At 30.1% G+C, this 60,986-nt stretch overlaps 5 protein-coding genes across 13 annotated transcripts; 2 read left to right on the forward strand and 3 right to left on the reverse strand.

Annotated features, from left to right (window-relative positions):
- The first annotated feature begins 16,338 nt into the window (after positions 1-16,338).
- On the forward strand, positions 16,339-23,128 carry LOC107943287 (beta-galactosidase 1). Its single transcript, XM_016877035.2, has 19 exons — positions 16,339-16,938; positions 17,153-17,248; positions 17,372-17,484; positions 17,584-17,650; positions 17,859-17,951; positions 18,104-18,247; positions 18,785-18,873; positions 19,008-19,113; positions 19,195-19,282; positions 19,460-19,578; positions 19,672-19,836; positions 20,118-20,296; positions 20,474-20,583; positions 20,744-20,853; positions 20,939-21,049; positions 21,131-21,241; positions 21,479-21,684; positions 21,776-22,112; positions 22,504-23,128. The coding sequence occupies exons 1-19, from the start codon at positions 16,756-16,758 to the stop codon at positions 22,612-22,614; spliced, it is 2,538 nt and encodes an 845-aa protein (XP_016732524.1). The 5' UTR covers positions 16,339-16,755; the 3' UTR covers positions 22,615-23,128.
- An 867-nt stretch (positions 23,129-23,995) lies between these two features.
- LOC107943289 (transmembrane 9 superfamily member 7) lies at positions 23,996-32,965 on the reverse strand. 2 transcript variants are annotated; one of them, XM_041113496.1, is made up of 7 exons: positions 32,775-32,965; positions 27,470-27,648; positions 26,386-26,495; positions 26,096-26,204; positions 25,907-26,016; positions 25,525-25,675; positions 23,996-25,438 (listed from the first exon to the last, which is right to left on the reverse strand). In XM_041113496.1, exons 2-7 carry the CDS (start codon positions 27,641-27,643, stop codon positions 24,281-24,283), a joined length of 1,812 nt encoding a protein of 603 aa, XP_040969430.1. In that variant the 5' UTR covers positions 27,644-27,648; positions 32,775-32,965; the 3' UTR covers positions 23,996-24,280. The 2 variants fall into 2 exon arrangements, with proteins under 2 accessions (XP_040969430.1, XP_040969431.1); XM_041113497.1 differs by having other exon boundaries at positions 27,470-27,651; positions 32,775-32,962.
- A 928-nt stretch (positions 32,966-33,893) lies between these two features.
- On the reverse strand, positions 33,894-36,693 carry LOC121229366 (transmembrane 9 superfamily member 7-like). 7 transcript variants are annotated; one of them, XM_041113500.1, is made up of 3 exons: positions 36,198-36,681; positions 34,745-34,983; positions 33,894-34,663 (listed from the first exon to the last, which is right to left on the reverse strand). In XM_041113500.1, the coding sequence occupies exons 1-3, from the start codon at positions 36,297-36,299 to the stop codon at positions 34,651-34,653; spliced, it is 354 nt and encodes a 117-aa protein (XP_040969434.1). In that variant the 5' UTR covers positions 36,300-36,681; the 3' UTR covers positions 33,894-34,650. The 7 variants fall into 7 exon arrangements, with proteins under 7 accessions (XP_040969434.1, XP_040969433.1, XP_040969438.1 ...); XM_041113499.1 differs by having other exon boundaries at positions 33,894-34,666; XM_041113504.1 differs by having other exon boundaries at positions 34,819-34,983; positions 36,198-36,676.
- A 1,168-nt stretch (positions 36,694-37,861) lies between these two features.
- Positions 37,862-38,788, reverse strand: LOC121228857 (uncharacterized acetyltransferase At3g50280). Its single transcript, XM_041111865.1, has 3 exons — positions 38,665-38,788; positions 38,019-38,578; positions 37,862-37,879 (listed from the first exon to the last, which is right to left on the reverse strand). The coding sequence occupies exons 1-3, from the start codon at positions 38,786-38,788 to the stop codon at positions 37,862-37,864; spliced, it is 702 nt and encodes a 233-aa protein (XP_040967799.1).
- An 11,564-nt stretch (positions 38,789-50,352) lies between these two features.
- Positions 50,353-54,125, forward strand: LOC107906105 (protein indeterminate-domain 7). 2 transcript variants are annotated; one of them, XM_041113505.1, is made up of 3 exons: positions 50,353-51,722; positions 51,876-52,272; positions 52,795-54,125. In XM_041113505.1, exons 1-3 carry the CDS (start codon positions 51,482-51,484, stop codon positions 53,939-53,941), a joined length of 1,785 nt encoding a protein of 594 aa, XP_040969439.1. In that variant the 5' UTR covers positions 50,353-51,481; the 3' UTR covers positions 53,942-54,125. The 2 variants fall into 2 exon arrangements, with proteins under 2 accessions (XP_040969439.1, XP_040969440.1); XM_041113506.1 differs by having other exon boundaries at positions 50,868-51,722; positions 51,882-52,272.
- Positions 54,126-60,986: the final 6,861 nt, after the last annotated feature.

Here is a 60,986-nt window from a genome sequence, read left to right on the forward strand (position 1 = left end):
AGCGAATAAAAGCTTGATTCTCAATTTGCAATTTTGCATGGACCCGGTGAAACCATGATTTAAATTTTTTTTATTGGTTTAAAATTAATTAAACTCAAAATTGATTTTAAAATTCATAATATTATTTAACATAATATTAAAAGAGAAATTATCTCAAAAACTTGTCCTAAGGAAGAAACTATGTTGAAGCATCTGGAGCCCCTCATTATGAAATACTGCAATTCTTTTATCACCATTTTTTGGGCTTTTACTATGATCGAATAGCTAATTAGTAGAGACTTATAAGAATCTTTCTTAGTTTACATAATAATAATAAAAAGTTTTTAAAATTTTATAAACAGAGATGTGATAAGTATCTAATAAAATGTACTAAAATATAAAAATAAATATAACATTTATAATTTGTTACACTTTTTATCGATTTATAAAATTTAAAATACTATATTAATAATTACTCATATTCAAATAACATTTTTTATATTTATTAATTTTTATTACTATAAATAGTAATTTGGATTAGGTAAAACCAATCCTAAGCACAAATTTCTATATTTAGAGTCTAACTTTTTTTTTTTACTTTAGGAACATTGGGGAAAAATATTCTACCAAACTATACATTAATGCTTCGTTTCAATTTTCATGCATGTGACAATTTCAATATTTTTTAAGGTGAATATTTGAATATCACAACGCGATCTGCCCATGAAAATTTCATATCAATTATTGTAGTTGAGAAATGTATTATAAATTAATTAGCTGCTTCCTCGTTTCCTAAATCAATTATTATATTGTTTTTCTGTTTGAAAGGGAAGGGACCATCCCTATTTGTAGGTGTTAGAAGACATTAGAAATTGGGTATTGAAATATTTTGTTGTTTATAGGATTTTTATGTATTTTCATAAAAACAAAAATTACATATATTTTAAAAATGTTGTAACAACAATTCCATATGTTTGCATGAGGTTCGGTAGGAGACTTTTCCTCTCCTTTTTTAACATGCGTGAGTTGCACTCTATTGAAGTTGGAGTTTAGAAAATTGATTATAGAGGCGGTGGTGGTGAGATTAGATGCTGTAGTGGTACTGTAGCGATGTTGTAGTATAAGACAAAAAGTAAGTTAAACGCACCACACTGCACCACATCGCCCATTCAAACTCACAGATTTCTTTGATCGTTAAAGCTGGTTTAAGAAGAAGAAGCTAAATCCATTAACCAATGACCTTTTTCCTTTTAAATACTCAAAGTCCAACAAAATTTAAGGGTATGACTTAGACTGCATGCGTAATAGATGTCTAGTAAATGTTTATATTAACATCTTCCTTGCTTGGTGTTTTAAGCTAAAACCATTGGGAAGTTTTATTGTAATGAACCGAACGTTACGGTATCGGAAATTGAGTCTTGAGTACTGTTTCTATGAAATTTATTCCTGAATATTTATTAGAAATATTTATGAATTATAGTTGAATGGTTATTTAGTGTTTAATTAAGTGAAGTAGCTTGAATTTAGTTTAAAGGGCTAAATTGCATAAGGAATAAAATTTTAATTATATTTAAAGAAGTAAAATGGACTAATCTAGTAATTAGACCCTAAGTGCCATGTGTGTGTTAATATTGAATAACGCGTGTAATAGTTGGTATATATGTGTAATAGCTATAAGATATTTTATGTTATAGCTATTACACATGTTAGTTTTATATTTATTATAGGTTAATAATAGTATAATAAGTAAAATTGATAAAATAGCAAAAGAAGATAGAAAGACTAACAGAGAGCAAACGTGAAAGAAAGAAGAAAGAAAGAAAGAAATAAAAAGGGAAATTTGAGGATTAAGGCCCTAAAGTTTGATTGGTAAGTTGTTTCAGCTCATTTTCTTATGATTTTTATGTTTATGGATGCTTAATTCAAAGTTCTACATGTATGAGGTTAAAATGAAGAAAAATAGAGAATTTTTAGATATTGATTTAGTTGAATAAATTGAGGTTTTATGGGTTAAATTGATAGAAATTGAAGTTAGAAGTGGTTAGTTAAAGGAATTTCTAAGTTAGGTTTAAATAGGGACTAAGTTGAATAGCGCTCAAAATTTATGTTTTATAATGAATTTTATGAGTTAGAAATTGTTAATGAGTTGATTAAAAGAGAATATGAAGCTTAAGTTAAAGAAAAAAAGATTAGTAATGGAAAAAGGACGAAATTGAAATTTTTGTAAAAGTTTGGTAGAAAGTGAAAATGTGTTTTATGAATTAATATATTGATGATTTTTAATTGTATGATTGTTAGTAGCAAACGTAGCACCGGATACGTCATCAAAGAAGGGAAAAGAAAAAGTGAACGAAGATATCGATTAAATTCGATAAATAGTGGTTTGTATTTCTATAAACCGAGCTTAATCGTTATTGCTATATTTGATATTTATATTGTATAAAAATGTGAATGAGGTAAGTATTTTTACCATATTGAAATGAATGTGATTTTGAATACCCTATTAACAGTGTCGGGCTAGTCGGATATAGTTGACATGTCATAGGAATTGGAAGTATTGGGATATTCCGACATTGAGTCGATGAGACACTACGTGTCGACTACTGTTAAAGTTTCGGATTTGTTCCGATGAAGTACTTTGTGTACTATAATGTTAAAGTTCCGGATTTATTCCGATGAAGCACTATGTGCTTATCCCGGAGTGTGGGTTGGATCCGTGTATCCGTCAGTGTCCGAGTTATGTTAATAAGGGTAAATAAAGTAAAGGTTATTAAAGTACTGATTGATATTGAATAATAGCAATAATGTGTTTGAATTACCATGTTTTAAAGTTGATAAAGCTATTGCTTATAGAAATACCACTGAGAGTATTCTCAGCGTACGGTTTGTTTCCGTGTGCAGGCTAGGTACGAAAGTATAAGGACTCAGCATACAAGCCGATCCCCAAACTCAAATTGGTGAAGTTTCTATCTTTTTGGAAAATAGCATTGTACCTAGGATGTCTTTTGGTCATTTTGAAAGTATCTAAGTTGTTAAGTGATATTTTGGTATGTTTTGTAAATGTTACCAAAACTTTAAGTATGGTATGTTTTGATATGTTAGTGAAGAGTAATAAGAGGAAGTGTTGGTAAATATTGTAGAGAGAATAAATGAAGATGTTATAAACTTAGTTATCAACATTTTATACTAAAACAGATTTGGACAGTAGCGGTAGTCCAACTTTGAAAATATACCAAAAATAGTATAAAGTGAATTATATCATGAATAAAATATGTAATTGAAGCTTAATAAATCTATTTTTATATGGAAGAAATAAAATAGGTAAAAGAGTTGTATTTTATGAGATATTTACGTTTTGGTGAAACAGGGTTAGAACAATTTCTGGATTCCCTATTCTAACTTTAGAAATTCACCATAAATTGTGTATTAAGAATTAAGACTCAAACTTTATTTGTATGGATTCCTTATTGAGTCTATTTTTAATTGAAACAAATGGCATAGTCATTGGATTTCTGTACAGGAAGAAATTTGATTTGTAGTGCACAAGGGTCAGAGTAGCCGAACCCTGAAACAGGGGAGACTTTTTCTAATAAACTGTACTAATTGGCCTGACCAAAAATTCTAGAAAAAAATTAGTAAGTAGATATATGAGTCTAGTTTCAGGGAAAATTTACGGAATTATATTTTGAGTTTCGTAACTCGAGATATGATTTTTTTAGCGACCATGACGCAGATGGATAGTTTACTACGAAAACTGTTTAAGTGTTAAGATAAGTTTTGTAATGTCTCTTGCTCGACTCCGGTGACGGTCTCGGGTAGGGGGACGTTACATTTATGAATACAGTAATATGTGGATGAAGTGACATATTGTAACACTCCTAACATGTATTCGTCGCCAGAATGGGGTTATGAGGTATTACCAACCAAAGCACAACATAAAATATACATTTATCATTTACGATTCAATTACACATAAATATCAATCTAACATAAGTATATTGTCCCTTATAAGGCTCTACGAGACCTTAAAACATGCTTAAACGAGGTTTGGGACTAAACCGATAACATTTACAAACTTTAGGAAACTTATAAAATTTTCATGCATACAGGGTTCACACGCCCTTGTGAACAGGTCATATGCCTCACACGACCACCAGACACGCCCGTGTCACAGGGCATACATATTGGCTTGAATCACATGGCCGAGGACACGCCCGTCGGCCATGGCCGTGGGAAAACTAGAAAGGTTACTGAGTTGGGTCACATGGCCGGCCACACGGTCCGTGTCTCACACACGGCTAATAGACACACTTGTGTGTCTAGACCGTGTCAAACCTGTAGGGTATACTAACTTAATATCAAAGGGCTACCCTAGGGGACACACAGCCGTGCAACATGACCGTGTGCCACACACGGCTGACACACGCCCGTGTTTCTGCCCGTGTGGACAAAAATAGGCTATTCCCAATGTCTCAGACATGTTCTTACATGTAATCACTGTAACATCCCCCTACCCGAGACCGTCACCGGAGTCAAGCAGGAGACATTACAAAACTTATCTTAGCACTTAAACAGTTTTCGTAGTAAACTATCCATCTGCGTCACGGTCGCTAAAAAAATCACATCTCGAGTTACTAAATTCAAAATCCAATTCCGTAAATTTTCCCTGAAACTAGACTCATATATCTACTTACTATATATTTTCTAGAATTTTTGGTCAGGCCAATTAGTACAATTTATTAGAAAAAGTCTCCCCTGTTTCAAGGTTCGGCTACTCTGACCCTTGTGCACTACGAATCAAATTTATTCCTGTACAGAAATCAAATGGCTATGCCATTTGTTTCAATTTAAAATAGACTCAATAAGGAATCCATACATATAAAGTTTGAGTCCTAAGTCTTAATACACAATTTATGGTGAATTTCTAAAGTCAGAACAGGGAATCCAGAAATTATTCTAACCCTGTTTCACCAAAACGTAAATATCTCATAAAATACAACTCTTTTACCTATTTTATTTCTTCCATATAAAAATAGATTCATTGAGCTTCAATTAAAATTTATTCATTATCTAATTCACTTTATACTATTTTTGGTATATTTTCAAAGTTGGACTACCGCTACTGTCCAAATCTGTTTTAGTATAAAATGTTGATAACTAAGTTTATAACATCTTCATTTCTTCTCTCTACAATATTTACCAACACTTCCTCTTATTACTCTTCACTAACATATCAAAACATACCATACTTAAGGTTTTGGTAACATTTACAAAACATACCAAAATATCACTTAACAACTTAGATACTTTCAAAATGACCAAAAGACATCCTAGGTACAATGCCATTTTCCAAAAAGATAGAAACTTCACCAATTTGAGTTTGGGGATCGGTTTGTATGCTGAGTTCTTATACTTTCGTACCTAGCCTGCGCACGGAAACAAACCGTACGCTGAGAATACTCTCAGTGGTATTTCTATAAACAATAGCTTAATCAACTTTAAAACATGGTAATTCAAACACATTATTGCTATTATTCAATATCAATCAGTACTTTAATAACATTTACTTTATTTACCCTTATTAACATAACTCGGACACTGACGGATACACGGATCCAACCCACACTCTGGGATAAGCACATAGTGCTTCATCGGAATAAATCCGGAACTTTAACATTATAGTACACAAAGTACTTCATCGGAACAAATCCGAAACTTTAACAGTAGTCGACACACAGTGTCTCATCAACTCAATGTCGGAATATCCAAATACTTCCAATTCCTATGACATGTCAACTATATCCGACTAGCCCGACACTGTTAATAGGGTATTCAAAATCACATTCATTTCAATATGGTAAAAATGCTTACCTCATTCACATTTTTATACAATATAAATATCAAATATAGCAATAACGATTAAGCTCGGTTTATAAAAATACAAACCATTATTTATCGAATTTAATCGATATCTTCGTTCACTTTTTCTTTTCCCTTCTTTGATGACGTATCCGGTGCTACGTTTGCTACTAACAATCATATAATTAAAAATCATCAATATATTAATTCATAAAACACATTTTCACTTTCTACCAAACTTTTACAAAAATTCCAATTTCGTCCTTTTTCCATTACTAATCTTTTTTTCTTTAACTTAAGCTTCATATTCTCTTTTAATCAACTCATTAACAATTTCTAACTCATAAAATTCATTATAAAACATAAATTTTGAGCTCTATTCAACTTAGTCCCTATTTAAACCTAACTTAGAAATTCCTTTAACTAATCACTTCTAACTTCAATTTCTATCAATTTAACCCATAAAACCTCAATTTATTCAACTAAATCAATATCTAAAAATTCTCTATTTTTCTTCATTTTAACCTCATACATGTAGAACTTTGAATTAGACATCCATAAACATAAAAATCATAGGAAAATGAGCTAAAACAACTTACCAATCAAACTTTAGGGCCTTAATCCTCAAAATTTCCCTTTTTTCTTTCTTTCCTTCATTCTTTCTCACGTTTGCTCTCTGTTAGTGTTTCTATCTTTCTTTCTTTCTTTCTTTCTCACGTTTGCTCTCAACTTTTCTATTCTTTACTCATTATTTTTTATTCATTATACTATATTATATTATTATTAACTTATAATAAATATAAAATTAACATGTGTAATAGCTATAACATAAAATATCTTATAGCTATTACACATATATACTAACTATTACACATGTTATATCATACATTCACACACATGGCACTTAAGGTCTAATTGCTAGATTAGTCCCTTTTACTTCTTTAATCTATAATTAAACTTTTATTCCTTATACAATTTAATCCTTTAAACTAAATTCAAGCTACTTCACTTAATTAAACACTAAATAACCATTCAACTATAATTCATAAATATTTCTAATAAATATTCATGAATAAATTTCACGGAAACAGTACTCAAGACTCAATTTCTGATACCGTAACTTTCGGTTCATTACAATCACAATACAATGCCAATGTCCTAGACATGGACTTACATGAAATCACATATCGGTAACTTAATGTCATGACATCAATATCCTATACTATTCCCAAGGTTTGTACGAAACTTTCGGATATCGTAACTTCATCAATTCTTGCTCGTATTTGCTCATTCAACATTCATAGAAATTCAATGATAATGAAAAATATATAATTCAATTCAAAGACATTTATTTGCATATGAACTTACCTCGTACTAGGGATTGATGTATCGGGTCGGCCATTCGACAACTTTCGATTTCCCCCGATCTAAATCTGATTTCTTTCTTTTAGGATCTATATGAATTCAAAATTATCTCATTTAATCACCTATTCATTTAATTTCATCCAAAAATACCTATTTGAGCATTTTTATACTTTAGCCCCTAAAGTTTCACATTTATTCAATTTAGTCCTTATTTCACAAATACACAAAATTCATGAAATTTCATTAAACCCAAGCCTAGCCGAATTTCATATAGATCCCTAGCAGCCCATATTTTTTATTTATTTCACATTTCAACCCCTCAATTTACAAATTTATCAATTTAATCCCTAATATGTATTTTTACTCAAAAACACTTTACTAAACATAGATATATCACTAAGCTTTTATAATTCATCATCAAACATTAAAAAACACATGAATTCATCAATGGAAACTTTCCAAATGTTAAGTAGTTTTCAAATTAGTCCCTGGGCTAGCTAGTACTCGAAACAATGATCACAAAAACATAGAAATCATAAAAAACCGAACAAATTTCATACCTCAATCAAGATGAACAAGGGCCGAACCCTAAAATGCTTCCCAAGCTTCTTTCTCTTTTAATTTTCGGCTAAGATGATGATAATTTAGGCTTATTTTAACTTTGTTTTATTTATTATAACCGTATTAACCAAATTACTAAATTAACCTTATTATAAAATATTTAATATCATCCATTTAATGCCCATTTATGTCCATTCCCACTATCCATGGTCTAATAACATCACAAGGAACTCACATTTAATCAACCATAGCAATTAAACACATTTAACATATAGAATGTCACTTTTGTATTTTACGCGATTTAGTCATAATCTTTAAATTGAGCTATTAAACGATAAAATTAGTTCACGAAACTTTCAGACATACATAATCACATGCTGTAAATACAAAAAATAATATTAAAATAATTTTATAACCTTAAATTTGTGATTTCGAAACTATTGTTTTGATTTAACTAAGATGTTACATATATAAAATGAAGCTATAACAACGTGGCTCATCCATTTCATAACAACGTGGCTCATCCATTTCATGACGACATTTTTTTTTTGGGAGGGGGGGGGGGAAGCTTAAATATAAGAAATGCCACTATCTCACGAAATCATGATTAGCTTAGGTTAACATATATGTATGGAGGTTTGGAGGAGGCGGTTGTTTGTAATCAATGAATGCACTTTTTCGAGAGTGGATGGATAGGAATTGTGCATGCAACGCAATAATCCTTTATTTTATCTTATCTCATTTTATTTACTTTATCTTTGCTTAAATTATAGGATTTCTAACCGAAATTGCTAACCAAATTCATTATAAAAAAAAAAAAAACTTTTTAACTTTTCTGCCTTCCTCTCTCCGGCAAGTAAACTATCTTATTCCTTAATGATTTTTGAAAATGAAAGGTTGTTCATCTCCAATTAGTGTTCATATAATAGTGGAGGTTGAGCATGGCATCCAATCACTTCAATCCTTCAATCCTTCAATCCTTCAATCATATTATTAATTTGGTTAATTTCTTGGTACCTTCTTTTATTTTAAAAAAATGAAAAAGTAAAAAAATAAAATAAAAATTCCGAAACGCGTCTCAAAGATACCCCTCCTTGAGTTCATTGTTCATACGCAAATTTCAATCCATGCACTGTACATAAAAATAAAAAAAGAAGATTGCTGTTAATGCCAATTTCATTTATTTATTCATGGAATTTTTATTAATGTTTTTTTATATTTGAAGCGTGAACTCCTAATTTAATTTAAGTAATTCAAGCCACCACCTCATTTTTTTGGGCGAAAGAAAAACCGATCTGTTGATTTTTAAATTAGTTTTTTTTTTTTAAAGTGTCCCTATATCCATTAAAATAAAGTAAGCTCATCGCTTAACTCCACTAAAAAGGGAAGGGGGGAGATTTAAATCAACAAGGAGAGGGCAAAATCGATTACAGTTAAAAACAAAAATTCAATCATTATACATTGGCTACTTAACATGCTCTCTCCGAATAAGAATGAAAGAAAAACCTTCTGTACACTTAGATTTCATTTACTAGACTTTATAATACAACAAAAATCCCCAATTAAATTTGTTTATATATGAATTACCGTTTAAATTGGCTTTGGAGTGCTTTCAAATAAATGGCCATTAAAAGTTAGAATAAAGAAGAAATCAACATCCTTTGGTTAGTTAATTCCCGCATCTGCAAGGAATTGACATCCAACCATATATAATTCAATCTATGTTTTGACTCATTCTTCATGCAATAATTTTTTTAAGAATCTAATAAAACAGATTAATTATAACAATTTTAGATTGAAAATAAAATCTTCAATGGTTTGGTTTATAGTGAGGGTATTTTAAATTCTTTCGAATGGTCAATCAAATTGAACTAACATCGAACCCCATAACAATCCAGCCTACAATCAAAGGTAATTTTTAAAAATATGAGTTTAAAGTTTTTTTACTATTACTTTTTAAAAAGATTTTGGGGGTTAAAAGTACATTTGGAGTCTAACATGATTTTTTTAACTCTCATTCATCGAGGTTTTTTATAACATTAATATTAGGTATAAATTATTTTAATTTTGAAATTGCAATGCTTATATTTTGATTATTTAAAATATAATTTATACATTTAATTAAAATTTACAAATTATAAGGTAAACTATAAAAATAGTTACTTTTGTTTGTTTCATATTACATTTTAGTCACTTATATTTTAAATGTTATATTTTAGTCACTTAATTTATTGTTTTGTTACGGAGTGGTTACTCTACCATTAAGTTCCGTTACCTCCCTAACATTGGTCCTACGTGGAAGTCCAAATTACATTTATTTAATTAAAAAAATATTTTTATCCCAGCAACTAGACACCCAAGTTGACGTTTAAAACTCATTTGGACTACCATTAAGGAGATATCAGAGTTTAACAGTAGAGTGACCACTTTGTAACAAAATGATAACATAAGTGACAAAAACGTAACATTTCAAACATAAGTAACTAAAGTGCAATTAAAGGCAAACAAAAATGACTATTTTTATAATTTACCCGTAATTTAAATTTTATATATCAAAATATTAGTAAATTAAAATAAATTTCTTTAAATAACTTACTATTAACTGGTTGCATTTTAAAATGATTGTTTTATCGCCTCAAAATATAAATCAAAAATTTTAAAAATTATTGTTATATCATTTTGTATATTTAAGAAGGTTAGGGTCGGTTGATATAAAGTAAAATTTAATAGTGATGTTTTGCAAAAATTGAGTTGGATCTCTTCCTATATTTGCTGTTTGAAGCCTCGTTTATATGTGTACCAAGAAAAAATGACAAATTGCAGTAATTACACGCTATTACCCACCCTTAAAAGAAAACCTGTTATATAACATGTATTAGTAATTAGTAAATACAAATGAAAAATACACCGTCCCACCTCCTTTCCCTTTAAAGGAGGAAATCTTATTTTTATTTTCCATGAATTATTTCATTCTACTATCAAAATTATTAGGAGATGTGGATTCTTGTACAAGTTATATACTAAATACATGTGAATTTTAAACGTGATTTATCATACAAATATTCAAGTGTCATATTCCTTTGTTATATCACGTGATAAATTTGAATTAATCTAAAAGTAAAATTGTAACGCCCCTAACCCGAATCAGTTACCGAAATAGAGTTAGGGAGCATTACTGGAGTTACCGATTCATTTATCAAATATTTCATTAATCCAATATCTTTTCTTTTCCACGTTCAAGTCTCGTATTCAAGTCATCCGGATATTTATAAAGAAATTTGATCGTCGTTTTCATTTATATCATGTTATAATACATTCAACTAATGCTCTAAACAAAATTATCATTTTACCCCTAAACTTTTAATTAATGACGATTTCATCATTAGGTTAAAATAAAATAAAATTATTGCAATTTAATCATTATTTCCAGCCGTTATTCTCACACAATTTGATAACAACCTATGAATTCTATAAAATGTCAGAATTTTCCATAATTTTAACACTTTTCAATTTAATCCTTAAAACATGTTTTTCCCCAATCTTGAGCTAAATTAATAATTTCATTCAATTTTGTAATTTAAATAATAAAATAATTCATTTCGTGCAAATTGGTCATTTCTAACATTTTTTACAAAATTGTCCATAAAATTTTACTTTTATTCAATTTAGTTCATGAGCCTAAAACATACAAATTAGCCATGCTAGCTAAATATTCATACATATTTTCCTCCTCCTCCTCTCCATTCCACATCCTTAATTTATATAACATGCAACAAGTAACATTATCAATAATTTCACTATTTACTTATGTATATTCAAAACTGTCTATTTGCGTCATAGTCACTAAATTATTTATATCTTAAGCTACAGAACTTAAAATTAAGATCTGCTAATTTTCCCTGAAACTAGACTTACTTATCTTATTACCATAAAATTTTCAGAATTTTTGGTTTAGCCAATAAGTACAGTTTATTCTTTAAAGTTGTCCCTGTTCTGCTGTCTGACAGTTCCAACCCTTCTTCACTAAGAATTAATTATCTCATCGTACGAGATTCGGATGATGTTCCCACTTATTTCTATTGAAAATATACTCTTTAAGGATTTTAAAGATATAAATTTAATCCCTTAATTATTTTTCTCCAATTTTTTATGATTTTACAAAGTTAGAATAGGGGAACCCGAAATCATTCTGACATTGTCTCACAAAACTTATTATATCTCATGATTTACAATTCCATTGCTTACACCGTTTATTCTATAAGAAACTAGACTCAATAAGCTTTAATTTCATATTTTATTCATCCTCTAATTAGATTTCTACAATTTTTGGAGATTTTTCAAAGTTAGACTATTGCTGCTGTCCAAAACTGTTTTAGTGCAAAATGTTGATTTTCATTTTGCCCCAAATTTCACAGTTCATACAATTCAGTCTTTACTTAATTAACCCCTCAATTAAACTAATTTTCTCAATTAATACTTTTCCTAGACATTATAAGTTATTTCATAACTATTGAAATTCAGAATTTCCACATAAAACTCTAACTTCAAACTCTTTTACAATTTAGGTCCCAAACATTCACTTTCTATTCAATTCTTTCAATAAAATCAGCATATAAACAATTTAAAGCTCTAATTCTATGTCAAATCATCATATACTTCCAGCACATATTCATAGAAACTTTCAATTTCTTTCATAGAATCAAGAACTAATGAATTCAACAAATGGACCTAGTTGTAAAAGTCACAAAAACACAAAAATTTCAAGAAATAATCAAGAATTGAACTCACTTACAGTAAAAATATAAAAAACCAGCTTAAGGGAACTCTTCCATGGTGTTTTTGCTGATGAGAATGCAGAAAAATAAAGAGAAATCTAGATAATTCCACTTTAGTCCTAGCTTTATTAAGTAAATTTTGCAATTTTGCAATTTTTCCCTTAATTCCCTTTATTTTCTTTGTGATTTCATGCTCTTGCCGTCCAGCCCAAATAGACCTTGGGTCTATTTTCCTTTTAAACCCTCTTTCTTTTATCATTTAAGCTATTTAATCATTTCCCATAATTTTGCATTTGATACAATTTAATCCTTTTTGTTCAATAAGCTATCAGTACTTTAAAATTTCTTGACGAAACTTTAATACTAACTTATTAACACTCCATAAATATTTATAAAAATATTTATGGCTCGATTTAAAATTCTCGAGGTCTCGATACCTCGTTTTCAATTTTATTTATTTTAATATATATATTTTAGTACATTTCACTATTTCAAATTTTTTCCTAACTTCACATTTAACTTATACTCACTAAATTAATAATATTTCTTACTCATTTGTCAAATTTAGTGATCTCGAATCACTGTTCCAACACCACTGAAAATTAGGCTGTTACAACTCTCCCCCCTTTAGGGATTTTCGTCCCCGAAAATCTTACCAGAAGGAGTTGCTTTCAACACTCATAAAACACCTTTACTAACTTCTCAGAATCACAATTTGATTTAACCTCAAATATCTTTTTCTATTCACCTTTGAACTCTAGAACACAATGTTGGAACATACTGTCAAAATTTTAAATTACCCTCTCAGGGATACATATACTCAGCTGATCTGTCAAATGAAAACTCTGTACCTACTGAAATGATCATACAGATCTTTCTTTGTCAAATGAACAACCATAAGCTAAATAACATTTTCCTTTCCAATGTTAATGACAATCCCAATTTGAAATCTACAGTCATTCTATCTTATAACACACTAGTATTATCATTGACTGCAATAATCCTAAATGTTCTTAATGTTCAGCTTACTTGCTAACAAATAGATATCTGAACATGAACTCAAAGATATTATGTAACGCTCGTGCAATCACTAGTACATCGAACTCACAAGAAGATAATAAAGATCTTGATAATTTCTCAAAGAAAGCCAGAAGAAAAACACTGCTTACCGACTCTGGACTTCCATCATAACAGAGATAATATATTTCCCGCATGTATAAAACAAAATTATAATCAGTAGAAACATAAGAATAGTCTCACATAATTTTTTACCATTAACTTCATTTCCAACATATTAAAATAGAATTCCAAGAAGATGAAGAAATGACGATCATAAACCGACCAGACCAATAGGGCTTTCTTCTAACATCATAATTAACTAGCATTCTCAAAACATCAGAACTCCACCAGAGACCGAACAACCACATACATATCTCTGAGGATAAAAGAATATATAGAATACCCAGAAAAGATGATCATATTCGTTTCAACTGTAACTATCACACACAGACATCTTTACTACTCAATTATCATTTTTTTTACTAATTCTGTCATCATGAACCCTGCATCATTCCATTCACTAACGAAAACCAATTCGGGGAAATTTTCAGCAAACACATATTTAATTAATGACGATTTCATCATTAGGTTAAAATGATAATTTTGTTTAGAGCATTAGTTGAATGTATTATAACATGAAATAAATGAAAACGACGATCAAAATTCTTTATAAAGATCCGGATGACTTGAATACGAGACTTGAACGTGGAAAAGAAAAGATATCGAATTAATGAAATATCTGATAAATGAATCGGTAACTCCGGTAATGCTCCGTAACCCTATTCCGGTGACGGATTCGGGTTAGAGGCGTTACAAAAATGAGTAATTTGGGAAAAAATTATTCATGATGAATAATCCGGGTCTTTCATCGAATTTTTCTTGATCTAAATTTAAATTAAGTAATTTCACTTAAAATTAATTATAGAAAATTTCAATATAAAATTATATATATATTTATATTTATATTTATTTTAAATAATAAAATAAGTTATTAATTGGTTAAGACGAATTAAAGCCCAAACTTCAATTTAAAAAATAAATAAATAAATTGTGATCTAAGAACATCTTTTCTTTAAAAACACTCCATAACTCATTAATCCATTTGTCAGAAAAAAAGAGAGGCAACATTAATAAATATAATTACTTCACTGCTTTTATTTTCTTAAAAAAATGATTTTTGTTAAATCAAAATATTTCTTATACTAATTGTCAAGATAAACAAACATGCTACAAAACCAACATACTTGAAGAACAATAGTAAATAAGAGGATTTGAATTGTAATTGGGATAAGCAAATTTTTTACTGGACAAGTCTCGAATGAGCGTTTTATGACACCAACAGTATTCACATGAAGTTTTATAGCTTATCTTATGGCAGTCGGATTATAGTATTCTTTTTGCTGGTCCTGCACTACACCATTCACCATAATTAAATATTTTCCCACTTGTTGCAAACGCCATTTAATATTATATCATCATTTTTTTTGAGAGATGTTAAAGTTGGATTTATAAAAAATATTACTAATATAAATTCTAAAAATGAATAAAAGCAGTTTATTAAAATAAAATAAAAAAAACACTATATTATGTCACGTATTATGTAGGTAAAGGAAAAAAAAATGTAAATAATATATTTTTAATTGAATAATAGTTTTCAAAAAATATAAATAATGTAAACTATAAAATTTAAATGCATAATCTATGGTTTTAAAAAGACATTGTATAATAAATCAAAAGACACAAACCTCTCTATTATATTAATTAATAAATTACAAAATCAATCATTTAAAATAATTATAATTGAGTTTGATGTTATTAACCATCCGTCGGAACAAGGGTTGAAAATATATTTCCATCCGAAGGTTAAAAAGAGTTTGAAAATAGATGATTGTGTTTTTGTTTGAATTTATTTGGCGGTTATTCTGCACAAGTTCTTCCCACCAAAAATTTATTGTAATTATCGAGATGGCATGTAACGTCCTTCACGCGCTTATGTCATACGTGCATTCAACTGCCAATAATTATTGGCGTTGCCAAAGTTGCCCATCAACTCCGCCTTTCCACAGTAGTTTTCATTCATCACGGCATTAGTGGAGAATGGAAGTAATATGAAGTAAAAAACAGAGATAAATTTATGAGAATTGATCCTCGGATTACGTAGAGGATCTTTGTGTTTCTGTAATAAGCCAAAATAGAAGAAAATAGGGGTGGAAAAAAAGAAGATGATCAAATTAGTGAAAGGTGAACTGTATAAGTGTAGTTATTACGAGTAAATCAACTTTATATTTAGAAAGATTAATCAATCAATTTCAATCCACGATATTTTTATTTGTGGTTAGTATAAAAATAATAACAGTGAGACTAAATATTATAATTATATTATAATATGAAATGTGAAATAAGTTAAATGTACCGTGCCACATCGCTCATTTAAATTCATTTAATTAAAATTTAAATAAACAAATAAAATATCACTGATTAAATTAAATTATTACAACTGTAACTTCAAAATTTTAAAATGAATGAATTAAAAATAAATATATTTTTTTATATAAACTCAGATATTAACACCTCAATTGATGCTTAACAATCAACTAAAACTAAACCTAATTTAAAACGGATAAATTAATCAGGTTAAGTGGATTATTAATTAAATTGATTAAAACTGAAGTGTGAACATCAAAAGGGTCCCATCCACACATTTCACTTTCAAACCCCGTGATTTAGAGGGTCTATAAATGAAGCTGCAAAACACCTGCAAAAACTCAAACCCTCTCGCTTCTCACTTGATTCACTAACTCAAAGAAGAAGAAAAACCCTATTCAAGTTATAGTAAACACATTGTAATGTGTTAGGTTTTTAGCTTATGTTTCCCCTTTCAATGCTTCTCATTTAAGGAAAAAAAGAAAAAGAAAAAAGGAGAGCTCAATTGTACAGACAAAAGACATAACCAGCTAGCGCCCTTTTTTTTTTTTGGGTTTACTTGTCCTTGTCCCTCTTCTTTCTAAAACCATTCGTTTTTCCCACCCCTAAAAAGAATCCTAGATAAAGAAGAATAGAATAAAGTGCTTAAGTGAAAGAATACGGCAAAAAAAAGGGCATTCGTTACTTTGTTTAAAAACAAGAGGGGTCATTTCTTCATATCCTTTTTTTGGCCATGGCCATCAATTCTAATTTTAAGCTTCCTATAATGTGGAATGCTTTTTGGTTTGCTCTGTTAGCTTCCTGGGTTTGTTCAGTTACTGCTTCTGTTTCCTATGACCGAAAGGCCATCACCATTAATGGCCAAAGGAGGATCCTCATTTCTGGTTCCATTCACTACCCAAGAAGCTCGCCCGAGGCATACTTTCTCACTTCATTCTTTTTTTTTCTCTCCAAAATGTACTTGTTCGGATCTTTTATGTCCGCTAACCCCCAAGTTTAACTATTTTTGAAGCATTTTTTTCATCTGACTGTTTCCAAAGTTTCCTGTTTTATGTTAATGTAGCATGTTTAAGTTCTCTGCAAGTTGTTTGGTTGTTAAAAATATCTGGGTTTTTCTTGTTCGTTTACAGATGTGGCCAGATCTTATACAGAAGGCTAAAGAAGGAGGGTTAGATGTGATTCAGACATATGTTTTTTGGAATGGCCATGAGCCTGCACCTGGCATGGTAATGAGAAGCAACATTTTGTTAAAGAAAAAAAAAAGCCATTTTTTTGGGTTTAGAGGAGCTTTTGTTTTATCAAATGGCTTACTAGATTCTGAGTTTTGTCTCTATTTTTGGTTATTGTAGTATCACTTCGAAGGAAACTATGATTTGGTCAAATTTATTAAGCTGGTGAAGCGAGCAGGCCTCTATGTTCATCTCAGGATTGGACCTTATGTCTGTGCTGAATGGAACTTTGGGTAATGCTAAATATTTTATTTTCTAAAAGTTATAAAGATATTCAGGATAAAGTGTAGTTCAAGCAATGATTTTTTAATTTACTTTATTTTATTTTACAGGGGTTTTCCTGTTTGGCTCAAGTACATTCCCGGTATCAAATTCAGAACAAACAACCGACCTTTCAAGGTTAGCCAGTTTCCGTCCATCAATAGGGTTTCATTGTATTCAATTTAATAGTGTGATTGTCAGCCAGTTTCCGTCCATTGATAGGGTTTCATTGTATTCAATTTAATAGTGTGATTGAATATCAGAAAAAAAATGAATTTTCTGCTTTGCTGTTCTTGAATTTTTTAACAAACCAATATACTCACATACTTTAATTGCTATGATGAAGGCTCAAATGCAAAGATTTACTGAGAAGATTGTTGGTATGATGAAAGCTGAGAGGTTGTTTGAGTCTCAAGGAGGTCCTATTATTCTATCTCAGGTAGACAAATTCAGTACATTGTAGTTATAATTAATTTCTTTATTTGGCACTTTGCTCCGAGTATTCTCACTTCTCAGTTTAAGATTGGATATTCATTGGAATGCAATGATGAACTAAGAAACAGTGCCTTATATAATCTCTGCTTTTGACAGATTGAAAATGAATATGGGCCCATGGAATACGAACTTGGAGCACCTGGTAAAGCTTACAGTGACTGGGCAGCTAAAATGGCTGTAGGACTAGGCACTGGTGTCCCATGGGTCATGTGCAAGCAAGATGATGCACCGGATCCTATTGTAAGCATACCCTGCCATTTATTCTTCAACCTTTTTTTATGGAAAATTCCATATCCAACTGTAATGGCCATCATATTATATTCAATCTTCTTTAGTGGAGTTTGCTAGTGGATAGTGTGTCGTCATCTTGTTGCTCATGGTTGAAATGAACACAGTTGTCTCACTGCACATGGCTCAGCTTTGCAATTTCCTAGTCCTATCTGTTAAGAATGTTTTTATTTTATCCTTTCTGGACTTCCATTTTTTGTTATAATATACGGTGACCATGTTCCTTTCATCAATCATTATTGCATTTGTTTGAACTTACATAGTGAGTGGTGTCAGTGAAGAAAACTGTCTCTTTTTCAATGGTCGGAGATGTCAAAACAGTTGACTACTTCTAAGTTGATTCCCAATGGCATAGACATGAGGGATAAATGTTTGATATAACCTTTTGGCTTCTTGAATAATCTAGTCTTATCATGTATGGTTATTCAAGCGGAGGTGTTATTTAAGTTAATAATTTCAAGTTTTCTTAACTTCTATCTCTTCCAACAGATTAACACCTGCAATGGTTTCTATTGTGACTACTTCTCTCCTAACAAGGCCTACAAACCAAAAATGTGGACTGAAGCCTGGACAGGCTGGTAAGCCTATTGTTTTTGTGAGAATTATCATTTTTGACTCCTTTGCTTGCAAACTACAAGTTAAAAAATATAAAGATGTCTCCTGGATGATAATTTCATTTGATTTATTTTTTTTTTTACTTTTTATGGTGTAGGTATACTGAATTTGGAGGGGCAGTTCCTTACCGACCTGCTGAAGACATGGCATTTGCTGTTGCGAGGTTTATACAGAAAGGAGGAGCCTTCATAAATTATTATATGGTAATCAACTTGCTTTTCCAATTTACCAAGTTCAATCTGGGGAAGAATAAGTTCATATATACTTGTTACTCATCTTAACAGTATCAAGGAGGAACAAATTTTGGCCGAACTGCTGGGGGTCCATTCATTGCTACCAGCTATGATTATGATGCTCCTCTTGATGAATATGGTACGTACAGAGTATCAATGGTGCACTTTTGTAGTTGACCCTGCATCATCTAGTTTCTATTATTTTCTTAGTTTAAAACCATGCAGTCTATGTTTTCAGCCTTCATTGTGAGCGGAAAAATATTTTAAGAATTAGTTCCTCGATATTGATTTGAAGAACTGTTTTGTTGTCATGCAGGACTAAAGAGGCAACCAAAGTGGGGCCATTTGAAAGATTTGCATAGGGCTATAAAGCTCTGTGAACCAGCTTTAGTAAATGGAGATCCCACTGTGATTCGACTTGGAAACTATGAGGAGGTTAATACGACTTATATTTCTAAGAACCTTAGTCATAATACTGTAAATTGTTTGTATGGGAAACTTATGTATAATTCCATTTGAACCATTCAGGCTCATGTATTTAATTACAAGACTGGAGGTTGTGCGGCCTTCCTTGCGAATTACAACCCAAATTCTTACGCAAAAGTTGCCTTTAGGAACATGCACTACAACCTACCTCCTTGGTCCATCAGCATTCTTCCTGACTGCAAGAATACTGTGTATAACACTGCAAGGGTGAGAAACATCTAATAAACTTTATAATGATTTTATTCTATTTTTAGCAATATTTTATCAAGATGATTTCTGGTCAAGCATCTTGCAAAGAAACTTATCCAAATTAATATCACACATTCTATTTTTTGTGGTGTGTCCTATTGCTTATTTTGAGATGGCTTCCACATTGAAGTTCTTTTTGTGGAATTCATAAAGAGGAATCAGCCAATGTTTTCTCTTTTCCCTCGGTTGACAATATGAAAGAAACATGATATTGACATTTATACAAACTTTTGTAATAGGTTGGTGCCCAAATTTCACGGAAGAAGATGGTTCCTGTTCCCATGCATGGAGGATTCTCTTGGGAGGCATGCAATGAAGAGACAGCTTCAGATGTTGACAGTACATTCACGATGGTCGGGTTGTTGGAGCAGATAAATACAACTAGAGATGCGACTGACTATTTGTGGTACACAACAACGTAAGTAGTGAATAGCAATACCTCATTTCAATTTGCATCATCTGTCTTTATTCAACTTAGTTATCTCAAAGCATTCTTTTCATTCCTTGATAAGTAAAAGCAAGAATCCATTAAATTCTTGTTTAATTTCAATTATTTGACTTATTAATATTTTGTATATTCTGTTTCCATTTGCAGTGTTAAGATTGACCCCAGGGAAGGATTCTTGAAGAATGGAAAATCTCCTGTTCTCACTATCTTTTCAGCCGGCCATGCTTTGCATGTTTTTGTCAATGGTCAACTATCAGGTCAGATTGTTGTTGGTTTTATACATGTGTGTGTATTTGTTTATCTAGTAAACCACCTTATGTAGGTCGATTCTACTGTGTTGGCTTGTGGTGCCTGCTTTAGGGACAATTAGCATTTATGTCTTAACATTTTTTCTTTGCCCCTAATTGGTTTTATCAGGAAGTTCCTATGGAAGTCTAGAATTCCCCAAACTAACATTCAACCAAGGCGTTAATCTGAGAGCTGGTGTCAATACAATTTCGCTTCTAAGCATTGCTGTTGGTCTCCCCGTATGCTCTCTCTCTCTCTCTCTGCTGAAAGCTTCATGCCTATGGAATTTGTCTACAGATTTTTGAATTTGTTGTTTGAATGCAGAATGTTGGTCCACATTTTGAGACATGGAATGCTGGTATTCTTGGCCCTGTTACATTGAATGGTCTGAATGAGGGAAGGAGAGATCTCTCATGGCAGAAATGGTCTTACAAGGTATTTTTCTTGCATACTCGTATTTATTCTCAAGTTGTTCTTATGTGCTAAGGGGTTGTTTGGTTATTTATCCCTTTGCAGATTGGCCTTAAGGGAGAAGCATTGAATCTTCATTCACTAAGTGGTAGTTCCTCAGTGGAGTGGGCAAAGGGGTCATCAGTGGCACAGAGGCAACCACTGAAATGGTACAAAGTAAGTATCTCAAAATACAACCGAACATCAGAGTCTATGACCTGCTGTCTAGAGTTGCATTACTGCAAATGTCATCATGGTTATTAAGTGTTTTCAAAGATTATATATATATATTCCTGCAAAAGTGTTGCATGAATATCGTTTTGGTCATTTATTAAAGCTTGGATCTATTGGCCCTAGAGTTGACAGTGCCTTATAGTAGTAAGCTTTTATTGACATTCTTATTAAATATTGCAGACAACTTTCAATGCTCCGGCTGGAAATGCTCCGTTGGCCTTAGATATGAATAGTATGGGAAAAGGTCAGATTTGGATAAATGGACAAAGCATTGGACGCCACTGGCCTGCATATAAAGCATCTGGAAATTGTGGTGCCTGTAACTATGCTGGAACATTTAGGGAGAATAAATGTGGAACTAATTGTGGAGAGGCATCTCAAAGATGGTAAGAGAAACAAACTAATCTCCTTCACAGTTTCTCTTACAAGCAAAGGAGTTGTTGAGAGACTGACTTGTGGTTGCTAACTTGTATTTAGGTATCATGTTCCTCGTTCATGGCTCAACCCAACTGGGAACTTTTTGGTTGTGTTTGAGGAATCGGGTGGAGATCCAAATGGAATTTCATTGGTTCGCAGAGAAACTGACAGTGTTTGTGCTGATATCTATGAGTGGCAACCAACCCTAATGAATTACGAGATGCAAGCCTCTGGTAAAGTCAACAAACCCCTAAGGCCAAAAGTCCATTTAGAGTGTGATGCAGGGCAGAAAATCTCGGCCGTAAAGTTTGCTAGCTTTGGAACTCCTAAAGGGGTCTGTGGAAGCTACCGTGAAGGAAGCTGTCATGCTCACCACTCATATGATGCTTTTAATAGGGTATGTTCCATTCGCTTACTCTTTTTCATCTTGTTTTATTGTTAGAATAGTGGATAATAAACCCATGATTGAGTTGTGAAAACTCTGAATTTTGCTACATGTTCAGATTTTAAGCTTTATCTGGCAATCCTTACTAGCAATGCAAGTCTATGAATTCGCCCATTCTGATTGGTTTTCCTTCCCCCTTCGGATATATATACAAACTATCTGAGTCACCTATTCCATCCCGAAATAACATTACTAGCAAATTAATGGTGGACTAACAACCAAGGAACTTGAAAATCTCAACATCTACATCTTCCAACCATGTTAACTTTTTGTCTCCACCCTTTACTGCTCTTGTTTCATGTCATAGCTCTTTGAACATTGACCTGTGTCTTTGTCCTTGCAGCTTTGCTTAGGACAGAACTTCTGCACAGTGACCGTAGCTCCTGAAATGTTTGGAGGAGACCCGTGTCCTAGTGTCATGAAGAAACTCTCAGTGGAGGTCATTTGCAGCTGATGGAGCTCATCAGAAAGTACATGAAATAAACATGGTTCTTCATTGTTCTTTCTCTCAATCCAACATGTCATTCTGCACTTTTTTGGGTTATTTTGGGTAAATAAGCCCACAATCCCCAGATCACAACACCAACCATTTGTTTTGGCATTCCCAGGTGAAGTTGTACAAATGCACAACAATCCCCCGGGTATAATAAGCTCTTATATAAATTGTGAAAAATGATTGGAGATAAGCTCTATGTATATATACAATTTGTTCGTTCCTGCATGATATACAGAAGGAAGCAGTGATTAGAGCCAGTAGAAGCTCATTGAGACGACAGTTTATACTGAGTCCATGTGCAAAGGTTTTTTGTTGTTTAGGATATTGAAAGCCTCTGGTTTGTAGTAAAAATCTATTGCCATTGTAATCTATTTTATCTTCTTGGGAAGCAATCCCTTCATTGCTCTGTACTTTGTAATTGTAAGAATAGCTTGAGAATGCAATAAAATCTAGTATTTCAAGATTGTCTCAAGTAACATTTCTTTGCCCGTTATGCTCACTGATGTATTTCTTATATTTTCTGCCCTTCAAAGGCCTATCAAAGTGAAACAAGTCAATGAATGATAACATTTGTTCAGACAGAAACCCAGAACCACACTGTTTGTCCATGTATCCTAAATACTTGGTAATATTTTATGTTTCTGCAATATGATTGCTTAATGTTTTATAGATTCTCCGACTGAAGTTATTCAACCCTACATGATGCACAGCTTGCCAAAGAGTGTCATGTGCTGAAATTCAGCCATCCACCAGCAATGGTTGCCACTTTTCGAGGCCCTCTACCGCCAATGTGTGCTGGAATATCTTTGATATTTGTTGGGGGTATATTTGTTCTTAGTAAGGAGTCAAGGTTCGAGATAGCTTTATTCTATTTTGCTCAAACAATTTGCTTTCAAGATTGTAGCCTGTGGAATATAAGGGATTGTGTTATTGTGAATTTTTACAAACTTGGAAAATAATAATATTTTTTTGAAAAAGGAATTTACAACTAACTAGCTAGTCCACATATAATTTTCCCACAATGAGACTTAAATTTGTCCCAAGCCTTTGGCACTAACAATGAAAACAAATGTTGAATGCGAAGGAAATTGGTATTTAAAAGGAGTTGATAAATGCATTTAATTTGAGTTAACCTGTTTGTTTATTATGCTGCGAGATTTCCCAGAAAGGAGAATGGAAATGGGGTCAAGGTTCAAGCTAGATATATATATATATAGTGCAATAAACATATCGAACAACAACAACAAAAAGAAATAGTGTAATAAACATGAGTTTAAACTTATCATATTCGTATTTAAAATGAATTCGTAAGTTCCTCTTTTTCCTGTTGAGATTATTATTTAAGTATCAAAATATCTAAAGACTAGATAACAAATTTTACTCCTTGCAGAGACTACATAAAAGAGTATGGTTTTAACAGTGTAGATAAGATAACAAGCTAAGATACCCTAAAATGAGCAAAAATATAAAGAGACTGTCGAGACAATAGGACATGAAAATTTTCTGTAGCATATGTTTGTTTTTTGTTTTTTTCCAAAATAATCTCTGCAAAATGCTTTCGTCTCGTACAGCCTGTAAAATCTCGCATCGGTCTGGTCGTGTTTCTACATTCTCATCTCCAATCTCAGTCAATTTTCACAGAGGAATAGATCTTTCTAACAAACCAAAAGCAAGCATAGAAACCAATGGTTCCTGTCAGGACAAAGAAGGCATATGAAACGATTACCATGTAGCCAAAGTAAAGGATGCCTGAAACTAGCTTGGTGATCTCCAACTTGGTAAAGAAGTAGAAAATCGAGTACAGGAAAAGGTAAAATGCAGAGGAGCCAGCAGTCAAGTAAGATCTCCACCACCAATAGTAGTCTTCACTGCACAACTGGAAGTAGCATAGCACGATTGTTATCTCCGCGCAGGTGATTATTAGAATAATGAATACTATGAAAAGGAAACCGAAGATGTAATAGAACTGGTTCAGCCAGATTGATGTCAAGATGAAGAAGAGCTCGATAAAAACAGCCCCAAAAGGAAGAATCCCTCCAATGAGTATAGAGAAGAGTGGCTTCATGTACCATGCCTGCTCTGGTATCTGCCTGGGAATTTTGTTGGTCTTCACAGGATCTTCAATGGCTGGCTTTTTGAAACCCAAGTAACTGCCAACAAAGACCAATGGAACTGATATACCAAACCATAAACAAACAAGAGCGATCATTGTCCCAAATGGCACTGCACCAGAAGATTGCTCTCCCCAAATTAGTGCATTCAGCACAAAGAAGATGACAAATAGGACACCAGGAAACATAAATGCTGTTTTTAAAGTATTCCTCTTCCACTCCGTGCCCTTGAACATTTTGTATAGACGTGCTGAAGAGTAACCGGCAAATATTCCCATGAAAACCCACAAGAGAACCATAGCAGTCATAAGCCCTCCACGATTGGAAGGAGATAAGAAGCCCAGCAATGCAAATATCATTGTTACAAGCGTCATAGCAAAGATCTGGACACCTGTACCAACATAAACGCAGAGTAAACCATAGTTGTTTGGGGCCCTAAAGACATCTCCATGGACAAGTTTCCATCCAGTTTCTTCCTGAGCCTCGTCTTGGGTTTCCAATTGATTGTAGTTTGAAATATCTTTATACAATGTTCTCATCATGATCATGGCTACCATGCCAGAGAGGAAGAGAACAATCATCAATGAGTTTATGATGGAGAACCAGTGGATCTGATCATCATTCATCAGAAGGTATGTGTCCCAACGAGAAGCCCATTTGATATCACTCTCCTGCAGAAAACCAAAAGTTAACCTATGCATTAGGATATGCAGTGTAAAAAGATCAATGTAAGAAAGAGAAAGGGGAGGCAGAATACCTTGAAAGTTACATCATATGTGAAGACAACCTCCTTCCCTAGGTCTACTTCTTGTGGAACAGTGCTACCTGGAACTAGATTTTTGGTATCCTTATTGCATGTTGTTACTTGGGGATTCTTCTCATCCCAATCTTTGTATTCGTGATTAATGCTGTTGATAAGAGCCACACAGTGAAGAATAATGAAACAAGTCAGTCCTCTAATAACCAACAGAAAATATCCTTTATCCTATTATGATGAGTTTTCAGAAGCAAAAAGAAAACAATAGAAGTAGGACATTGAATTGCACGATTTGGCATTTGTCCTACCTAATAATAAATACAGTTCAACTAAATGTACAAGAAAAAAAACTGAACAAAAAGAAAGAAATTGATAAAAGAACCTGTTAGGAGTAACCTCAAATCCAACAATTCGAGCAGCATCAGTCTCAGTATCCTTGTGAAACATGACCCTGAAGCTCAAGTGGTTGTTGATGAAATACTTCTCTTTGCTCTGCAAAGGCAAATAGATGGTTGAGATAAAAAAAAACAAACATAAATTTTGAAGACAATAGCAACTTGCTTGAGCATACCCCAGCATAATTCCCCTTGAACCCAACACGGAAACCATGTTCATATGTTGTTGACTGACTTCCATCCCTCCTTTGTCTAAGAACAGCAACAGGAAGGTTGTCAAGAATCCTGAGCATCAAGTTTAGATAATTTAGTATAAACAAGCATCAAAAACGTATTAGCCACAAATGGAGAGAAAAAGGACAGTGGTAGGGAAGCAAACATTAAAACAAAAAGAGGTAAAACCACACAAATGCATCTCCCTAGAGGGAAAGGAACAAGGAAACATGAACCGTTACTTGTTACTTACATATTAACGCGATATTCAACATCAATTTTTTCCTTGAAGTTCTTTGTAGATTCTGCATCAAGTTTTATTCGACAGACTACTTTGCAAGGCTGATCCTCCCTCATTTCAAACTAAAGCAAAACACATGATAAACAATGTTTTTTATCTTCTTTGGCTGCTGATAAATAATGACTATCAAACCTTCGTTAAATAATCCATATTTGATATGGATGATAGAATCGCTCTTTTTCAGCAATTCCAATAAGACTACTTATTTGGATATAAAAATAGTAATAAAAATCATCTTGATATACTAAAAGTGATAATATAGCTTTTATAATAGCAGGAAAATCTTTTAATAAGTGAAAAGAAAAGTTTTGTACTACAATTTCTTTAACGAAACCCCATTCAATACTGTTTATATCAAATGGTTCATGATCTAATCTGAATTTTATAGTAGCAATTTCTTCCCCTATATCATTTAGATAAACATATGATTGTAAAAAGTATTCAGAAAAGACTTTTTTATATTGAGTCTGCTGGTTGCAGATAATTTTATTGATTTTTTCAAAAATTTCTGCTGGTAGTATTTTCTTAGCTTTATTATATAAACATATTCTAAACATTTTATTCATAATGGGACTATTTGTTCCTTTATGAATAAAGTATTGAAATATATCAATAAGATTATTTATCTCATTGATATTTGTATACTCTATTTCGAGTTCTTGCCAATTTCTGTATAAAACAGCTTTTAATAAAATTCATGTGCTTCATTTTTTTTAGTTGTTTTTTCAACTAGAAATTGTGAAAACTTTGTAAGAGCTCGTCTAAAATTTGCTCTTTGTTCTAAAATATGGGTTTTTCATATTTCATTAATATATTTATAAATTTCATTTGGTAATCCTGGATTATAAAAATCTTTTATTTCTGGAATTTGTTGTTGTTTCAACAAATTTTCTGCTCCTTTTATAACTTCAGAATAACTGGCTTGATATGTTGAATTCGGATCTTGAAACTAAGGAGATTGAATTATTCTTTTTGAAGGGTATTCGTTTACCATTCTTGATGCATATGATGAAGGAGATCCAGTTGGTTGTCTTACCATTGGATAATGAACATAATATCCTTGATTAGGATAGAATCCTGTTAATATAGGAGTAAATCCCTGATTGGGAGTAAATCCTTGATTAGGATTTATCTGCTTTCCTTTGTTGGGTTTTTTATGGATAGTAGTCCATTCCCCGACTTGTTCTAGAGGTTTTTTACCTCTATCCATAAGGCCTGCTAAGATAATCAGCAATAATATTATTAGTACCTTTGACATATAAAACTTCAAAATTGAAACTACATAAATCATTATACCATCTAATTCTTCTTGGTACACTTTCTAGACTATTATTAGTCAGAAATTGTTTGACTGCCTGGTTGTCAATTTTTATAATAAAATTTTCAGATGCTAAATATATGAGAAATGTTTTTATTGCTTTTTTAATAGCTAATAATTCTTTTTCATATATAGCATAATTAACTTCATTTGATTTAAATTTTCCAGAACTATATCCACATATTAGTTCTTCGTTTTTTGCTGTTTTAGCTTTTAAAATACATCCCCAATATTTTTCTGATGCATCGGTTTCTAAAATTAATCTATCACCTTGTTTTGGTAAATAGACTTTTGGAGTATAATTTATTTCTGATTTTATATTTTTAATAATTTCTGAGTTTTCTTTAGACCAGCTAAAAGTTTTATCTTTTTTAATTTTTCATATAAGTCTCCTATTTTTTCAGATAAGTTAGGAAAGAAGTTTCTTCCATAATTAATTATACCTAAAAATTGTTGAAGTTGTTTTTGGTTTTTAATTTCTTCTAGAAATTCTTTTATTTTTACTATAATATGATCTTGTAGTTTAAGACCATCAGCCGATAAATTTAAACCTAAAAATTCTATTTCTGTTTTTTCTAATTCTATTTTCTTAGGGCTCAAAGTAATTCCATGTTTTATGAATTCTTGGGAGATAATATTTAAATGTTTTCTATGCTTTTCCAGTGTTTCTGAAAATATTAATATATCGTCTATATAAACTACACAAATTTTTTTATATTTATTAAATATAGAATCCATCCATCTTTGGAAGATTTGAGGTGCATTACATAATCCAAATGACATCACTCTCCATTGATAATGACCATTAGGTGCACTAAAGGCTGTTAATGGTTTAGATTCATCAGTTAGCATTATTTGCCAAAATCCTGATTTACAATCAAATTTACTGAAATATTTTGCTTGTTTAGCTTAATTTATTAAAACATCTTTCCGTGGAATAAAGTATCCATCAAAAATAGTATTTTGGTTTAGTCTTTTATAATTAATAACCATTCTAGCTTTTCCTCTTTTTATTTCAGTATGGTTTCTTACCATAAAAGCTGGACTTGAGTGTGGACTATTAGTTTTTTCTATTAATCATTTTTCCAATAATTCTTTGATTTGTATATCAAATTCATCTATATCTTGTTTAGTATAGATCATAGGTTTGATTCTAATTATTTTATTAGGATTCTTTAATTTTATTTCACAATATCTTGGACTATTTTTCCATAATTTTAATGGTTCTTCACTAAAATTATTTTTTAGAATTTTAAACAACCAATGATTTGTTTCTAGTTGTTTTATTTGTTCTTTTCTTATTGGTCTAAATCCTTTATCACAAACAAATTTATGGTTTTCTATTAAAGGTATTTCTACAGAAGTTTTTTCTGTTGATAATATTACTAAATTTCTATCTATGGAAAACGGTAGATGATGATATATAAAATTATTTCCTAATAATATGTCTCCATGTATTTCAGGAAAACACAATATTTTAGGAATTACAAATCTTACATTATTTATGTAAATTGGTATATTTCTAGCCTTAAATTGAATTATGGTTTCTTTACCATCAATTCCTATAGCTCTAATTGGATTTTTCATTAATTCCCATTTTTCTACAGGAATGGCATTTTCTCTACAACTACTTGTGGTAGCTCCAGTATCTAATAAAGCATGCAAATAATATGTTTTATAGTCTCTAAATTGAAGTGTAATTTCTATATATGTATAATATTTCCTAGGTTGGAAATTTGAAAATGTAATAATATCATTTTTTCCTATTTTCATTTGTTGAATAATAGTAGTAGATTGTATTTCTTCCATTCTAGTATTTCTAGAATTTCTGCTAGGTTCAGTAGGGAAAATAGGTATTTGAACTGTTTTCATACCTATCGGTGTTGTTGAATTTGTACTAATATTATCTTCTTCTTCTTCTATTTGAGAATTAGAAGGTAAAACTAAATTATCATTTGTATTTGTTATAGCATTATTTTTAAAATATAGTCTATCTCCTGATGACATATATTCTATAGTACTTACGGGTTTTGAAGTACTAGCACCACTTATTCTATCAATCATCCAATCTTTTGGAATTGACAGATCTTTTAAATGTAATAATTTTGGTTGTATTTCTGTAGTAAATTTATTGGGTTCAAATAACTCAATTATTTTATTATTGATTTCTTTAATTTCTACTTCTGCCGTGTTGGTATATTCATTAATAGAAGTCTAACTTATTGCTAAATCTTCTGCTAAATCGCTAATTTCAGAATTTTTTGTCTGAATTCTTAAACATAAGCATTCTTCTATTAGGGGATCTGTAATAGATATAAAATAGTTTGGTTTAACTTTAAATCCTATTACTCCAGTGTGTAAATTAGACTGAATACCACCAATAAGTGCTTTTATCGGGTTTTCAAATCTTTTATCTAATAAAACCGCTATTATGGGTATATCATGTCCTTTTCTAAATAAAGCTCTAATTGTTATCATAATTATACCTAAATGTATATATCTAACTTGAGGGCCTCTTAATTTTTTCTTTAGTAAATAATGGAATTTCTGTTAATCCTCCTCTAGTATCCTTAGCGACTGTGTTGCCACTAATTTTTTTTATATGTCTTTGACTCCATATTTTAAACTTAGATATTTTATATATTTCTTCTTTAGAAATGTGATTTTTATTTATTTTTTCTATCATTTCATCAGAAAAGTCTTTTTCTTCTCCAATCAAATTTCCTAATTTTATGTCTTGTTGTTCAGACTTAGGAATTTCTTCTAATTGATTTTTAGAACTACTTCCTATATTAAACATAAATATATATTCTTCTTCATCTAAATCAGAATCCGTTTCTGATATTAACTCATATAATATTTCTTCAGGATTTATTTTCTCTTCATAACAAATTTCTAAATCTTGTTCTTCAAGACTTTTAATCATCTTTTTAGCACTTTTTCCTTTATTAGGACAGTTTGGTGCTATATGGCCTTCTTCATCACAAATAAAACATTTACATATCTGTTTTTTAGATTTTTTAGAAGTTTTTCTTCTAATAAATTTTTTCTTTTTCTTATTATTACCAGTATATTTTTTATTTCCTGGTTTCCATCTAATAAATTTATATTTTCTATTTTTCTTTCTATGTTTTTATATGTATTAGGACGTGTTGTTTTACATCCAAATTCCCATTCATTTTCTAGAATTTTTGTACAATGACTATAAGTTAATTTATTTTTTACTTGTTTAGCCGCTTTAGTTTGTAGACAATGTAGAGTTACTCTTTCTCTTGCAAAATTAATTCTATTTCCTATAGAATCTATATTTTCTTTTGCTATCCCTGATTCTTTACTATGTTTATCTAAATAAGACACATATTTTTTTATACATATCTCATCCATGGTGGGGGTAGTTTATGAAAATATTGGTTTTTCCAAAATTCTATATTTTCATTTTTTAATTTTTGATATTCATGAAGAAATTTTTTAGAAAATTCTTCTAGATATCTAATATCACATAATTTAATTTTTGATAAGGTATAACTAGCTATACTATCTTGATCTTTTTTATCAAAATAACCACAAAATTCTGTTTTTAGAATATTTGTTAATCCTTTTAAAAGATCTTTAGGAGTACCTATTTGATTAATTAGTTGTCCTTTTTGGACTTTTCCTACTTCTGATTCTTCCCAACGTCTTAAAAATTGTAAAACGTCTCCTTGAAAAGTTCCTACAAAATAATTTAAAAAATTTTCTTTTGACCAAGAACCGTTGTTATTTACAACTATTGTCATCTACTGTGCCCAATCATCAATGGTTTTTTCATAGTCTGATATTGAAATATTAGTCAAATCTAAATATATTCCACCTTGAGCCACATTTCTTTTATTTAAATCATCTATCCTATGTGGTATAGGTATAGTTTGACTTGGTTGTTGATTAGAAGATTCGCCTGTATATTCAGTTTTAACTTCATTAGTAGCTATATTTTCAGTTTGATTACCAAAAATTCTTGTTGTATTTTCAACTGTTTCAAAGTCTTTATTTAAAGCTCTCAGATAATTATCTTTTTGAATATCTGATTCTAATTTTCTTTTACCATAAGGGTCTGTTTGATCAGTATCCATAGGTTCGGGGACTTCTATATTTTCATCCTCATCTGTTGAAGTGTTTTCTTCATCAGATTTATAACTAGTTACATTTAAATCTTCTTGATTATCAGAATTACTAGAACTACTACTTTCTGTAGTATCATAATTTAACATATAGTGATAATTAAACTGAGTAAATAGATTTTTATGTTTTTCATAAAGTTCTTCTATTAATTTTAAGTATTCTATTCTTTCATTTTTATCAGTACTTTTAGTAAATTTGACTTTCCAATGTTCTATTAATTCTTTATAAGATTGGAAATCATATTTTTGTTGAGTAATATTTTTTCTTCTCTGTTTTTTCAGATTTTTTATTTCTATTAATAGTAGAAGATGACTCTTCAGAAGAAGTTTCTTCTTCTTCATCTGATAAAGTTAAAATTATATTACTATTACCATAATATAATGGACCTAAATCTATATCTGATTCCATATTATTATTATTAATCACCTGATCTAATTTATTATTGACTTCTGATAAAATTTCTTTAGATTTGTTGTTCAAATCTAATTCTTTAATATCTCCCATGTAATTTACTTTTTCTTCTATATTACTGACTTTATTATATATTTTATTATAATATATGGATGTTATATCTATTAAACTATTAAATCCTTTACTAAGGGCCGAAATATTATTTTCTTGTTTAGAATCTATATGCATTATATGATTGCAGGTTTTATCTTTATATAAACAATCTGTCTCTTCCATGTTACTTATCTTTGGTACCTAAAACCGTCTGTTATATTATTTTGTCTTAACACACAAAGGCCTATTGTCTCTCACCTAGACTGAAAAAGGCAAAAGTTAGACAAAATAACAGATATATGGGTTTCAAGATAAACAACCACGAAATTAACTGGATTGTAAATTAAAGATAAGAACTTACAAATGAGTATTATGATATGAATTCCTTCAAGAACCGTAACTCGTGGGGCCTCTGATACCAATTGCTTGCTAAATAGGTTGCGGAAGATTGATATTTTATTAAAAGTAAAGGAAAGATTTTTACAAGGAAAAGTTGTTTACAGAGAGGATACTGAAAGTAAAAGGAAAGATTTCTAAACTATTTTTCGATGCCCCGTTTATGCTCTTTACATTGCTATTTATAGTAAAATTTCTAAACTCTATTTGATTTTTCTTCAATCCCGCACAGTGTTTCTGATAAGGATGAATTTATTGTTGCCTCCACGTATGTTGTCAGTTGTCTTTGTCATATCTTGTTTGTACATGGATGCCTTGAATTTTTGTTTACCGCCAATCTTGAAAATCAGCTTGAAAGTCTTCTTGACTTTCCACGTGGTCTTTGTCTTTATCCTTCTTGGATGTTGTCCAGGTTCCATGTTTCTATTTCATCCAGGTGTAAAGATTCTGGTGATAGTCTTGGTGAATTCCAAGTCTCCCACGTGTTCTTGATTTCTTCAATTATTTCTGAAGGGAAATCGTCTATTTCCATATCTGCTATTTTCTTTAGCAGTTGTATGGATTCTTCATCTCTTGATTTTTGAATTATGCTATTTTTATCAGCTACTATTCTTTTTCCATCGGTAGATAGTTTGTACGTTTGATCTTGAAGTACATGTCGTGTTGTTGACATTAAATCAATTCCGGCTTGGATTTGAAAATATTTTGGATTATTGTAACACTTGTCAATGGTTTTGGTCAAGTGTTTTTTATCTTCTTTGGCTGCTGATAAATAAGGACTATCAAATATTCGTTGAATAATCCATATTTGATATGGTTGATAGAATCGCTCTTTTTCAGCAATTCCAATAAGACTACTTATTTGGATATAAAAATAGTAATAAAAATCATCTTGATATACTAAAAGTGATAATATAGCTTTTATAATAGCAGGAAAATCTTTTAATAAGTGAAAAGAAAAGTTTTGTACTACAATTTCTTTAACGAAACCCCATTCAATACTGTTTATATCAAATGGTTCATGATCTAATCTGAATTTTATAGTAGGAATTTCTTCCCCTATATCATTTAGATAAACATATGATTGTAAAAAGTATTCAGAAAAGACTTTTTTATATTGAGTCTGCTGGTTGCAGATAATTTTATTGATTTTTTCAAAAATTTCTGCTGGTAGTATTTTCCTAGCTTTATTATATAAACATATTCTAAGCATTTTATTCATAATGGGACTATTTGTTCCTTTATGAATAAAGTATTGAAATATATCAATAAGATTATTTATCTCATTGATATTTGTATACTCTATTTCGAGTTCTTGCCAATCTCTGTATAAAACAGCTTTTAATAATAATTCATGTGCTTCATTTTCTTTAGTTGTTTTTTCAACTAGAAATTGTGAAAACTTTGTAAGAGCTCGTCTAAAATTTGCTCTTTGTTCTAAAATATGGGTTTTTCATATTTCATTAATATATTTATAAATTTCATTTGGTAATCCTGGATTATAAAAATCTTTTATTTCTGGAATTTGTTGTTGTTTCAACAAATTTTCTGCTCCTTTTATAACTTCAGAATAACTGGCTTGATATGCTGAATTCGGATCTTGAGACCAAGGAGATTGAATTATTCTTTTTGAAGGGTATTCGTTTACCATTCTTGCTGCATATGATGAAGGAGATCCAGTTGGTTGTCTTATCATTGGATAAGGAACATAATATCCTTGATTAGGATAGAATCCTGTTAATATAGGAGTAAATCCTTGATTAGGATTTATCTGCTTTCCTTTGTTGGGTTTTTTATGGACAGTAGTCCATTCCCCGACTTGTTCTAGAGGTTTTTTACCTCTATCCATAAGGCCTGCTAAGATAATCAACAATAATATTATCAGTACCTTTGACATATAAAACTTCAAAATTGAAACTACATAAATCATTATACCAAACTAAAAAGCTTTTAGTTAAATACTTGTCAGCAACAAGGAAACAACACCACAAAAGGTCACAGATGCGCACTGTGTAGACAGAATTTTCTATGCGATCACCACGTAGCACCTCACCCAAATTTTCAGCATTGTTCACAATCTTGGGTGGCTTACAATAATTTAAGAAGTAATAGTCGTATGGGAGTTGAGTCTTTGAAGATGACAATTTGTTCACTTTTACATAAAGGGGATCACCCTGTTCAGAATCAGAAAAAGGAAATTTTAAGATGTATGACAATTAAGAATAACAAAGAGATGAAAACTATAAGAAAAAAGATCATTAAAAAAATTCCGAACAATATAATCCAAATAACCCTGCCACAGATCCCTTGCCCCAAAATATTATAAAGGTGGAGTAATAGTACCCTAGAGAAGCATGCAAAATTATAACCAATTCACCAATTTTTAAACTCTATGAACTGATGGTCCAGGCACCACGTGAATTTTTAACACTAAATACACTTTTATGTTTCTGGCCATATAGTCATTAATCTCTTGGAACTTGAAAAACTATGACCTCTGTATAGCTTTGGATATTCATTGACAAAAAGGAAATACAGTGTAAGGGAGCACATCCTTAATTTCAGAAGATATTAAGAAACACAAAAAGTAAGATCTTGACAAAGAATGAAATCGCTTTCATTTCTTCATATCATATCAGTGATCATTATCATTGAAATGGCGAGCTCGACCAGCTTCTAACCCCACACCAAAAGCTCCCCTGGTCAAAATTCTAAAACTATAAGCCATATTCAAAAATAATAATGCATCACAGTGAATTACACTATGAATCTAAAACTATATTGCATTAGGTATCTGCACATAGTTGTTATTCACATTAAGCAATCAGGGCTCAGGAGACGTGGTGCTTCTTGGACATCATACATCTGCGCAACTTAAACATGTAGATTAAACTAGCACAATTACTAACCGCAATTGGCATTACATCTTTAAAGCCAAAAATAAGTTCAACATTGTTCAAAAACCCGATACAATAGCTAAATCTCTATGCAATTTATGATTCTCTAAGCCTTAAGATTTAAAAATAAACAAAGGGTATGTCGAATTTCTCTTTAATTTAGCTTCAGTGATTTTCTCAACTGAAATGCTTTTTTCAGCTTACGCTGTAACTAGCCCAACATTTCAGAATCAAAATTGAAAAAAAAAAAGCAAAGCAAAGGCAAATTTACCAGTAAAACGAAAAATCAACTCTAAATCTAAATATAAAACAACCGATCTAGAAGAAATGAACCAGAAACACATCAGATCAGACCTCGAAAACACTAGATCCAACAACTCCCACCCTCGTTATCGAAAAACAAAACTGACCGACATATCAACACGAACACTAACGATTGAAGAGAGCAAAGATAAACCCAGAGAGAGGTAGAGAAAAGAAAAAGAGGGTACCCTTTGGAAATCGCGAGGGGCAACACCAGGGAGATAGAAGGAGTGAGCAGAGGATAGCAGCAGAAAAAAAGCGAAGAAAAGAGTCTTTCTTTTGGTACCCATTTTTCTTCTTCTTCTTCTTCTTCTTCTTTGAGAGATAGAGGAGAGTTGAAAGAGTTTGAGAGATTGGATAATATAAAGCCTTTTGGAAACTATTATACCAAGCAATGATTGAAAGATAGTATACGTACTGAAATACTGCACCAGAGCTTCTACCAATTTCTGTTTAATAATTGAGCAAAGGAAATGCAACCTTATTGGTGTTCCTAATCCTATTTAATTGGCAAGAGACACAGAATCAAACTGTCTTCTAATTCAAGACCCTGCATTATCCTTTCTCAACAAATTTTACTGCTGTAATTCTCTTCCCCTAAATGGTTTCCTAAAATCAGGCGTTGCTTTATTAAAATTAGATCATGTGTCTGTGTGAAACCATTGGGTAACTTTTGAATCGATTCATGGATTTTTGAAATAGTGAATGTGGGCGAAACAGGAATGATTTCTTCTTTGAATGTGGAGTGATTGCGTATTGAAAAACATTCCTCTTATTCCCTTCTTTTACCATCCAATCCAAACGAAAGAAAAATTATATATATATACGATATTAATATCAATATCGAATATTAAATGTTGACTCCCTAATTAATTTATTTTGAGATTTCTTTTAAAATTGTAGTTTAAACTAATATAATTTTACAAAATACAGAAAGATATAAACACTTTTATAATAAAACTTATTGTTTAAAAAATATATTTTTAACTTTTTTTCAAGTAAGTCCATATTAAATCTACTTGTAATACTAATTCAATTAATACTTAAATATAATATAAATTAAGGATAAATATCAAAACTACATGTGAACTTTGATTCAATATGCAGTTATACATATTAAATGTTGATTTTAATTTAAATGTGTAAATAAAATTTTGATATTGATTCAATTATATATATTTAAAGAAATGAATCAATTAATTTATTTTTATATTATATAAGTGTAATTTTTTGTATATATAATATGTAAACATAAAATGATTTTATATGAATACCGATGTTAGTTATTTGTAAAAATTAAATTAAATCAAAATATCGTTTATAAAATTTCATAAAATTATAGCTCATATATAACTTTGCACATCAAATCAAAAATCATATATAATTTTTAAATTATCCCAATAAATTAATAATGAAATTTAATGGTTAAACAGTCATTTTAACTTCATCAAATTTTCTATAAAAAAAACTTAATACATAAAATATTATTGACTGCGGTTGCTTTTTTTTAGTTTATTTCTTTAAAGAAAACCTTAACAAGTGACATTACAACAATAATAAGTGGTAAAGAAAAGTAGGTGACAAGCAATGTATGCATAGCATTCAATATTTTTATCCCTACTACGCTTCTTAGAGATCAGATCTAGTTTCTAAAACGTAAGACTTAAGAATAAAAAGCTGCTTTACTATTTTTACTCTGTCTTTCACATGCCAAGGTGGGATTTATTTGTTTTATATTTGGAACTTTATGGACCCATCAATCCAATATACTTTAGTTATGATTTAGTTATTATTTTTATAACAATATTATTATAAGGTTCTAATCATTTTTTTATATAATATTTAAAATTATTTATAGCTTCCCCAACTCCTAATTAAATAAGAGAATAATATATTTTAACATACTTAAATCAATATTTTCCTACACTAATAATATTAATATTAATTAAATTAAAACGTAAGTGACAGAGTAGAGCTTGAAGAGAGGAGATCTCGTCGTTAATGCCAACCTCAGCATTGGATTTCTCTTTAAGCTTTGCGATAACCTCCTTGCTGAAATGAAAAACTCTCACTTTCACGCCTGATGGAGCATCATCGGCCTCGTTTGCAATTTGCTTGATGTAAGAATTTGGAATACGAATGGTATGAAAATCGTCGGTTGTATTATTATTAAGGAAACAACGTTCGAAAACCGGGGGTTTGGATAAACTAGAGGAACCATTAACGATTTCCAAGCAGGAGCTGAAGGCATGGAAAAAGGATGCGCCATCCATGACGGAATGATTGATGGAGATACTGATGAAAGCCCCATCAACGACCTTCGTCACTTGAACAGCGACTAACGGTTCGACAGTACCTTGGCAGTTTTTAACTCCACGCAACGGAAAAAAAGAGTCGACAAAGGAAGGAACATAAACAGGCTCGATGATATCCCTAGTGCTCACGTCATCAACGACGGCGTGAGCGAACAAAGCTCCGCCATTGTTGCAGTCAAAGAAAAAGGAAGTGGTGTTGTCATCGTGTTCGACGGCGGCGAGGCGACCCGTCAAGTGTGGGAAGTGGTCAGACACTTGGACAGAGAGGATTTAACGTAGTGAACCAACAAGGCCTCAGATTCTTGGTCTTGGCTCAACTGAGGAATATGGAAAAGAGCACCCCTCTGTATGTAATCTGACAGGAGGAACTGAAGATCCCATGGGGTTAAGTCGATGATTGGAGATTGGTTCTTGGGATTCGCGGCTTTAACAGTGCTGGTGGAGATGAGCCGAATGCTTGTCATTGTTTTTGCTTTGTACTATGGCTGTCAACTCTCAAATTGCGCTTTGACGGATGATATTTATGTAAGGTTAGTGGCTGGCATTTAGAAGATGTCTACAGGTGTTTTTTTTTTTTGTACAATTAGAAATTTATTGTGAGTCCCATGTTTTAATATTTATGTTCCCATTTCCCAACCACAATTAGTTTAGAAGTAAATTTTGTGTACGACATGCAACACCAACTTTATTAAACAAGTAAAAAGTAAAATGTTATATTGATTTGCTGCAAAAAAAAAACAATAAATAAATGATGTAAAAATAAATATTAATAATTTTATTTATGTTATAAATATAGATAAATTATATTTTAGTCACTTTATGTTTTAGTCACTTACATTATCATATTGTATTATTTTAGTCAGAGTCGTACTTATTATTAACAGTGTAGCAGTTAAATTATCATTTCAAACAAAAATTTTGTTAGAAAATAATTGATTTTTTGGAAGCTTTGAGGAATATTCTCGATTAGTAAATGTGAAGATTTGAATCATAAAATTATGATTTTCTATTTTACTCCATGAGATCTTTATAACGGTATAAATGAGAAATTAATACTCAAAGTAAGCCACTTGTGAATTATGTTGAGAAAAATAGAAAGTTTAATTCCACATTAATTAGATATCAAATGTGGACTATGTTTATATATGTGAACTACCTTAATTATTATTAAATGGCTAAACTAATACTCTTATTTAAAACTTTAATTTTCAAAAGCTCTTCAATTGAATTTTATTTAAAACTTAATAATCAGCAGGTAAGAAAATAAGACATAAGAGAATAAAAAAAAAAGAGAAAGTAAGTTTAAATAATGTAAAATAAAAAAATTAAATTACTTAAAATAAAAAATATCTCTATTAATAAATAAAAATGCATTCTCTTTTACTATCATATTTCTTGTTTTACTACTTTTCCATTCTTTTATTTCATAAAAATTTAAACATAATTAAATAAAAATTAATTATAAAAATGTACTAAAGCCCTACCTCCTAAATCCAATACCTTAAATCATAAACCAAGAGTTAATAACATTTATTTATAATAGCTGTAATTAATCAATATTTAGTTAAACATTTATTTATAGGTTCTTCACAATTTTTTTTTATTTAATGATAAGATGCAGGTAACTCATGCTATTGTCTATCAAATATTTTTCTCTTTCCCAACTGTACAGGCATAAGTTAGTTTAGAAGTAACGTTGATGCTTATGCTACACTACCCTGATTTAAATGAGTTAAAAGGTGTCACATTAATTAGGTACCACGATTTGGAGATTAAAATCAAAATTGAAATTAAGATTATTTTTTAAATCTACTTCTTATATGATAAATATAAAGGAAAAAGAAAAAGGGAAAAAGAATAGGTATATACATGCCCAATTTTAATAATTTTAGATGCAATTGCTATTATAAGATAATAAAAATAAATGAAATACGAAGCTATGTAGAGATAAGAAAATGTTAAAATACAAAAACATATTGAAACTCGTATTAAATAATGTAATAAAATATAATTCTTTAATTAAAATCTTAAAAAAGAGTAAGAATATAATATAAAAAAACATGTCGGTAGTGTAGAAGGTTTTACTGCCATGACTACCAATATTAGCTGTCACAGACAACAGCGGTGTAAAATTATTTAATTTTAAATAATGAAAAAAAAAGATTGTGCTGTCATTCTATGTCATTTCTATTCGTTTTTAACAAGAAAATGATAAAGTTCAATTTTTTTTCTTAATTTTCAGTTTTTTCCTCTTTAAAAAATTCAAATTCAATTAAATGTACTAAAAATTAAGAGAAAAATTTGATTTGTCATTTTCTTATTAGAAAAATGATAAGAATAATATAAAATCACAGTTTCATATAATTTTTTAAACTTGTAAAGAGAATGTCATCATTGTTGTTAATGTTACGAGAAGATTTGTGTTTTAATTTAGTAAAATTTATGTGTATTTTTAGTTATATTACATTTAAATATATTTTGATTATTGTTATTATTGTGTTTTATAATATTAATTATTTTTTGTCAAGTATAATTAGTTTTATAATTTATGTTCAAGGTTCGTGGTTGTCTATTTTAACAATATTATCTCTAAAGTTCAAATTTGTATTATTTCTTTAAGAGTACAATGTGACTTACCAAACTTACCACTGCATCAATCACTTATTGGTTTTATAATATTAATTATGATAATAATAATTATTTGGATATATTAATCCTAAAAAAAAAGTTCTTTGTACAAAATTTGGTAAAAATACCTTCCAAGCCCTTTCAATTTTGTAATCGAACAAATTAGTCTCTCTCAAAAAAATCAAAACAATTTAATCCCTTTCAATTTTGATATAAGCAATTAAGAACAATTATTCATAGCATTAATGTCTTTATTCAATTGTGCACAATTTTGATTGATATAATAACAATTTTGGCCCTCAATGTTTACATATTTTGTTAATTTCATCTTAATTCTAAAAAAATTAATAAATTTAGCCTTCAATATTTACACATTTACAAAAATATTGCGGGCTAAATTTGTTAAATCAGTACCAAATTGATCGAATGTGTAAATTATGAGATCTAAATTTGTTGTTATGATATACCAGTCATATTTATGTAAAATCGACAAAAAAATTAAAGTTGTGATTAATTTTCATTGAAAATGAATAAATTGTTTCAATTTTTTTTAGAACGACCAATTTGCTTAATATCAAAAGTGAAAGGGATTGGAGAGGTATTTTTACCAAAAAAAATTCTTTGAATTTTTTGGAAACAGATTCGAAAACTGCACATGGTTTTGGGCTTTTAATTTTTGTTGTGTATTTTGATAAACCCGAAAAACATTGCAATTTTAGTCGTAGAAGCCCAAAGGTACGAATTCACATAAGCCCAAATCCTCATCTCTCAGACGACGAAACGACAGCGTTTGCTTTTGTAAAAGCGCGAAAGGCAAAATTATGGCGAGCTTTTGCTGTGTTCTTCAATCAACCAAAGCTTTCCAAACAGGAAATGTCGAAACTCTAAAACCCAAAAAAAAGGAACTTTTTTTTCGCATCGAAAGACACATGTTTTCTTTTTCAACTTTAAAAGTTCAAGAGATTGAGAGAAAAAGAAGCTGAAACCATATAAAGTTGGGGGGCGGTGGGGGAAATTGTAGTAATATTAATAATGGTAGCCTAGTAGCCTTAAACAGAGGAGAACCGCAGTGAAATACTGTTTTCATTTTGTTAGTAAACTGAGTCCCGGAAATTGCTAGGAAACTGCCCAATTTGTTGCAGTTTCTTTTTTAATTTTTCTGATTTTTTATTTTTTACCAAGCAATTCATCTAAAAGTTGGTTCAATCACTTTATTCGAATTAATTTATTGAACTAACCAATCTAACCAGCCGATTCAATTCTAACAACACTGCAACTATCACTTTATTTGTGTTGCTTTTTACCTATTCTCTCTATCTTAAAAAACTATAAGAGTTAATGTACAGATAAAAATATAATATACTGTAAGAGAAGATATGAGTGTGAACTTTGGAGACTATATTATTGAGGGAGGCAATATCAAAACTATAGTTTTATTTAAAATTTTAGGCAATATGATTTTATAAAGAACTAATATAATAAACAATGTACTTCATAACTATAATTGACATTGTTATAAGTGAAAAGTTATTAGAAAAAGTTAAAATAAAACATAAAAAAAAATATTCAATTAAAAATTTGGTTGTTAATTGTTATAACGAAATATTGTTATAGTGGGTGATTGTTTATAAAGAATGCTAATTTTATATACGGCGATTGACTGTATTTTAACATATCTATAAATATGAAATATACTATGAAAAATTTGAACTACTCCATGAATTTAAGAATAGGTCTGCTTTTATCTTTTTCTTTTTTTTTTAAATGCAAATGCCGAGCAATTGTGATATTTGCTTGTATTGTTTTGTATTGATTTTTTAAAGTTATTATTTTATATATATAATTTTTATAAGTTTTTTGAACATTTTATTTTTTTAATAATCTAATCTCAACTCATAAATAGGAGTATAATGTATTTCAACATAATCAATTGAACTAAAATTCAATTGATTTATAAATTATTATTTATATCAAAAGCATATTGAAATTATTATAAATAACAATAGCACCCAAAATGAGTTACCATTATCAAAGTGTTTATAATAATTATAAGGACAAGGTTGCCAAAATTGAATTCAAAATGTATAACAAGAATTTTAAATTTAAATTCAAAATAGATGAACAAAAAGTTGCTTAAATTTTGAATGAGACATTTGACTAAGTTTATTTATTTGTTTATTATTATTCTCTTCTAATTTAAATAGGTGAGATGGAATAATTCTGAATATATTCAATATCTATTGATATGATAGAAATATTTAAATTTAGATATGATGATGGAGTAAGATAAAATGGTAGAACAATTTGATAATGCAATTATGTTTAATATCTGTCCCATATACATAAAGTCCTGTAAATACAAAGGGATTAGTCGCGGTTTATGAAGAAGGCATACAGTTATTTTTGCTAAATGCTTGCACCCACCATGTTTAGTTCTTTGTTTAATCTTAAAGCGCCAATATTATTTCAGTCCCAAATGCAAATTTTTAATCTTCGAATTTCTACACCATGCGACTCGTCGTATTTGCTGAATACCCTTTAAAAGCCAAGTCGAAAACCAGTATTTCAATGGAAATAGATTTGAAATGATTTTTGCTCAGAAACAACAAAAGACCTTGTAATTTGATAACATGTCACGAGCTTGTTGAGAGTAACATTCCTAAGTTGCAGATAAGATAGTTTACTTCACCCGAAAAAGAAAAAAAAAATGGGTGTCTCCATTATTAATTAGGCCCCTCTTCAGTCCTCACTCTCAAAGCATATCCAACAAACATTTTGGGGGAGATCCCATTGTCGGACGTGAGTTTGGTTTTTATACACTGAAATTATGTGTTCAAAACTTCAAATCTAGATTCTGATTATGACAGTTTTTTCTTTTTTATGCTAAGGCCAACCATCAAAAGGGTGTCATGGAGATCTCACCAAGTCAGCTTGCTTTGATCAACGAAACTCACCTCCTCGAAGTACCTCGGTTGAGATCACACCTCGCCTCATGTGGTCATTCACGTTTATCAATCGCATGAAAATCAATTTAAGATAATTTGCGAAGAAAATATCCTAAATAACTTCATAGGCATGTGTCAAGAGCTCAGTATGACTCAGTAGCTAACAAGCATTCTATCTAGCCACGACTGATCTAAAGATATTTATAGGTCGGGTCGGGTCAAATTCGAGTTGGGCGTAAGCATGATTTTAACACACTTTATATTTGTCCAAGCTCACTCGACCCAGAATAAGGGCTTAATATTTTGCCTAAGCCTGCAAATATTTGCAAATAGTTAACCTAAACTTATTTTAAGCTTGCTAATGTTATTTTTAAAAAATAAAAAGTTATTAAAATTATTTTAATTTAATATTGAATAGTTTTATATTTTTTATTTATTAAAATTTTATATGTAATTTTCTTAACAAGTTTTTTTTTGGTAAAAATCTTAACTTTTTTTTAATATTTACATTATAATAATATTATATATTACTATAAAATTAATTTTTGTGTTATAAATAGGGACGAAACCACGAATTTTTTAGGGGCTAAAATTAAATTATAATTTTTACAATAACAAAAATACAATTTCACCACTTAAATAGTCTATATTTTTATAATTTTTAAAGTTTAATAGTCTATATCTTTATAATTTTTAAAGAATTAAATAAAATTTTTATATTTTTAGAATGGGACAAAGTATAATTTTGTATTTACTAATTTAAATTTTTAAAAATTTTAACTGGCCTAAATAAAAAAATTATTTTAAGGGGTGGGGCCCCTGCCAACCCACTAATTTCGCCAATGGTTATAAATTATATAATATATAAAAATAACATAATATAAAATATTATAAAGTTAAAAGTGAATTGGGCCAGGCTTGGGCCTTAAATGTTTAAACTTAAGCTTGACTCATATTTTAAATGGGTCTAATTTTTTTACTCAAACTCATTTTTTACGCCTAATACTTTTGTCAAAACACTCTTAAATTTCGAGTGGACCTTCAAACTTAGACAAATAAACCAACTTGTGAACAGATTTAAACTAGCCAAACTTATGTATGCCGTCCCATCTACTTAAGATACACGTAAACACATTAAACATGCTCTTACTCGGTAGAAGCTTCTTCTATGAATTTCAACTAACTTGGCTCTTTACAAAATTATCGTGTTAACCATTATGAATTGCCCTACCACCTGTGTATTAACAAATTTGAATGTGAAAATGAAATTAGACAATACTAGAAAATTAAACTTGAATTTTGTTTTAATTAATTAATATTTGTTTTCGAAAAAAAACTCTTAAACTTATTATTACTATTAAACAATCCTACAAAATTAATTCTCATTCGGATGAATTCCTCGTTAAAAAAAAAATCAAACTCCGACGTAAGATAACTTTTTGAACTAATTTTCAAAAACTGTAAAAAGAAAGAGTGGTCCAACCCAAAACGATGGCGACCGCAAATTACATTAATGTTGAGATATGAGAAATGAAGAAATAAATTATTTTATTTGGTTGCTTATGAAGAAATATATATCCATAGGTTGAAATGAAAATTTTGTATTCTTGTAGGGTGATTTTGGCACCTAGGTAAGTGGGCAGTGGCAGTGTCCGAGTGAGACCCAGACGGTAATATTTTTATCTTATTTTATTATTTAAAGGAGGCTAAATTAGGGAAGACAAAGTGGGAAAGGAATTTTGCTGCCTGACAACGAACTCAACAGTGAGAGGAGAAAAGTCTTAAGTCACGCACTTTGCATGGGGTCTGTCAATTTCCACCCAATCATTTTTGGCCACGTGTAATCTGGGTCAAATTGAGTCCTCCGTTTGTCCCTTTCACGGGTGTGCTTGAAAACCCATTCCGTGAAAGTGCGGTCACAATAATTAATTTATTTTTCCCTTGTTATCTCTCTCTGTGTGCTGCCCTTTTATTATCCGACCTTTATAGGATAACCGTTGATTGATCTTATCTTCCACGTGTAAGGTGGTGATTTGCCCTGTGGATTTTACTGCATGGGCAATAGAGGAGGTCATGGGTCTTTAAAAGGGGGGAGGATTGCTCAATCATTTAGTGCGGGGCCTACTTTTCTCTTCTATTTATAGAATATTGATTTTTCTAATATCGTGAATCCATCGCCTTCTTATTATTGTTTGAAAAAATATTGAATCGAAAAAAAACGTGTCTGCAGTTGGCGAAATCGTTGTAAATCTACAAATTTGCAATAAAAGTTATCTATGGAATTAAACGACATCATTTCACTATTTTTTAGAGAAATGGAAATACATTTTACGTGTAGCTTAAAATGAGTTGAAAAGAGTTCTTTTGAATGGTTAAAGTGTTGTAATTAAGATTCCTAAAAGTTGGGTATGATTGAAATTTTAGGATATTCATGTTTACTCTATTTACATTTATGTGTAACCTTATTATATTATATATAATTTTTGTTCAAACTTTTTCCAACTTAAATTAGGTCTGTAATCATTAATTTTATTTACAGTGATTCATATATATCATTTTGTAATTCTCAATCAATATTATACATTTTTTCAAAAACTCCTAAAATCATATCCAAATTAAGTCAGATTATTGAAGGATTTTTATTTTGGAATTTAAATAAATTACTTATTTTTATATTATAAAGGTTTATAACCTATAAATTAAATAAAATAGAATTTAATTCCGAATTTATAAATTGAAAATTGAAACTACATTTAATCATTTAAAAAACTTAAATAGAATATTTGGATTGATTTTCAATTTTCTTAAATTTTTTTCAACCTACTTTTATATCAAAACGGTGCTTAAAAAGTTCCGTTTTCCTTGGTGTTTGCGTTTACGCCTAAAACACCATTTTCAAAGTCAAAAACAATAATAGGCGGGGGACTAGGCAAGGAATAAAGTGATAAACTCGTTTTACTAACAAAGGAAATATTATTCTTAATTGAAATATACTGAAAAAAATTTTGAAAGAACAAAAAAAAAAAAACCAATCATTTTCTCTGCAATATACAAAAGAGGACATGGAGGCTGAAAAGAAATAGTATTTTTGTGAATTACAAAACAATGGTAAAGTACTAATAGAAATGCGATTAGCACAATGCAAATTACCATCAGGGCAATACACTGAGATTAAATTAATGTTTTTGTTTTATGTACCAAAGAAAGCATTGTTTATAAAAAGTACTTTTCAACAAAAACTAAAATTTTTTATTTTTACTTTTGGCTAAAAGAAATGGTTTTACAAAGTACGTTTGTTTCTACAAATACTTTTGAAAAGCTAAAAATCATCTTGTTTATTTTATCTTAAAAGTACTTTTTATTCTAATAATGATTTTTAGAAGTAATGCCAAATTGACCCGAAGAGTCGTTGAAACAAATTAAAATATATGGGGTATTTATTTATAAATGAAGTAAATTTCTAATTTTAACCGTTTACAATGTGAAAATAACGTGCAAATAACATGTATAGCATTTATAAAATTGATAGGAAAGGAGAAAACAAAAATATTATTACAAAATGTATTTTATATAAAAATTTATTCTTCAATAACTAAAATGTTGAAATTGCTTCAACTTTTAGGCTGGCAAATGGCAATACATCCTTGGTTTGTTGCCAAATCAAATCAAAACAATTGACCTATAATACACTTAAACAAACTAGCTTTGAGATAAGCTATTACTATTAAATATTAGCACCCATAAGGTTTTAATTAATTACTAATTCTTTTATCTGAAAAAAAAGTTGCAGTTTGAAACATGAAAAGTGAATTCAAATATATATATATATACACATATACTTTTATGTTTGAAATTCACATTATTTGCACACACTTTTTCCTAATTATCATCACGCCAGATTAATTATAATAGAAATATAAATAACAACAGAGTAATCTAATTATTTATGATTTTAATCATTTTTTTAATTTTTTATTAGTTTAAAAAGAAAATAATAGTTTCACATTAAATTAAGAAATATTTTAAATTTTAAATTAAATCATCTGATTGAGAGAGAAAAATATTAAATTATTAGTAAGAGTCAATTGTATTAGTCCTCCAAATTATGATTCTCATTTTAAAGTATTCTTCAAACTCAAAAATATTTTAATATATATATATTCAAACTATAGTGATATGTCAATAAGGGTCTTCTATTACTAAAATATTTAATTTAACTTTTAAATGAGATGTTAAATCTTATATGACATAATTTAAAATGAAAATTTTAAAGAAAAATAAATATTGTAAAAATATTAGTTTTGAGGTTTTCAAATCTTTTACTGAAACCATTTTTCACTTTCTATTTTTCTCGATCTTACTTTATTTTTAGTTTTTAATTTTAAAAATTATGCGGTAACATTTTTTTGTCCTTAAAATTTTTGTTTTAAATTACGTCAAATAAGATTTTACGTGTTATTTAATGGTTTCAATAATGGAAAGACTTAATTGACATAACATTTGGTAGTTTGGAAATGTAAATCGAACGTTTTGAGTACCGATTTAAAATAAGGATATTCATAGTTTGGGCATGTGTTGGAATTAACCCTATTAATAATTTTAAAGAAATTAGGAAAGTGGAACAAGTTTTATGGACAACAGCAAATATGTTTCCCAAGGATGAGGTAGTCAACTTCAACACTGGCTTTTGCACTATTATGATATGTTTAATGCTGTCTTTTGGACACCATAATCTCGAGCTGTCAACAATTGTTAACTACCTTTTCTTGCCTTAATTACATGGATTTGTTCTTATCTTTTTTGTTCTTTTTCGGATATATTGCACCCAAAACAAAGGAAAAAGGAAATTAATTTGAAAGCATATTCTAACTATTTTTAATTCCAGACTTGGATCCACCAAAATATCCCACATTTCTAACTTTCAAGAACCGACTAAGAAATTAAAACGTAAATTTATATATATTTTTAATTTTGCTTCTTCCCTTGGGTGAGGGAGGGCCTGTGAGGAACAAGTGCATCATCGGAAAACATGAACAAACAAAAAGATTTTCATGTAATATTTTTAAAAAAATTCTTTTTAATTAGATGATAAGTATGTTATAATCTAATTCGAAAACTGAGGTTCTTTTACTTAAAATGAGAGATATTTATATATTAAATCCCATATGGATAAATTAATTATTCAATCATCTCCTTTATCAATACAAGATGTTAAAGGTGTAAAATATTCTATATTCTACAAAAAAAAATTGTGCATTATTGGAAAAGACAAACTAACTTGTTAGGTTGCCTTAGAGATTTATCTTAATTGTTATCCTTAGTACAATCATTTAATTTTTAATTTTCCAAGCTGGTGAAGATTTTTTTTTTTGTAATATATCTTAGAGTTAGGATACATAGTGAAGTAGAACAGATGTCTTCAAAGTCACCACCGCTTCATATCTGATATGCTTTGTCTCATTTTCGTTCTGCTGCATTATGGATGTGTAATGTTAAAAATTACTATTACTTATATGGATGTTAAATATATTCATCCCGCTTCACTTTAATTTGGTTTTTGCTAGTTATTTTTTTTATATTTTCAATTTTTTTAAAATGCCAACAAATATTGAAATATAATTACTTTAAAATATCTTTATGATATTCTCAATTTATTCTTTAGATTTGGAAAAAGATAAAAAGAATTTAAAATATTTTTCTATAAAATACTTTTTAGATTTTTCCCTCTTAATAAGTTTACGTTTAAAAAAAAACTGTAATTTCCTGAGGTAAAATAAAGCACGATAGAATAAATAGTTATTATAATCGCTCTATATATATATAAAAAAACAATACCCATCCCACACTATATCCATTTTTTAGAAAATTATTTACTTCATTCAAAACGAATGTATTAGTAATCTATTCAAATATTTGAGTTTTACCATCCTACATAAACATAGATACTGTAAAATTTGAAACTTTCACTAGGGATAAGTGAGATGAATTTTTTAATTGACAAAAGAGAGATTGGTTAAAAAATTATAGAGAAAGCTAGTTAGATTTTAAATTAAAAATGTTTCTTTAAAATTGTATTTTAAGTACAAATTATGACAAATATTTCACCTTTTAATAATTTCTATTGAATTTTGCAAGGATGTACTCGTTGTAGTTTTTTCCATCTATTTTTATTTTCTTAAAAACCAACTATACAGTATTACTATAGATGTTTAACTTTTTATACTGGTAAGTAATATCAAGTTAAAAATTATTTTTCATTAAAGAAAAAACTTCACCTAATTAGTTCCATTCACAAAATTAAAGTCTCCATCCTAAGAATCTAAGTTAGGAATCTAGAGTTTGGTCCACACTTATATATTTATTATATATAGATAACCCCTAACCCCAAAGGGGTTGATAATAGTTATTATTACTATATAAGAAATTGGTGTGCCATGCAAAATTGTCAGAGATTGCAGCTAAGGGTGGGTTTGGATGGGCGATTGGGTGCGGTGCGGTGCGTTTAGCTTACTTTTTGTCTCACGCTACAGTATCGTTACAGTATCTAATCTCACCGCCACCGCTGTTTTTACACTAACCGTAGGTAAACGCACCGTCCATCCAAACTCACACTAAGTCTTTCATAATACATGAACAAATAGTAAACAATATAGTCAAGTGATGATGGGTATGAAACGCACAAAAGCAAGGAAAAAAAAAAGAAAGGCAAGAGGAAAATAGCTTTTAGCCATGCCTCTTACATATTTTTAATCAATGCTTCAATCATGTCACTGTAAATGTAAAAAAAAAAGTCTAATACCCCATGATCATGATGTCAATATATATATTTCTGATATGGTATAATACAAGCTAACACTCTTTGATTTTTATTTATTTTTCATCTTCTTTAGCTTCTTAGAAGGCAAATAGACACTTATTTTATTATTATTATTATTATTATTACAAGGGGGAGTGTGAAGAGAAAAGAGGAAAAAGACAGAAAGTGCAACATCAGAGGGGTTCCCCACAACCCTTTGGCTTGTGGTTTTGGGTTCTTGTTTTCGGACAGCTTTGAGGATTAAACAAGCATTTCTCCTCATCCACATCTCTCGTTCTCTCTCTCTCTCTCTCTCTCTCCCACTCTTTGTCTGAGTTTTATGAGTTGATCAGTTTCATAATTTTGTATGGTTATTGTTGGATGTTGTTTTAGGTTTTTATTCATAACATGAAGCTTAAAAGTGGATAGAGATCGAGGATCTGCATAAACCTATATATCTGGTTACTTATATATAGAGAGAGAGTTATAAATACTTACAGCACTGCTTATTCTATTTGTTTCTTTTGAGAGAATTTCTTGAAAAAAAAAATTGTCTCTTGGGTTGAATCCAATATGATGATGATTATTTTATATATTCACCCATGTATATTAAGCCTAGCTAATCAAGTATCAATTTCTTTCTCTTTTATGACTTAGTTGGTTTTTTTTTTTTTTGGTTTTTTGTCTTTGGATTTTTTTTCTTTTTTGGTTTGTAAAAAACCAAGATCCATGGCCCATGATTTGCAAACTCTGGAGGTGGTCAAGTTCATTGGTTTATGTAAGAGAAGATGATGAAAAGCTTTATGTTCCACCAACAGCAACAGCAACAGCAACAGCAACAGCAACAACAACAAGTTTTGGAAGAGAATATGTCTAATTTGACTTCAGCTTCTGCATCTGGTGAAGCCAGTGTTTCATCTGGGAATAGAACTGAAGCTGGTTCTAATTATCCTCAACAGTACTTCACCACTAGTCAACAACCTCAAACTCAGCCAGTTAAGAGAAAGAGAAACCTACCAGGCAACCCAGGTTTGGTTTGGGTTCAAAAAGCTCTTTACCTTAACACCATTCTTTTTTGTTACTTGTTTTGTTCGTTTCCTTACCTACTTTCACTTTCCTTGTCCGAGACTCAATTTTTAATGCATTTTCTTGGTGGGTTTTTTGTTTTTTATTTTGAATCAGACCCAGATGCAGAAGTGATCGCTTTGTCGCCAAAGACACTCATGGCGACAAATAGATTCGTGTGTGAGATCTGCAACAAAGGGTTCCAAAGAGACCAGAACCTTCAGCTTCATAGAAGAGGGCATAATTTGCCATGGAAGTTAAAGCAAAGAACAAACAAAGAGGTGAGGAAGAAGGTGTATGTATGTCCAGAAACAAACTGTGTGCACCATGATCCGTCGAGGGCGCTGGGGGACTTGACTGGAATCAAGAAGCACTTCTCGAGGAAACATGGCGAGAAGAAGTGGAAATGTGAAAAGTGTTCGAAGAAGTATGCGGTTCAATCGGATTGGAAAGCTCACTCCAAGACTTGTGGCACCAGAGAATATAGATGTGACTGTGGAACCCTCTTCTCACGGTATCATAAATAGTTATCATTTTTCCCCCCATGAACACAATTATGAACCAACAAATCTTCTCACGGTATCATAAATAGTTAACATTTTTCCCCCCTTGAACACAATTATGAACCAACAAATCTTCATTTATTGAGGCATGCACTTGAGTATAACTTTGAACAATAGAAAAAAAAAAAAAAAGGTGCTTAGACTGTAAGCTTTACATTCTTTGTACATTGAAGAATTCATTGCAATATATACATCTAGCAGTTCCTAGTTTTCACACCCTAGAGAGAGAGAGAGAGAGAGAGAGAGATAGAATGAACATTGAAATTTTGTTTTGCACTAGCTCGAGTGGACAGTTTGTCCTATGCAGTGCACTCACAATGAAAGAGAAAAAAGAAAATGAATTGGATACAGAAAAGAGGGAAGAGAAAGTATTTTTCTGCCATTGTCATAGCACTTTATGACTGGTTTTGTTTTTGTTTTTGTTTTGTTCTGCTTAATTTTTTACTTGAAAACTTTATTTTTTCTTTTTCCAGGAGGGATAGTTTCATCACCCATAGAGCCTTCTGTGATGCTTTAGCAGTGGAGAGTGCAAGAGCAATAAACCCACTTCTCTCCCCTCATCAACCAGGCACAGCAGCAGCATCTCACATGAATTTACAAGTGCCCCAATTCAATCCCCATGACATCAAACTCCAACCATTTTCACTTAAGAAAGAGCAGCAAAGTTTCACGCCTCTAAGGCCAGAGATTCCACCATGGCTGGCTAGCCAACCGATGCTCGGGGCTGGTCCTGGCCCACCACACCCTATCGACCTTTCCTCCTCTTCATCATCAATATTCTCCCAGAGATTAGATCATCAAGATTTAACACTTCATGGAACCCCCAGCGCTAACCCTAGTCTTGTCCCCACACTCCCTCCATACCATCACACAGCACTGCCTTCCCCTCACATGTCAGCCACTGCATTGCTCCAGAAAGCAGCTCATATGGGTGCGACCATGAGCCGTAAATCTGGGTCATCATCAGTACCGTCCACTGTTGCAGCAGCAGCATCTGCCTCTTTGATGAGACCCCACCAACAAACTCACGTGTCTGCCGATTCTGCTGGCACTAACAACAACACAACAACAGCTGGTTTTGGACTCGACTTGCCTTCACGTGAAGAACTAGATGTGGGTAGCAGCAGTGGCATTATCCACGGCTTGGCTCCTTTCGGGAACCGTAAACCTGCTGCCAATGCAGGCGATGATGATGATGATAATAATAATATTGCTGGCACAGGTGCTACTCCTTCCCTTCTTCAAGACATGATTAACTCTTTGTCTTCTGCCACTGGATTTGACGCCACTAATTCCTTTGATGACATTGCATTTGGTGGGATTTTTAACGCAACAAAGAAGCTATGTGGCAGTTCCATCAACGAATCCTTCTCGAAAACAACTACACCAACAGTACCCACGACGACAAACGCCACTAGAAACGATCACCATGGAAGTACTGCCGGTAGTACCACCACCACCACCACTCAGGGTGGTGATCAAGGCTTGACAAGAGATTTCTTGGGTCTTCGAGCTTTCTCTCATACCGATATTCTCAACATTGCCGGTCCTGGTCGTAATTACTGCATCGACACTTCGCATGAACAACACAACCAGTCTCAAAAACCATGGCAAGGTTAGGTAATATAGCAACTCTTTTTTGTTCAAATGCTATATCTTAAATTTTATAAGCACCTTTTTCGTGTTTTATTCTGTTTCTTTATCTTTAATTAATTTCCTTCTACCTTTTGCTACAATCTTTCTAAAGGGAAGGACCTCTAAAAATACTGATATATATAATAATATCAGTTCTTCTTCATATTCATATATGTGTAGCCCATGTTACAAACTTTTGCCTTTTTGTTTAACTTTAATAGTAGTATATTCTTCATTCACACACATATATGTATGTATTCATATAAAAGCTGACCTGCAAAGCAAAACCCTAAGGTTAATAATATATTGGGTGATAAATGATAGCAGCTTCCAGAGGAAAGGAACATGATGATGAATATGACACCAATTAGTGGGTTTAGTCTTATAATCTAATCATATTTATTAGGTGATTTTTTTTTATTCTTAAGAGCCTTACGTGTAACTAAGAACCCAATGTAAATCCAGTTTATAAGTTATGATTATTAATTTTGAAATTGATGGTTGGCTTAGTCTTAATTAATTCGCCAGATGATTGTTTTATCATCTTTATATATTTAGGTTTTTCTATAAAATTTTATTTCGAATCTAAATAATATTATCAGGTTATGCAATCATTAGTTTTTAGTTATGATTATGGTTCATGCACAAGAAATCTTAGTATAAGTTTGTAATAATTAGATGATTTATTATATGTCGGAAAACTGTGTTTATATCACATTTGTCATGATTAAGTATGAGAAAAAATAGAATTGGGCTATTATGATTTTCAACGCGTAATCATGGGTTCTCTCTTTTACATCATTTTGGGAAGTGAATCTAAATGCTTTCTTATCAAATTTAAATTTCAATTCATGTTCATTTTATTCATATATATATATATTTAAAAAGTATGATTATATTCATTTTTTTATTTTAAACTAATTTATATGAGGCATGAATAGTATACGATTATATAAAAATAATTATATATATTTTTTAAAAAGTAATTAAATAACATCTAATTAATTAATAATGCATAAAAGTATACTATGTCATACTCATGGCCAGCATCTACCTATAAAATGTAGAGGATTTATTACTAAACTCGTTCGGGTAGATTTATTGAGAAATCCAAAAAAGAAAAATGTTTTTTACAATGCAAGATCTACAAAGCTATTAATCATCTCCCCTCATTTTTAAATAAAATGTTGATTAAACCACATATAAAGTGGAAATAGATTTATGTTTAGGTTTTTTTTCAAAGATAAATTTTTTAATCCATTCTATAAATAGGACAATATAATTTAGGAGAAAGAAAAAAAAATTCAAATATTTGTTGTTAATGGTGAAGGACAAACTCTATTAACATGACAAAAGTTTCGATCTTAGTATCAATAGAATATTATGGCACGTTGATAACCAGCTCATCACAACTCAAGGCACGACATATCTGGAGTGATTACAAGCAGTTAACACGATAAAGAAATCAACTCTAGATAATCCAAAGGAATGGGAAAAATGGACAAAAGAACCGAGCTTCATCAAATTGGAGAGGACGATAATAAAACCATCCCAAAATCACTTGCATAAACAAAACTACATGCATATATAAGCAAGACTAAAAACTTTGTACTAAACAAGGCAAAAATTTCTAAAAATAAAGACTTATTAAACAATAAGAAACAAAAAAAAGAAGAAGATATAATACTTTAGACAATATGAGTCCAAACCGACTTGTGAAATCATTTATTATTTTAAAATATTATCAAAATGGAAACAAATTAAGAAGCCGAAGAAAAGCTACCATTTGAGTATTTATGACCAACCTGCTTTCTAAGAGAAATTGTTGGTGGTTGATGGAAGTTTAGCGATGATAGACACCGTCATATATCCATCACAACTTATGGATGCAGTGAAAATACTTATAAAATAGATTTGCAAATGGAAACGAGAGAAAACATGTTGAGTGCACAAGGAGATTGAAAAAAGAAAAAATTAATAGGAAGGAGAAAAAAAACATGCGCTAACCAACTCAAAAACTAATATTGTGGTTGGACAAAAATGATTTGAAAAAAAATTAAATTTAAATATTTAATTTACACTAACGAGTTCAATATACTTATAATTGTTGCTTACCAGTTGATTATTTACGCCAGTCATTTCAATTGGTATGAAAATTATATTTTCTATTATCGATAATTTTTTTTTATAAAGAATATTTTGACGATGAAATTTTTAATACCTCAAATTAAATATGATAAACATATGCTATTAAAATTTTAAGGGAAATTTTAAACTCAAGCCAAACGTTGAGAATACATATTCAACAAGAATAATTGATATTTTATTTCTCAACTTGTATTTTGAATTGACAATATACATATACATGATTGAGCAAGAAAAGGATATATTCATATAATAATACACGATCTTTTTAACATCAAAGTAGTTTTGCACAATTATTTTGACTTTTTTGTTTATGTGAAGGCAAAACTTTCCATTATAAGTAAACTGATGATGCTCCCACTAACTATATATGTCCATACTCATGCTTATCCTCCTTGGATTTCACTTAATATCCTTTCTCTTTAATTTGCTCTATTTTAATAATGTGAATATCAAGGAACGTTGATATATGATAAAAATATGACGAAAATCTTGTATTATGAGTTATATTATATTATATTTTTATTTATTTAAAATATAATTAAATTAATTAGTGTACGTTGAATTAAAGAGTAAATTAATATTTTTTTTGTTAAGAATTTTTATCTATTTTTTATTGTTAAAAATTAGCAAGATTGATGGAATAATCAATTAGTTACACATGACCTCATACTGACTTGCATAAATCAGTTGTTACTAGCAGAGGTGAAGCTAGAACAATTTTTTAGGGGGGCCGAATGAAATTTTAACTTTTTATAGTTTATATCTTTATAATTTTTAAAGGATTAAATTAAATTTTTATAATTTTAAGAGGGCTAAAGTGTAATTTTACCTTTATTAATTTAAAATTTAAAATTTTTTAAAAAGCTTAAATAATAATTTTTTATTTTAGGGGGGCCAAGGCCGCTGCCATCCCCTCTTGCTACGCCTCTAATCACTAGTAGAAATGAATGGAATGTTTAACAAAATGATTAGTTTGTTTTTTTTATCTAACGTACATAAATTAATTTATCCTTTTTAATAAAGAGGACAAAATATAATTAGATTATTTTTACCATTCATATATTAAAAAAAAAAGAGTTTGAAATTTAAATATAAACACATATGTAAAAGTTTTAAGTGATGCATTGGATTCCCAACAAACAAATTAGTTAAGTTGGCTAATGTGAAGAAATGGGCAAGTTAGCTAGTGTTTTTATTTTTTTCTGAAAAAAAAAAGAAAAGAAAAAAAGAGATGCTGTCTGACACAGGTGGATGCAAATGGTGGACTCAATCCCAAGAAAAGGATCCCTTTCCTTTGTGTTTATTGGATTTTGGCCTCTTCAGATTAAAAAAATTATTAATAAAAAGGACACTTCCCATTTTCATATATACTTTTTCTATTTAATTTATATAATTTTAGTAACCTGTGAGTCTTATTCAATTCAAGTTTTTATTTCTAAGAAATTATTTCACTTAAAAATCTTAGGCTGCTTCAACTTAATTTAACTTGCATACTCAGCAATGAGCCTTAATCTAAAGATATTGTTAGAAGTTATAGGAATTCTGAAATTTTATTTATTATGATTTAAGTCTGCAACATATATATATTTTTTATTAATACAATCATGATTGATTTTATGTATAAATATTTTGATGTATTATTTATAATTACAATATTAATGTAGCAGTAAAAAAAACTTATATTAGTAGATGGAAACATGTTTTGTCATAAAAATACTATCCTCTAGTGCATATAAAACATAATAATGCCAAACATGTATATGCATGCAAAAATATTATATATACATTCGATTATTACATATTTATGATGTGGGTAATTTCATTTTTTTTATGTAAAAGTATATTTATTTTAGAATTAAATGAAATTTTTGGTTGAAATAGTAAAGTTGAAGTGTTTTAGGTTCAAGTTTCATAATGTATAAGTTTTTATTGTTTTTATATAAAAATAAAAATAAAAATACAACAATAATATAATTTATTTTGTAAAATTAATTTTTTAATATTTTTAGTTGAGTAAAGTTAATTGGTTTAAATGGATTTCTAAGGTTGTTTTTCCAAATAAGAAATAATGAGTATTTGATTGAATGCCGGAACATACGAACAAATATTTATATTTTGAAATATAATTTATATAAAAAATACAATTATAATAAAACATTACATTCATATATTATTAAATAATTAATTAAATTCTCGTCCGTATTCTCATTAGGCACTTAAATCACACGTGTTCCCTGCTCTCAACATTATATTAATAAAAAATAACTAACTAAAATATCGAATTAACAAAGAAAAATACATTTTTTTTATACAAATACCAAACTTACGCGTAATAAAGTTTAATCTTTGCTCTATATAAAATAAAAATAAACATCTTTGTACCTCAAAGTTGGCCTGCTTCTTTTAGTTTAGAAATCACTATTAGTGCAAATAATAAATGCATATTCAAACAAGCCCTCCTTTGGCTTTAATTTATATTTTATACCACGGTCATGACAATAATATTCCATTAATAAATGTTAACAGTACTTAGTAACATTCATTAGGGCAATTAGTATTTTATAAAAAAATTGTAATTTATATAAATATTTTAATTTCAGTAAATATATATATATATCTATATATATCTGATTTCAAATTCAAACTCCAAAGGTGTCCACAGTGAGTATAGCAATAAGACCCAAAAAGGTTCCATAATAATTACTCAAAAGTTGGATAGTAATGCTAAATAAAGGAAAATCATGGTTGTGCATCATTTATTCTTCCAAGAAATTTTCTTTTTACCCTTTGCTTTTTGTCCTTGAAGAGCTTTTGTAATAGAGAGTAGTGTTGAGTGATCAAGTGAGAATGTTATCAAAGTAAGGTATTATTAACCTATCATAAGAAAAGTGATGTAAACCTTTACAAATAATAATAATAATTAAAAGAAAAAAGAAAAATAGAGAAAAGATGCTTATCCCAAAGAAATATTGCTATGTTAGGTCAATTTAAACAGATGTATCAGCTAACTTTAATAGTGGCAATGGCACCTGTCATTTCATTTTGGTTTAGCCAAAAAGGAACAAAAAGTTAAGAATATATAAAAATATATTTTCTTTTTTAAAAAGAAAAGAAAACAAATCAACCCCAAATCTATATTCCCCACTTTTCCTTTGATTTCATGTGCTATGTTGTAAGGCATGCATGTTCATCCTTCTAAAAACCACAGATTCATTCTTGATCCCCGTCTTTTTGCTAGCTTATATATATATATATGGTTTCTCTTTTAAGAAACTTTAGTTTAAAAGATTGGCATGTTTTGTCATTTGCACCCAGAATTTTCGCTCAGCTCAATAATAATATTCTTATTATATATTATAGCAGGCATGGTATTATAGTATGGGCATGGCATGAGCAGTGCATGGTGGGAGAAAGCACAATCCCCTATTTACCATATGTAATGTCTGAACTATATGAGTTAAAATGTGGAGGTTACTCAACATGACATTGGTAGTTCAATCCCTATCCATGAAAATATAACACATTTCATGGTTCAATTGTTTATCTCTTTGGAGCATTTGAAAAGAAGGAAATAATTATTGTTATTAGTGATGTATATCCTAATACAAATATGAAAAGAGAGAGGGAGGGATAATAAGCCCAAGTTAAGAAGCATTTATTTAATTATTTTACATTTAATATATTTTTTATTCAAGTCATGAAATTACAAAATTTAAATATTTTGTTAACAAACGTCTTAACAGAATTCTTTTAATGTTAATATAATATATATTTATGTGTTACAATGAGTTAGAGATAATGTATTCACAATAATTTACATACTGAGTATACAGAGAGACGTTAAATTTAAAAAAAATGATAATAAGAGTCGGTGAAGTTGTAGACAATAGAGAGTATTGCATGCGCCCTCTATGTGGGTTTCTGCGTGCTTGTACATGTGTCTTTATTATATTACCAATTGTTCTTCAAATGATAGGTTTGATGAGTCATGGTGATTCTTAAACACGTATTTTCAATGACTATGAATAATCATATCTACACATAAATCAACTTAAATAAATTACAATGAAATCAAACATTACTCACATGATAAAAGAGTGGTGAGGTAGGTGAGCATAACAATACATATATAATATATTTACTGAAAATGATTACTGAAATTGTAATTATTGCATTTAATGTAGCTTACCAAAATAAAGTGCAGTTTATATAATATTATTACTATGAATAATGTAAAAGTACCCAAGGACATTGGTTAAATTTTTTTTTTTTTAAAATATCACCTCAATTAGATGGTGTTTACCATTATACATGTTAGATATGCATAGCAGAAAAGATGGTAATTATCAAAGCTGTGATTGCGTAGATAGGAAAAAATCAATGATTTGGGGGGGGGGGGGGCGGCTTTGTGTGTTGTTGTAGAGTATATTCATGGTGTGGGCATTGAAGCATATGATGAGAGGTAAAAGCACCCACTTAACTTGTCCTTGTAAAGATGCTCCCTAGTCCCTCCCCCATCTCCCGTGTTTTAATTAATTATTATGAATCACATGTCTTTTATCTTTGACTTGCCTTCCACCCCCACCATTTTCATTTCTTCGTCATTCCTCGCTTTTTCTTTTTTCTCTGCCATCTACGCCTTGGATTTTTACAGCCTTTAATGGTTTTGATCTCTATGTTGATTTACCCTTTTTTACTTTTTCACTTATAAATATTAAAGGCTTCAAATTTTAGATACGAGGAAAAATATAAATTTTATAAATTGTGAAATAGATATAAAAAATGTTTTAATTATACCAAAAATAAAAAGACAATTTCTACTTACCAAAGGCAAATTTTTTACATCACATCCGCGCATTACACCTGTGTAAAGCATATAATG

This window comes from Gossypium hirsutum, chromosome A05 (assembly GCF_007990345.1).
Source record: "Gossypium hirsutum isolate 1008001.06 chromosome A05, Gossypium_hirsutum_v2.1, whole genome shotgun sequence".
Lineage (NCBI taxonomy): Eukaryota > Viridiplantae > Streptophyta > Magnoliopsida > Malvales > Malvaceae > Gossypium > Gossypium hirsutum.

Excerpts from the sequence above, each read along its gene's own strand:
- LOC121229366 (XM_041113498.1), bottom strand. The coding sequence starts at position 36,299 with ATGGGTACCAAAAGAAAGACTCTTTTCTTCGCTTTTTTTCTGCTGCTA. Across the intron at positions 34,984-36,197 it reads CCCCTCGCGATTTCCAAAGG|GGTGATCCCCTTTATGTAAA; the intron begins GTACCCTCTTTT and ends GATTCTGAACAG.
- LOC107943287 (XM_016877035.2), top strand. The coding sequence starts at position 16,756 with ATGGCCATCAATTCTAATTTTAAGCTTCCTATAATGTGGAATGCTTTT. Across the intron at positions 21,242-21,478 it reads AACCACTGAAATGGTACAAA|ACAACTTTCAATGCTCCGGC; the intron begins GTAAGTATCTCA and ends TAAATATTGCAG. Across the intron at positions 21,685-21,775 it reads GGAGAGGCATCTCAAAGATG|GTATCATGTTCCTCGTTCAT; the intron begins GTAAGAGAAACA and ends ACTTGTATTTAG.
- LOC107943289 (XM_041113496.1), bottom strand. The coding sequence starts at position 27,643 with ATGGATAGAGGTAAAAAACCTCTAGAACAAGTCGGGGAATGGACTACT. Across the intron at positions 26,017-26,095 it reads TCAAGGGGAATTATGCTGGG|AGCAAAGAGAAGTATTTCAT; the intron begins GTATGCTCAAGC and ends TTGCCTTTGCAG. Across the intron at positions 25,439-25,524 it reads CATATGATGTAACTTTCAAG|GAGAGTGATATCAAATGGGC; the intron begins GTATTCTGCCTC and ends GGTTTTCTGCAG.
- LOC121228857 (XM_041111865.1), bottom strand. The coding sequence starts at position 38,788 with ATGACAAGCATTCGGCTCATCTCCACCAGCACTGTTAAAGCCGCGAAT. Across the intron at positions 38,579-38,664 it reads GTCAGATTACATACAGAGGG|TGTCTGACCACTTCCCACAC; the intron begins GTGCTCTTTTCC and ends TCTCTGTCCAAG.
- LOC107906105 (XM_041113505.1), top strand. The coding sequence starts at position 51,482 with ATGATGAAAAGCTTTATGTTCCACCAACAGCAACAGCAACAGCAACAG. Across the intron at positions 51,723-51,875 it reads AAACCTACCAGGCAACCCAG|ACCCAGATGCAGAAGTGATC; the intron begins GTTTGGTTTGGG and ends ATTTTGAATCAG. Across the intron at positions 52,273-52,794 it reads TGTGGAACCCTCTTCTCACG|GAGGGATAGTTTCATCACCC; the intron begins GTATCATAAATA and ends TTCTTTTTCCAG.